A 72,089-nucleotide genomic window follows, 5' to 3' on the forward strand; every position below is an offset into this window, starting at 1 on the left:
ATTTAACTTGTCACCCTTTTTGTAGATGGGACACACGATACCTTTCATCCGGCAATCCTTCTTCCTTCCCCCAAATCTTGGTAATGACCCAGTCTTCTCTACAGTATTTTAGAGAATCGATTAGTAGTTAATCTGCTTTGTTGTTTTTCAACCGGTCAATCTCCTCCTGGGAGCTGGAAATATTTATTACTGCGATACCTGACTTTGGTATCCTGCAATTATGTGGCAGTTACTGGTTCCTGCTCGGGAAGGCTGCCGATTCCCTCTGGTAAAATCGCGAAAAACAGGAAGGTAAAAAAATGCCAACAGGCAATTACATTTTGCAATGAAGCCAAGATCACACTTGCACCCAAACGCCCACCCCTTGCAACACTTGGGCACTTGAGTCTCTGAATGTGTGTGGACAAAGCAACATGGCAGCAATATCGACGGTCAATAAAACATTTCATTTTATACCCCGCCGCCGTCGGGTGACCCAGGTTTCAGTGGCCAACAGCACCAATATCGGTTCCGTCTACGAAATTGTAGCTTTTTCAATACACACATGTGTGTAGCAGCATCGTGGACAAGAGGCCAGACGGTTAGAGCGGCGACAACTGTCGACAATACCAATTGCTTGATACGGAACGGTACCTACCTAGTGGGAAGAAAAAAGTTCGTACTCTGTTGGGGGTCAACCGTACATACGGAGCAGTGATAACCAAACAACGAGTGTCTGTATCTACCGGATTCCAGATTTGGATGCGATATGGAAAATCGGTGGATTGAACTGACCTACGCGAGAGGTTTCCAACGAATGTGCCGTTATTGTAAATCGGAATCTCTCAAAAATATTCCAGCCAGGGCTGTTATTGGTCGTGATCGTCACATGAAGTGGAGAAGATTAGTCCTTTCACAGTCACAAGACGAAATAAACATTCAAGAACTTTATGTACTACGGGACAATCGGGTACCAGTGACTCGATTCTCTACAGCGTCCATCAAAAAGTCATTTTTGGAGTGAACATATAAACTTTCCAGTACACTTAGTGTACGAGAAAGACAAGAAGATAGAAAGATAAAAAGTGCGAGGAAAGAAACGAACCTGGGAATGAACCCAGGCCATTATGCATATACCTTCGAAACAGAAGCAGAAACCAGAAAAACCAATTGAGAACCCCGGACCAGAGTTAGCTGCATATAGCATTGTGCGTTCATGTCAAACGTTCACCTTGGGCACGTCGAAGCCGGGAAACAATCAAGTACCTACTAGCGTGGGACACAAAATGACATTTTACTCCTGTACACTTTTGGAGTTCCATTTTGGCCCCATATCAACTGTGCAAAATTTCAGCTCGATCGGAGAAACTATATTTTAGCGCCAGCCGTTTTAAGTTTTCATACGATTTACTATGGGGAAAATCACTTTTTCAAAAAAAAATCGCCACAGGTTGCCCCTTAACGCCTAAAAATATATCGATGAATGATTTCTGTTGAAAATTTTACGAGAAACAAACCCTCTGAAGACAGCAAAGCGATCTAAGGCATGTGGAAAAAAATATTGACTGAAATCCGAATGGCATGCCAAAGCTGTTTAACATGTAAGGAATAACAATAAATAATAAAATCTCGTAATTTTATCGATCGGGAAAGGCTTAATAACTTTTTCCACGAATGTCGCATGGCTTTGCGGTCTTCGGAGGTCTGATTCCTCGTGAAGTTATCTACAGTAATCATTCAACGACTTATTTTTAGGGATCAATGGATGACCTAAAGCGATTTTTCTTTGAAGAAGTAAATTTCCCCCATAGTAAATCGTATGAAAAACTAAGAATGGCGGGCGCTAAAATATAGTTTCTTCGGTCGATCTGAAATTTTGCACAGTTGATATGGGACCAAAATGGCACTCAAAAAGTATACAGGAGTTGGAGTTTTTCCATTTTTTATATTTTACCATATAAACCGTGTACCAGACTAGTACCTACACGGCACAATGGTCGGAAAAAGATAAAGTTCGGCCAAAACTCTTTTTATGTATTTAATAGAAGTTATAGGTTGTCTAGATATGTTATATAGTATTTTTAATGTTTAAAAAGGGGTATTCAAAAATTACGTAACTTCAATAATTTAAAAAACGGCAAAAATAAGTAAACCTCACATTTTTTGCGTTTTTTGTTAGAAAATCAATTTGAATTAAATTAAATGATTATCTTTCGATCAAATCCAATCAAGTTTGTTCAAAACGTGTGAAAAATGTGGGAAGATAAATTTTATTTTAGTCAAAAATGGAAAAATAACGTAAAATATATGAAAAAACATGACTTTTTTAAATAGCCCTAATTTGAAAAACTGCAAATTTCTGCAAAATATTTAAACGTTTTTATGCAGCCCTAAGCATGATGTTTAAGATGTACTATTCGAAATTGCGGCGACACGTGACGACACGAACCGTTTTTTAACTTAAAAATTACCAAAATTCCTAAGGTACAATATATGAAAATTTGAAAAGTTTTGTGACATATTAATTTTGCACCATTCATGCATTCAAACAGTCCAATAACAAGCTTTCATATGCTGGATAACATAAAACATATATTCCATTCTCATAATATTATTATTTCACTTTTTTCGAAAAAATCATTTTTCAATTTTATGACTTAGGCCACTTTGGCAGTGAAAATGTCATTGAAATACAAAAGCTGGTATACTTTCAATTAAGAATCATAAAACTACAATACATTATCTTTGTTATAAGGTGAAATAAAGTTTAAAAATATCAATTTCGTTTTTTGAGAGTTTTGGCCGCCCCTTTGTATGGAGTCCGACCAATGTGCACGGTCAGCATGACGACGATGGCCAACACTTTCGTTTATTTGGCAAAATTTTTGAATGGGAAACCTTTTTCGAAGCCTCTCGTGTTGACCGTTGAAGTGAAAAACATGGTTTTCCGAGCGGGCAATCTGTTGGTACGTACACGACACGTCCTGGCTGTGTTACGGGGTAGTATCCATTGCACCACCGCACTGATAAGTAACAGTGAATTTTATCACTTTCACTGCGTGCCAAAAGAGGACGTGGAAGGAGATGCCTTTTATTTCTGCTTAGCTGTAATTCTCTCTTCACTTGCAATTTAAAATTCGTTTTTAAAAATGCCATTTTCTGCTGCTTTTGTAAAATTACAACAACGTGATACCTCAGTAGCTTAAAAGCATGGGAAAAGACACCCTCGACTCTAAAATTTCAAGTGTAAGACTTATAGATATTCTCTTCACTCATCGAACAAAATTCTCGGTTATTAGTTTTGTAATTAGAAACAGATTCCACAGAATCTCAATTTTCTCCGTTCTCCGTAAATAGATAAATTGATCAGATTCCTACCGCATCCAATGAGAAGTTTGTTTCAATGTCTAACCAAAAACAGTTTGTTCAAATGTATTCCCATAATGTGTTCGATGTGAATCCAATCAACACGTAGGTACCTATCTGCATGATGCACATTAGACCTGTTCACTTTGAAACTTTTTTTCTCCGATTCTCCGTGACACATCAAATTATCAATCCACATGCAAAAACAAGTATTCAGTCCAAAATTGAGCCAAATTGATAAAGATTTAGAGGTGTATCAAATCGATTTTGTGTTTTTTAACCGTTTTCACAGAAATTTACTCAGAAATTCTCAAAATTGCTCCGAAAAGGTGCCGGAGATACCGTTAGGATATAGTTAGAACAATACTCAACAACTTTGCCGAAGTCACTACGGTGTTTAAATTGCATATTTCGAAGTTATACAACAATTTTAGTTAAAAAATCACGAAAAAACACCATATTTTTACGATTTTACATATAAAAGTCATGTAATTTTACATTATATTACGTGACTAACTTAATTTGCTATTACTCCTTTGTGTAACGAACATTTCGTCCATACATCGTTTTTGTGTAGGAATTCGTTTTCATTGACTAATTATCAAAAATATGTCACGTTGATACTAAAAATCACACAGAGTTACCAGCACCAGAGTTTCCCATTGCTCAAGTGTACATAAATCGGCGTAACATTTCAAAAGGGCGTAACTGCATTTACAACCAATGCCTTCTCACAAAGCTGTGGAGCGTATCCCATCCCTCTCGAGCAATCCACTAGCACAAATAGAAAGATAAAATCCTCCTCTTTCGATTAATGGATGTGAATTGCGTGAGATGAATGAAATACGACCCACAGCTCTGTGAGAAGGCATTGGTTGCAAAAGCAGTTACGCCCTTTTGAAATGTTGGTGCCGAAATGTGACAGCGAGCCTCCCATAAAATTGTCTCCCAGCTCTTCAAAATCGCAGTGTGCTGCGCTGCTAGGAGGCTCACGAAAATCTGGTAGGCACATGGTCCACTGCACGAATTTATTCTGGCCTGCTTACTCTCACGCGAAATTTGACGTTTGAGCGGTGTCGGCACCGCTCAAACGTCAAATTTCGCGTGAGAGTAAGCAGGCCAGCATAAATTCGTGCAGTGGACCATAGGGCACTACACTGTTTTGATTTTGTATGGGATTTTGACGTTTCTTGGCCTTGTTGTTTACAAAGTTTCTGTAAGAGTGAAAGGGAAGGAGAGAATTTCATGCAGTGCCCTATTGCTCCCGGGGAGCTCGTCTCATGCGCTGCGGGAGCTGTTGGTATCTAAGGCAAAAAACAACTTCTTGGTAACGAAGAACCTCTACATTTTTTTTCCGTACACAACACAAGTGTCTGGTTGGTCTATATGATACGACTAGGGACTCTCAATGCAAAGGTAAAGGTTTCAATTCTCGTTCGTTTAGGAAATTTTTGTCGTGAAATTTTCTAATATAATCAGCGCATGAGACGCAGCTCATGAGACACATCTTGAGAAAAATGAGGCGCACAACTTTCAGTCTCAAAATGTACCGTCGTGCGGGGCTTCTTTATACACTTTTTCATGGTTTTTAAACTTTATAACATTATTACTCCCAGAGTAGTGAATGGATTTCCACAATTTTTACACACAATCATTGTGAGTATGTATGTAGGATGTATGCAAAATTTGAACTAAATCCATCAATAAACAAAAAAGTTGTTCATACATCAATCGGACTTATCTCATATAGAACTGGATGGGGGCTACTTTGGACATTGTTATTTGTAACAAATCTGCATTTCAAATTCCAGGGTTATTTAGAAAACAACTTTGTACCATTACTGTAGTATACTATATCAGACATTATTTCAATAAAAATATGCGTTTTAAGATGGTTCTGTGCTACCTTTGGTATTATGAGCAGCGTGATTTTGCTATATAGATAACCTGAAAAAAGGGACCATCCATCCTTAATTTAGGTGAAACGGTCATTTAAAATGTATAACGATACAAATATTCGATTGTATATGCTACGTTGATACATTTTGAATGAATTGATCAACCCTTTGAAATTTATGAACTGTAGAAACAATGCTTACAGACCAAATGTTCTGATACGTTATGTTTATTTTATTGGTTTATTCGATGTTTTTTCGTGTCCTGACAAGCAATAAACGGTCTGTTTGAAAAATAATTTCAATCAAATGAAGGAGAAACTATTGTTTCATAATAGTCCCAAAGACATCAAACAGATTTGAACCATATTTTGAATTAAAAAAATTCATATTCAAAAGTGTCCAAAGTAGCCCCGCACTTCAAAAGTAGCCCCGCACGACGGTACTGTGCTCCTGGGAGCTTGCCTGCAATGTGGCTCCCGTACATGGGACTACAGCACGTGTACATCAACTCTGACCAGCACGAATTAAAACAAAGTTACCCATGGTTAAGACGTCATGTCATCGTATTCTAATGTCTTTCGATTTAAGTATCAGAAATGGTGCAGATGATAAGGCTCGAGCTCGAGCCTGCAGATCAGAAGGTCCCAGGTTCGAGCTCAAATACATGATAAACTTTTTTTTTTCTTTCGTTGTGGCAGTTAGGATGATGAATATGTAATGACTTACAAGCAATCTCCCAAATAATAATGATCGGGATCTGCCAAATAAGCCCATTCCAGGACTAGCTAGATGTTTTGTTTACCTGTTGACAATAAATCGTGTCGACGAGATCAGCTGGGCGAAATATTGAGCATCTGTTTGATAACGATCAATTTAGTTAAAACAATTCAATATGATGATAGAACTGCTTCTGGATGCAACATTTTCAGACAACTGTGGGTGGAGCTTACTTGTAATCTATCTACCCACAAATTAACACAACTACACGATGAAGGGAAACTTCATTCTTATTATGCACTCTACGGTTTCGAAACAAGGTTATGATGCCAAATTGCAAAGAGATGCAGTGCGTAGTTTTATTAACTCTCGAGCAGTCGCGTCTTTGACTACCTGCAGCTACGCCGCGTGCATTTTTCATGGTGCGTGTACTCAGTACACGACGCGACCGCTCCCGGTTTAACTTATAGCTGGATCGAGACGCAAAAAAATCCTATTCCAGGTCTTGAACCTTGAATCTTCGAATCGACAATCTCATGCTCAACCATCTGCACCAATTTGAAACTGATGCAGATGGGACAAAGAAGTGTAATGACGTTTTAATCATGAGTAACTTTGTTTTATTTTGTGCTGGAAACTCTGTACAATTTTCAGTATCAACGTGGCAAAACTTTGATAATTAGTCAATGAAAACGAATTCCTACACTAAAAGGAAATGTTCGTAACACAGGAGCAACAGCTCATTCAATTAGTCACGTAAAACAATGTAAAATTACATGACTTTTACATGAAAAATCGTAAAATTATTGTATTTTTTCGTGATTTTTTAACGAAAATTGTTAAATAACTTTGAAATACGCAGTTTAAACACCGTAGTGTCTTCGGCAAAGTTGTAGAGTATTGTTCTAACTATATTTTAACGCTATTTTCGGTACCTTTTTGGTGCAATTTTCTGGAGTACATTTTCGTGAAAATGCTCGAAAAAACACAAAATTGATTTGATACACCTCTACACCTTTATCAATTTGGCTCATTTTTGGACTGAAGACTTGTTTTTGCATGTGGATTGATAATTTGATGTGACACGGGTAGGTAAAAAAGTGAACAGGTCTAAATGCACATACATCCCATATGAGCTAACGAGAAAAACAGGCACACGCTCACCGCAGAACTTCTCTCTAGCAACAACGAGATGATGCTCCACCACCAACTACGACCGTATACGCAGTTGCGAAAATAATCCTAATTAATTTTAATTAGCATCAGATGAGACAAAACATGGCTCTACAATTTCCGCCATCATCGGGATTCGACCTTCGACGCCATACCGACGGATGTGTGTTATCATCGTAAATATTGTGGTAATCTACGATGGCTAACCGTTCGTTTCGATGTGTTCAGTCGAGCAGAGTAAGAGTCTAATTTCTCTGACTGGCTCGGTGGCTGCTCTAAGTGAATGCTATGTGCCAAGTCATTAAATGGACGAAAAATGACAGACCGTCAGCGAAAACTTAAATAAAATTCTGAACATATTTTTAACCTCCTTTGCAAAAATAGTTATTTATGTAACGAGTTGCAAAAAGTTGATTTTTTCAGCACGAGTCGTACATTTATCCAACGAGGCTAGCCGAGTTGGATAAATACGAAGAGTGCTGAAGAAATCGAGTTTTGCAACGAGTTCCATTCAAAATTTTATGCAATGATTTTTTCATTATACAACTCATTTGAGTTGCATAATGTTCATAATGCAACTCAAATGAGTTGCATAATGTACATTATGCAACTTTTTTTCATTATGCAACTCATTTTAGTTGCATAATGAACCGGTACGGGAAAGTAAGTTACTATGATACTGAAATGAGTAGTATAAAATAGAAATTATAATACTGAATTGCATAAAAGTACTTTGGAATCGGTTTACCGATTTTTCGGCACCCTATTCCGGGGCCATAGAAGTTCTAACTGTGTACCTCCAGGAATTCTACTTAGGATTTCTCTAGCGATTTCTTATCCAGGGGTTGTTCCAAAAATTCCTCAAAGAAGGTATCGCCCCCTTGGAGCTTGAGAAAAACTTTTTCGCCCCCCTAAATGAGATTTATTTTTTCAATGAAAAAAGGCTGAAACCTTGTTTAGCTGAAGCCTTCATAAACCCACTATTTGACACTACTGTGGCTAAACTGATATTTAATGTATCTAAATTAGTATCTCTCTTATTAAAAAAACCGCATTATTGCATTATAACAATACATTTTGAAATCATGTTTGTGCTATACATATTCATGAACAAAAACGAGCAAGCAGAACGGACTGTAAACATTTACGAAAACTCGTTATCTTACACCAGATATTTTACTAGTGTTTTTGAAAAAGGTTCTCCTACTGGTGGGATATTGAAATACAATTTCAAAAATATTTTTCATACAGAAAGAACAAATTAGGAATATATCTGTGTATTTTCAAATGTAGTCAGCTTTTCAAAGTAAATGCAAATAATGAAAAGCCAGTACAAATTGGACAAACTTCTATTGTCAAATAAGTAAATATGCAACAGAAATCAACGTAGTACTAGTACTAGTAGTAAGTTTGAAACAATGTGTGATAGCTCCCATCCAAAACGTGTTCTGATATTCGTCTGAAACATCATGATTTTAATTGAAAATTCCATGAAACAAAACTCCATCATCAAGTAAAAAACGGTTCCTCTCATAATCTTTTATAAAAGTTTCTTCATAGTTTCTTAATATGTATAATATTAGATCTCCACAATTCCTAGGAATTATTTAGGAAATTCATATAGCAGTCTTATTTGTGTTTTTTTTCTTGGAATTTTGATGAAAAGTCCTCATAAACATAAAAAAAATCTGTAAAATTTAGTCGATCTCAAAACAGACATTTTTCAATAATCTTTGAAACAACAAAATTTGAAATGTTAGGGATTTTTAATGATTCAGTTGACATTCTAGACTAGTATTTCAATACTTTTGATTTTTTTAATTATTTAAAAAATCGCCCCCTTTTATAGTATTTTCGCCCCCCCCCCCAATTTTGGGCGGCGATTTCGCCCACTTTGGGAATCACCGGTCTAGAGGAACTCGTTTTGGACAACCTCCAGAAATTCCAGCTGGAATTCCTGAAGCAATATCTGCAGCGGTTCTTCCAGCCATTTCTTCTAGGACTCCTCCAGCAATTCTCCAACCTCCATGAAATCTTCTAGGGATTCCTTTTTGGATTCCTCCTGACATTATTTGGACAATCTTTCTGAAATTCCTCCAAAAATTTCACCTGCCATTCCTTCAGGAATTCCTTCATGGATTTCTCCAGAATACCTCTACCGATTCGTCCAGGGTTTTCTCTAGGTATTCCTCCAGGTATATACCCAAGGAACTTATCTCAGGATTCCTCCAGGCATTCCTGATAGGATTTCACTCGAGATTAGCTATTATCTAAAATACTTCAAGGGATTTCCTCTAGTGGGATTGCTACAGCTGGAATCCCTGGCCAAGAGGAGTTCCAGGAGGAATTCCATGAGAAATTTCTAGAGCAATCCATAGGCAAAGTCTCTGGAGGAACTCCTGAGTGAGTCGTTAAAAAAAATCCCTTATAGAATCACCAAAGGCATTTCTGGATGTATCCTAGGAAAACCACCCGGAAGAATCGCAGCAAGAATGCCAGTAGAAACCCCTAGAGAGATTCCTGCAAGTATCACAGTAAGAATTTCTGGAGGTATCCTAGGAGATATTGCTGGAAAAATCACAGCAGTGCTTGAGGAATCCAGCTGGAATTCCCGGAAAAAGGCCAAAGGAGTTTCTGGAGGAATCTCATGAGAAATATATAGGGGAATCTTTGGATAAAATCTCGTCGATGACAATTCCTGGATGAATCACCGGAGGAACGTCTGGAAGAATCCCAGGTAAAATTTCTGGAGGATCTCTTAGAAGGATTCTGGGATGAATCATTGTAGAAACATCAGCAGAAATCCTATGAGGAATTGCTGGAGGAAGCTCTACAGAAATTTCTAGGGAAACCCCACCAGGAATGCCTGGAGAAATCCAAAGAAAAAATACTGAAGAAATACCTGGAGGAATACCTAGAGAAGTCTCATGAAGATTTTGGTAAAATTCTAGAGTAATCCATAAAGAAGGTCCTGAAGGAATCGCTGAGGGAATTTCTGAAAGAAACTCCTCTGGAAGATTTTCAGCAAGAATGACAGGATAAATTCCTTGAGGAATGTCTGGAGGTACCATAGTTAGAATTTCTTGATCGGGAAAACCTGGGAGAACCACAGGAGAAGTTGATTAAGGAATGCTTAGAAGAAGGGCAAGAGGAGGATCTCCATGAGGGATTTCTAGTGGAAGCTTTGGATAAAATCTCTGAAGGAATTCCTGGATGAGTCCTTGCAGAAATCCCTCAACGAACAACCGAAGGAATTCTAGAAAGAATTCCCGCAAGGATTCCGGGAAGATTGCCTGGAAGGAACCCAGCAAAAAAGACAGGAGAAAGCTCTAGAAGAATCCCCAGAAGTTTTGAAATATTACAGTTTGAATTTTTGGAGAAGTCCTAGCAAAAATAGTTGGCAGAAACGCAGAAAGATTTGCTTGAGGAATTTAAGCTAGCATTTCTGGAGGTAGCTCACGCGAAGCACCTGGAGCAATCTCAAGAGAAATTAGTGGAGAAAGCACTGGATGAAAAGTCCATGGCAGATTGCCTTGGGTGATCTCACCCAGAACTCTCGAAGAAATTTCTTGAGGAATCCTTTTAGGAATCGCAGAAAGAAACTATACAGGAATTATTAGAGAAACCCCATCGAGCATGCCGGGGGAATCCTAAGAGAAGCTCCATGAATAAATACCTGAAGGAATATGTTATAGAGATATAACTCTTTGGTACCAGAACGTTTTGCCTCTGCTGATGCTTGGTTTCATCGCCGGAATCATATTGACCCCTCCGGCACACGAAGTTACCTATCTACAAAACGCTGTTGAGACCTGTAGTTCTCTATAAACACGAAACATGGACTCTGCGTGCTGAGGACCACCGCGCCCTTGGAGTTTTCGAACGGAAGGTGATGCAAACCATCTACGGCGGAGTGCAGATGCAAGACGGGACTTGGAGAAGGCAAATGAACCAAGAGCTGCATCAGCTGATGAGAGAATCAATCATCGTTCACACCACGAAAATCGGGAGACTACGGTGGGCGGGTCACGTCATCAGGATGTTAGATCGCAACCCGATTAAAATGGTTCTCGAGAGGAATTCAACCGGTACAAGAAGACGTGGTGCGTAGCAATCTCGGTGGGTCCATCAAGTTGAGGTAGATCTACGGACCCTTTTCAGAGTGCGGAACTGGTGACACACAGCCTTGGGCCGAGTAGAATGGAGACGACTCCTACGTACAGCAGAGGACACTCAGGCCTTAGTCTGACTGGTAAGGCAAGTAGGACTTAGAAAAGCATTTTTATGTAATAAGATAGTGAATATCCTTTTTCGATCCATTCTAACCCCCAACGATGGTATCAAGAAGGTGGACCTATGGAAATAGTTTTAGACCCCGAAATCAGTCGAATCATCCGTTTAAGGGGCGTTTCAGAGGCTCTTAGGGGGCTCCAGGGGGTGGGGTATGTGGTTTGGTTACAGCGGCTTACAAGGGATTTCATCGGGTCTCAGGGGGTCCAAGAAGGCCTAAGGGGCGTTTCAGTGGATCTCAGGAGGCCTCAAAGAGTCTCAGGAGCTTTCACGTAGGCTCAGGGGGTTACATGGGGGCTCAAGAGGCTCTTAAGGGGTCTTAGAAGTATTTCAGAGGATCTCAAGCAGTTTCTGGGTGGTTCTAGGAGTTCACTGGGGGTTTCAGGGTATCTCGAAGGGTCCCAAGGGGGTTCCAAGAGGCCTCAGACAAGTTTTACTAATGGAATGTAAAACTTATAAGGAAATTTCATTCGCAAGTTAGTAGACAGCAAAGTTACATATTAGGGGCTGTCTGTCCATAATTCACGTGGTCATTGAGGGAGGGGATTAAGAACAAAGGCCATGGTTCATAGATTTTTTTCTGTATGAAAGACCACGCAGGGGGGAGAGTTGGAATATCTACAAAAATTCACCACATGGTTTATGGATAGCCCTTTAGTAGTTATAATGCTTTGAGGCTTATGGGCATTCAATTTTACCGAAGAAGCATGAAATTAACCAAACTGTTATGATCATAACCACTTAAGTGTCTGTAGTCCCTAAACCATAAACCATCAACCATTTGTTAGATCTTCTTGAAACGCCCCTGAAGCCTCCTGCGACTTCCCTTAGTGCCCTAAGATCTTATGATACGCCAGTGTCTTAGAACCCCCTTGATACTCTTTGAGATACCCTGAAATCCCCAGTGAATTCCTAGAACCACTCTGAAACCACCTGAGATCTCATGAAATACTAAGACCCCTACGACCCCTTGGGATTCACCGGAGCCCTCTGAGACTTCGTATAATTCTCTAGAGACTCCTTAAAGCCCCCTAGGATTGCAAATTACAGCTTACAGTGTAAAATTAGCTCCAGAAAAACGGAAAAAGTTAACTACTGGTTTGAAATAAAGTATTCTTTCTTTTTCTTCTTCTTCTTCTTTCTTCCTTCTTCCTTCTTCTTTCTCATCTTCTTGGAGTTGCGTCCCCACTGAGACAAAGCCTACACAGATAAAAACAATGATATTTACACGTCATGTAAACTTCATTTTAGTCATGTAAACTTATTGTTATGATGGTTTACATGATATATCATGTAAATTTGTGTTATATGTCATGCAAACTCTCAGAGTCATGCTGAATTACATGACATATAATGGAAGTTTACATGATATTTCATGACTTTCACATGATATGTCATGTAAACTTCTGTGATATCCCACGCTCCAATTATGTGCATCATATGTCACAGAATTTTACACTCTTTTTTCGATCTGTGTACTTCTCAGCTGATTGTGTATGTATGTATGTATGTAGGTAGCCACCATCCTAGCTTGAGTCTTGCTCTGCATGCAGTTCCACTTAACAGTGAAGAATAAATTTCATTACCGCTCTGAATTCAACATACCGCTGTATGAAGGGCCAAAAGGGGGTGAGGCGGACCCGTAAGTAGAGACACTTACGCGAAATCCGCGGGTTTATAAGAATCTCCTTCAAACAGTATGATCCAACAGGGTGAATAATGAGATTCACATCACTTGTCAAGCTTTCTACGGGATGGTTTGTTACAAGAAGGGCGCGTCAAATCCATTGCAACTGTTGGGATAGAAGAACCCATCTACAAGGATGTTATAGTATCTTCTCACCTCACTTCGGCTGGCAATCCACTCCGTCGTACAGTTACAACTTCAATGATGCCCTGATGCTCCCTCCCGACCCCATATAGTCATATAGTTGCATAGTTATATAGTTATACAGTTATAAAATCATATAGTTATATAGTTATATAGTTATACAGTCATATAGTTATATATTTTTATAGTAGTATAATTAGGTATGTAGTATAATTCAATATGATGAAATATAATGATGCAATGTTAAGCAAACAATAAATAATAATGAAATATAATGTATATAATGTATCATATGTATATGTATATAATGTATATAATGATGCACCCTCCCAACCCCATATAGTTATATATTCCATGTTTCAGTTCATTATAATTATGTATAAAATTCTGATAAGATATGATCAATCAACTAAAATAAATGAAATAAAATGTAATGATGTAAAATGTAGCAAAATGAGATATGGTATCAATTTGTGGATAAATTGAATGAATATTATTCGCTGTCGAGTCCTTTCGTGATCTGGATGATAGGATGGAACATAATTATACAGTAATAATCGGTTAACGCGATAACTTATATATTATTATGATCAACCCTAGTGATCGGTTGTATTTTGTACATCACCATGTGAACAAATCTCGCCTTTTGTTTTCAGCATTAGCGCGGTGCTGGCGGTGTTGACCAACCACTCGAATTACGGACGATAAATAATGTACTATAATGTATCGACGAACAATATGAGGCAGTAAAAGATAATTGTTTGAAAATAATGAATTTAGTTTTCTGGATTCCGCATACCACTGGATGAAGATCTAAAAGTGTGGCGGGCTTGTTAGTGATGCGCAACCTGCGAAATGAAGTGAATCTTACATAATGTGGTTCAACACGTCTGATATTAAAATCTGAAGCACTCGTTAAGCTTCTGCTGGATATTTTTTAGAATTAGTAGCTCGTCCAATCCTTTACCACTGTTGGAGTTGAAAAATCCATCTACAAGGATGTTCTACAGTCTTCTCTGTTTACTCTGGCTGGAAACCTCGCTACCGTCCGGCTGTAACTTCACCTGATGCTCCATTCCAACCCCATATAGACATAATTATATAAATTATCATGATGAAATAAGTTTTATATAAGTATAGAATATAATAACGATTTAAAATGTAATGACCTTTTTTATAGCGATAATAATTAAGGCATGAATTTGTAGATATTTGAGTATATTTTGTTGAAGTGTTTTTTATGACCTAGATTATGCGAAGAACGTCATTATAGTGTCAATGTGAATTTATCCTACTACTGAATGGAGGCCCAAAAGGGGATGTGGTGGAATCGTAAACACACACTTACGTTAAATAAGGAAACTCCGTTCAACATGATCGAACAATATGAATAATATAATTCACATCCCTTATAAAGCTTGCTACAGGATGATTTGTCTCGATGAGGGCGCAACCATTCCATTGCAACTGTTGGGATAGAAGGATCCGTCTACAATGATGTTATAGTATCTTTTCACCTCACTCCGGCACCCTCCCAATTCCATATGTTATATACAACCAATAGTAAAGTGCGTTGTAATGAAATATCATATTTAAATATGGTCTAATCAATGTAGGAAATAAATGAATAATTAATTATAATGTAGTGTAATTTGGTGTAGTGATACAGGAAAATTTCCCATTTGAATATACAGGTATTCTTCGATATAACGTACCCTCGATATAGCGTACCCTCGATATAGCGAATTCGATATAACGTACATTTTGCTTCGATATAACGTACAACATTGAAAATTTCAATTTTTCCCAGGAATAACCCTCAGAAAAGCTACGAAACCACTCAAATCAATGTTTTCTTACAGTATTAACCTTGTTACCTAGAATTAGCGCAAATTGGGGAAAAATTTAGTGTACGTTATATCGAAGCAAAATGTACGTTATATCGAAGCACAAAAAACAAAATTATTTTTTCGTGAAAATTCTTGTTTTTCGTTATTGGTTTTGTGAATTGCACCGAAATCATTATCTGGGGTTAATTTGTGTACTTCTCAGCTGATTGTGATCTAAATAATCGCGTTGCCCGTGACAGCCTGATTACTTCTTCTTTTTCCTCTGCCAATGACCATTCCTCATGAGTGTATCGTGTGCCTCTATGTCCAAGGAAATCAAGGAAATTTCCTTCACGAAAAGTTCCTCTGAACCAACCAGGAATCGAACCCGTCATCCTCAGCATGGTCATGCTAAATACCCACGCCATTACAGCTGTGGCTATATTAAGTCCTGCAAGACGTAAAATTATATTTTTGACCTACAAAGTTACATCTTCCAAAGTAAGAAGTAAGTAAGTAAGTAAGTAAGAAGACGGTCGGCTACAGTAATGTTTTGTCATTTCGAAAGATTTCATCACAAAATTCCTAACTACAGAGCAATTTAAAGCTGCAATTTTGCGCTAAATGGCCACACATGCCACATAGCATTTACAACAATCATCATTACAGCGAGCGGAAAAGAGAGAGAAAAACAACACATTAAACCCATTCCGACAGGCCATCAAACGCTAAATGCTTCGTCATAATAAGTGCCGACAATGCGCTCATATGCGAGTACCGAGCCAAACAGCAGCACAATGACCGGGAACACTACTATCAGGGACAAACGGATGTGTCCTTCTGGTTAGCCTCCACAATCACCGTTTTAACAGTGAAATCAAAACAGTCGCTTCTACTTCATTTTGAAGTTTGAACTCTACTACCACTTGGAAAAAGCATTGTCTTCACCATAGTTTTAGTCGTAAATTTGGTAAAAGTATTACGTCTGTTTGTCGGTTTTACCATTCTCTTACTACTCACCAGCATACGGACGTACAAATGTACCGCCTTTTCCAGAGTCATCAATATACCAGAGTGTGACAAAATGTGACATTCCTTTTATAGATCTAGCTAGCAGCAAGCCACAATTCCACAAATACATATACACACACATACATACATATATGCCGGGCACTAGGGCAGTAACAGTTGTTGATTGCACAAAGCTAACCGCATTTCAACATTTCCAACATTCACTTTCATTCTCCTCTACAGTTCCTCTTGAAGTGCTGTAAAACGGTCCTACTGATTCCACCATGCATGCGATTTCACAAGGAGGAAATAGGGTAAAACTTCAAATTTTAGAGCAAATTTGCAAAACAGGTTTACGATTACGGATGTTCGATACGTGAAAATGCATATTTTTCAACTTCATCAGGAGCACATGCACCTCGTAAATCTGGATGGCCTGTAGCAGATGAATGGCGCATACTACAGGTGAAACCCGCCGTCATCAAAATTGTACAGTACCGACGGCTGCCATGACATTTTCCCACATAAGACGCTGAGTCCCTCTGTCCCCCACGGTGTACTGCATTCTGGTCATGAACGTGCGTCCTGCAACAACCTCCACCGGAAAAGTGCTCACTTATTTTAACCACAATCCCTGCTCTCGAATCCGACAGTCCGCACCTTCCTCCACTGCCGCTGCAAAGAACCATAATCGTAAACATTCTTATCAAAAATGACACTTTCTCTACGGAATGCGGCGGCGGCGTCCCGTAGGTTGTCTCGTGTTGAAACGCCACAAGAGCTGATGTGTCGCCCGAGCCGGGGCCCGAGTCCGAATCGGCCGGCATGCAGCAGAAATAAATAACTGTGAGTGAATTCTTCCGTCCACAGGACGACCATCGCCGTCGGTCGGTGCCCTGGCACGGATTCCTGCACGTTTTTGGCACCCTCTTGCCTTGGGAAACCGTCCGTCGTGACTCGTGACTGACTGCTGCTGGCTGACTAGGTTGTTGATGCTCGGTGCTTTGGGCAGGCAGACATTTCAGAGCCAGATTTGTTTACGTACCGCTTTTGTGACGAGTTTATACCGAGTCATTGGGGGGAACGATCACCAGAAATAGGGACATTTTTGCGATATTAAATTGCTGGAGATGAATCTTCAGTTTTTGAATGGAAGTATAGATAATTTTACATTGTTTGCTGGCTATCAGGGCAACAAGAGAAGTTTTGCCAATCGAAGTGGATAAAATGTACAGTTGGGATTCGTTATACACGGTGATACGCACATTATGCCCACCGAAATTTCTCTGTTGGCTTTCAACCAATTCAGTTCATTTTACGATATGCCGCAACTACACACAATGAGCTCAATCGAATGTAAGGCAGCCAAAAAATCGCGGTGAACGTAAAGTACCACAAACGGTGTATTTTTTTCCTTCTAAATCATAGGGGGAAAATCTGCTCAACAGACACCCGAACAGGAAGATCCAGGTAGTGTGGGGTTAAGGCCGTCTTCTATAACAAAAGTAAAAGCCAAAACTACTCTCTCCTCGACCCACTAAACACATTCCCATGGTCGCCAAACCCTTCGTCTCTCCGGAACCACGAAAAAGGCATTGCTCCCTCGCACCCTCAAGGTTAGCTGCGCAGCCAGCAGCAACGAACATCGCTTTGGAGAGTTTATCACGGTAGCATGCAGGCGCTTTGCCAGTTTCCCAAGTAGTCCTCACCACTCCCTTTGTCCTCGGAAGGCGGGCAGGGTCAACCACACGCCCGCGCCCAACCGTTTTGCAGGCATCATGAACTGATGCTTACGTGCAACCAGATCTAACCTGCTAAAGGGTGTCACTACCCTTTCTACCAGATCTGACCTGCTGAAGGCAAGGGTGTCACTATTCTTCAGGCTCTTTCAACTGCATCACAAGGATCTCACCCTGTCCCTGCCCTTACCGGGGACTCCTTTTCTACCGTGGGATCGACGCCACGACAGCAACGCTACCCGGACTTCCTCTCCGCGGTTACTTAATCGTTGTAAGGGTCGATTTCAACCGCAGGGCACCGGCATGACCTACGAAGCCGACTCCGAACCCCTGAACCACCTCTTGTACCGCATCAGAACTAGTTATTCTCCGAGTCCACACGCCACCTTCGAGAGAACCCGCATGTCTATGTCCTCCCCGATAAGTATGCCGAAAGGCACCATACCAGTGATAACGCAGAGCGCATCGTGTGACACGGTACGGTACGCGCTCGCAACCCTCAGGCACATCAGCTTGTAGGTACTTTTCAGCTTATTACGGTAGCTCTCGGAACTTAGCACCGTGTCCCACAGTGAACCGCCATACCTAAGTATGGACGTAGCGACACATGCTTTAAGCTTGCGCTTACTGGCATACACCGCAGAGCTATTGAACATCATCCGGGACAGTGCCATAAAAGCTGTGGAGACTCTTTTACAGGCGTAATAAACGTGTCTACCGAAGGTGAGCTTATCGTCGATCATCACGCCCAAGTGCAATCACCGCTTCCTGCTCCAACTTTCGGTTGTTCTCAACCATCACCTCAGTTTTGTGATGAGTCAACTCCAGTTTCCTGGACCTAATCCATCGCTCCACAACTTTGATCGAGTAGTCAACTCCACTTTTTCGATCGACTCACCGTAGACTTCGAGCGTAATGTCATCCGCAAAGCCGACAATCTCCACTACCACCGGGAACTCTAACCTCAACACCTCGTCGTACATGTTATTCCATAACGCCGGACCCTAGGACCAGGATTGCACCTTGCGGCACTCTTGAGGTTATGTGAAAGCACTTCTGACCCACCTCTGTGTCGTAAACTAGTACTCGATTCTGGAAGTTACTTCCGAGGATCTTGTACAGGTACCCGGGTATCCCCAGACGCAGCAACGCATCGGCAATAGCCGCCCAACTGACACTATTGAACGCGTTCCTTACATCCAGATTCACTACTGCACAGTAGCGAATCCTCTTCTTCTTGTGCTGGAGCGCTATCTCGGCGGCTTTTGTAACCGACAGGATAGCGTCTATGGTCGACCTCCCAATCGAGGCTAATCGAGAGATCATTTACACCCTCGGTGTGCCTCAACATTCTATTAAGGATGATCTTTTCGAGCACCTTCCCCGCCGTGTTGATCAAGCATATTGGTCTATATGCCGACGGGTTTCCAGGTGGATTCTCCGCCTTTGGTAATAGAATCAGGCTCTGCCTCTTCCATACTTCAGAGAAAAATCCTTCGTCCAGGCATTTCTGCATAGCTGACCTGAACATTTCGGGAGCCTCTGAAATAGCTACTTTTAAGGCCAGGTTTGGAACTCCGTCCGGAGTTCCTTCCTACGCTAAGGGACTTTGCTATCCCTGCAAGTTCCACATCGATGACCCTCTCCTCATCATCAGCCCCAATCTCCGGCTGTCCTACGAAAAGAAGTTAAGGCTTGGGTCATGACGCTGAAAAAGCGCCTCGATGATCCCCTCCAACATCTCTGAAGATTTCTCTGTAGGAGCCATTACACCTCTTGTCTTGGCCATAACGATCCTGTAGGTGTCACCCCACGGGTTCGCATTGGCACTCTGACAGAGACCCTCAAAGTAGGCATTTTTGCTTGCTCTTATCTCGGTCTTCAGCTCGGCTTTTGCTCTTCCTCTGATCGTGCTCGCTGCATCCGCCGCACACAGGCGTAAATGGGCCAAATTCTTGGCCATAAGTCGAAAATTTTTTTTCAGGGTTTTCCAGAGTCTAATATTTTTTAATGATAAATGAAGTAATGCTTCATCATGTGGCAATCAATAAAATACTTTGGGATGCATATTTTTTTAAGAATAAATGCCAAAATTTGACGATTTTCTCTACTGTTTTTTTCTTTTGCATCATAACTCATCGGAAGATATTCAATTATCGAAATATTGACAATTTGAAAAAATAACTGAGTATGTAACACAGTTCTCCTGATAAGGGTGTATCATTTAAACAAAAAACTTCACATGGTTTCATTTATTTTGCTCTCTTACAGAAGAGTTTTCAAAATCATGTTTTTTGTCAATTTTGAACCATTTTCAGCATTCAAAAAGTTTCCAGATTCTGCAGCATTCCGCGATCTGGATAAAATAACAATACAATATGAGGCATATCCTTTGTGAATCGCAAGAGAACGGGTACCAGAAAGTACCTGACGAAAAAATAAATCATTTTGAAATTTACACCTTTTTGACTAGTTTTTAGTTACAAATTAGGTTTAATTTCGAAAAAGCAACTTCGTTTCGACTACTTTTTCAATGAACGGCCACTTATTCTCGGTAGATAGATCATAGCAGAATACAAATGTGGTCTTCTATCTTTTAACAAAATGTGTCAAATGGAATTAATTTAGTAAATTTGGGCAGAAATCTCCATGCACCGATAAACGCCTAAATGTATGCAATGCAGTGTAATCTAATGTAGCTAGAACTGTTGTGTTCAAAATTTGTTATAAAAAAACAAAAACAACTGAAATAAAAAGCTCACTATTTGTAGCATGTAATCATATGTTGATGCACCTTTAAGAAAATATTTTCAGATAAATATTGCTTTTTATAGCTAAACTCTTTGTGTTTTTCACTCAGTACTCCACGAACTTACTTTTATGTATAAAGTTGTGTTGAAATGCCATGTTTGAATAGAAAAATTCAAACTGATATATTCCACACGGCTTCTATCATCATGTTCAAACTCCTAAAATTTCAATCCATGATTATTTTTGAATTTTGATGTGTTTTCCAGGGCACTATAAAAGTTACCCCAAAATGAAAATGTGATTCCCAAAATGTCTAGAAAAAGGTACAACATTTAAACTGAGTTTAAGGGGCCGTTCAAAAATAACGTCCCATATTCCCAAAAACTGTGAAGATAGAACAATTGTTCAACAAGTTTCCCAATTATGACACTCCTTATAACTTTGCTGAAGACATAAACACGTTATCTACACTTATAAAAGAATTGAATTTGTCTCACACTTCTAGGAAAATTTCTATGAAACGAGGTGGTCCTTGTTTCCAAACAATATTTTTCATGGAAATATAATTATTTTTCAGTTCTCTGTTGTCAAATAAAAATGTTCGACGCTTCAAGCGATTTTTGGGAGTGAAAATAAACGTTGTCCTTGGAGAGGTCATAAGAAATCATTTCTAGCCTCTAAGTGGATTAATATGGCTATTTATAATCCAAAATGCTTCTTCAATATCTAATTTCACAATTTTATCGCTAGTACATACATAATACACCATAAAAACGTGTTAAAACTTTTTGGCCATGAATTGGACCCTGTTACTCCAGTGTGCGCCGCCTAACCCGTAGGCAGGCGCGGTGCAGGTACGCAATCGCGTCGGTCCACCAGTAAGTGGCTGTCCATAAACCACGTGGTCATTTTTGGGAGATTCTAAACGATCCCCCCCCCCCCCGCGTGGTCTTTCGTTCATATATTTTGTTTTAATTTGTATGCACCGTGGTCTTTGGCCAACAACACAACCCCCCCCCCTCCCCAACACGATCACGTGGTTTATGGATGGCCCTAAGCCGGTGGCCGCCCATTTCTAGGATGCCCTCGCCTACGCATGGTCGCATCACACACACACACGTGAGAGCACCGCTACCAGCTCGTCGCCGTCTAAACCAAATAAGTTTCACTCACTGTGGAGCGCCTCCCTAAATACTGCTTCGTCGAAGTATGATGTCTTCCACCTGCGAGGGCTTGGCCTTGGCCTAGCCGCCTCTTCTTCTACCCGCTGCCTGCTGTTGTTGTAGTCGATATTGTAGCGAACCGCCAGGTGGTCGCTGTGATTGTAGCTATCATCTACTCTCCAGTTCGAACTATTTGTTAGGCCAGGACTACAAAAGGTCACGTCAATAATTAACTCCGCTCCGTTTCGACTATAGGTACTCTTGGTACCGACATTAGCCAAGTCGACATCTAAGATGGCCAGTGTCTTTAGCAGGATCTGACCCCGCTGGTTCGTGAAACGGCTTCCCCACTCCACTGCCCAGGCATTAAAGTCACCCGCAATTACCACCGGCCTTCGCCCTGTTGGCACGGTCGCCCTCGCCATGCGGTACAGCATCTGCGTGAACCCACCGCGGAGGCGCATAACAGCTACAGAAGAAGACCCTGTTTACTTTGGCGACCACGAAACCCTTATAGGTAGTAAACACGAACCCGGTCCTGGGCGGAGTATTTACCCGTCGTCCATTCGCCGCCATTTTTCTGGACCCATCCGTTGCCGGCGGGTACTTGGTATGGGTCCGCTATGATGGCGATATCCGTCATCCACTCGTCAACCGCCTGACAAAGCAATTGCTGAGCCGCGTCACAGCGGTTCAGGTTGAGCTGCGTTACCTGCACTGTGATTTGTTCACTGCGGCTTTCTTGAAGGTGGGGCACCTTGGATCACCCGTTGGATGCCTGTTGTTCACGGATTTCCCCGTAAAGATCTGACAAATGGTTGGACTCGTGCAGCCTTGTGCCTTATGGTCTTTGGCACCGCTTCTCCTGCACAGTTTGCTCCTGTCAGAGACTTTGCAGTTCCATGACTTGTGTCCCCAACCAACAATCACTCATTTTACAAGCACCTTTCCGACGAATGGATTCAGCATGATGCTGAATAACATTTGGATAATTTTCAGGCACAACCTTTGTTCGGGTTTTGTTCACACAAATTTGGAGAAACTATAAAGCATAGTGTTGTGAACCAACTGAACTGTTTGTTGTTAAATCGTTTTACAACCATATCGTAAAGCTGTTATTCAGCTTTGGCAAAAATGATTAAAAATTAAGAAAAAGCAAAAATTTTTAATTTTCACGACAATTTTTGATTGGAACTTAATGCTGTGAACAAATATTGTAAAATAATAACTACACATAAATTTACCTAAATCCAGATTCGAACTCGAGACCCGTCGAGCCGCATGCCTTCTCATCTGCGCCATCCTAGAGATGATGAATTGCAGCGCTCAAATCAAAACATAAGCTTCCCGTGGCTTAATAATGATCAGACTTCGACTCCTATTCAGCAGTGGTGAATTAACACAACATTATGGTTAATGGCTGAACAATAGATTAATTCAACTGTTGTTCAGTAAAATACACGTGTTTTTCATCATATACTCTGAGTCGAAGTATGATAAAATGAAAGCGCTTATTTGATTTGTGAAAAACACATTATACAGATACATGTACTAATTTTTATATGAACCTAACAAGAAGCAGAAAAAAGTCTTGTTAAACTATGTTGTAAAGCAATTACTGCGAGTCGAATAAAAATCTTATTAAACGCTTGAAAAGTGTTTAAAATTATCATTGTTAATACCAATACGAAAAGTTGAACATTGGCTACTTTTTCAATTTAAATAGCATTTGTACAGTAATGTGTACAGCATAATTTCAGTTCAGCTATAATTACTATTAAAAAGCAACAATTCAGCATGCATGCTTGTTTGCGGCTGGCGATTGTTAGTTGGGTCCTAGTTCCAGACACCGAAAGCAAACCTCCTGTGGCTCGTGAAACGTCAGATGACATACGCACCAGCCTACCTTTATCCTCCCTACTTTAAGTGTTCCCGTTTTTATTTGTGGTTAGGAAATTGTGAACACCTGTTCGATTTTGTTTAACAAATTACAACGCACGTATAGGTTTTGTTGCAATGTAGCTTTAGCTGTAATTTTTTTTGCTATGTTTTGGGATTGTAGGGTCGATTCCGGAACGAAAAGAAGGAAACCCAATCGGACGATTTGCAGCATGAACAAACAATTCTTTGAAGCTGACTTGCGCTTCCAAACTGGTGACCTTCTTGCACAACGTCTCTCGAAATTCTACCTTTCCAGAGGGTTCTCAACTACTATGATCATTTGTATCGGTGTCCCGATACATGTGCTGGTTGTTGGGGACAACGTGAAGTGTCCCCAACAACCAGCACATGTATCGGGACACCGAAATAAATCATCCACTCTTTATTTTATGACCACATTATCAAATTCCTACAGGGATAATTTCATGTTAGTTTGTATTTACAAAAAAAAAAAAACGTTTGCATGGGTAATTAATCGCACAATTTAACCGCCGTCAGTGAAGAGAATTGTCAGACAAAAGAAACATGAAACAAGCAACAAAGAAGGCTCGCGCCCTTATCCCTACTGGTAACAGATAATGACATGATATCGAAAACTTTTGTTGCAGACAAAACGGAAGCTGAATTTGTTGCGTACTTTTCAACTCGTGAAACAAACAAACCCAAAGTCGAAACTGTTTGATGGTAGATCTTCAGCAGAGTTGCAGTGTTTACCGACTCGAAGTTACCGTTCGAAAATCGCAGTGCAAGGCTGAAAAATCTCTAAACTCGTAGTGAACGATGTTTATCCTATTATTTTCAAGTTGGGACAAACTTATGTCGCATTGGGTGGATTGTCGCACCAAATACAGGTTGCGACATTGTCATTATTGTTGCGCGATGGTTGAACTTTGATTCACTGACCGCCGTACTAACTTTAACACACGTAATCTGCATGTATTATTGGGCTCCACCCCATTACCCCGAACGCCATTACCCCGAATGCCATTACCCCGAATAGGCCACTACCCCGAAAGCCACTTTCCCGAATGGGTCATTACCCCGAAAGCCATTACCCCGAAAGTCGTTTCCCCGAAAGCCGTTTCCCCGAAAGCCACTACCCCGAATGGGACATTACCCCGAAACATCCAGGAAATCACCCAAAAAGTGTTAACCGTGGAAAAGTTAGGGTAAAAGCACTAGACTTCGCCACTGCTCTAGTCTTCGCCCCCTCCATACAAATTCCATTTTTTATGTATGAAGTGGCGAAGATTAGTGCAGAATTTCAGGGGGTTCTAGTGTTTTTACCCTATTAGTAATTGATGAAGATAAATATACAGGGGATAGACAAAATGATCGGGACAGGCAAAATTTTCACTTTCCAAAAAATGTTCAATTAGCTGTAACTATATTCTCAAAATTTTACTGTAAGCTCTTCAACTAGTTGTGTATCATTGAACAAAATTTGGAAAAGATCGGACAATTCTTCACGAAGTTATGAAGATTTTTGAAAAAGATAAAATTATCCGATAGCCAAATTTGAGCTGTTATATCTCCGGATTCAATGAACCGATTGCATTAGAATTTTGACCATTCATGACTTATATAATGAACTCTAGAAAACATTTGACTTAACTTGATATTTTTGACAGGCAAGAAAGTTATAGCGATTTTATTTTTTTCGCGGTTTTTTAGTAAATTGATCTATTTTTATTATGCATCCCATTACTTTTTCAATTTATTGGCGGCTATGTTGTTACTTTCCTTCAAAACGCATTTATATATAAGTCAATTAGAGGGAAACTAAATGAACTATAATTTGCATCTTTAATTTTGAAACGATGTTGATGTTTTGGATAATTTGGTGTTTTATGAGAAAAATAATCTATTCGTTATAATTTTCTTCCGTGTTAAGAATATTAAGTTAAGTCAATGGTTTTCCATAGCTCATTATATAAGTCATAAATGGTCAAAATTTCATTGCATTCGGTTCATTGAATCTGGAGATATAACAGCTCAAAGTTGGCTATCGGATAATTTTAACTTTTTCAAAAATCTTTATAACTTTGTGAAGAATTGTCCGATCTTTTCCAATTTTTTTCCACTGATACACAACTAGTTGAGGAACTTACAGAAAAAAATTAAGAATATTTGATGCACTTTTCGAAAAGTTACAGCTAATTGAACATTTTTTGAAAAGTGAAAATTTTGCCTGTCCCGATCATTTTGTCTGTCCCCTGTAAGTTCATTCTATTCTAAAACAGACATTAAACTGATTCTTCTCGTTCTTTTTTTATCGTGCATGCTGTGGAGCTTAGAATTATTGTGGACAAGCGGGTGCCCCCAGGAAGTAACTTCTGTTTACACTTTGACGTTCGCGAAGTAGTGACGCGACTCCAGTTTGCGCGCCTACTAGATTGCTTGATGTGCATTTTGCAGACCATGTGCTACTAGCGTACATTGGAAGTCTAGTCGAATAACAATGTAGATTCAGTACCACACACATGCTTACTCGAGAAAACGATAAAATCAAATACAACGAAATTATTAAAACACATTCTTTCAATTTGTGTGATACTCTGTCTGTATGGCCGATGGCTGACGACGACGTACTTGTCTATTCAATTATTGATCCTAAAATCGGTAAGCTTATCTATTCGATCTTAATTTAAGGTGTTTTTTATTCAAAATTTGCCTGAATTGCTGTTGGCGTTGTCCCCAGTAATATTTTATACATACATTCTTTCTTCTTTTTACCAATGACTGTTCGTTAAATCTGGCGCTGTAAAATGTTGTAGAAATTTTGCAGTTGAAGTTTTTATTCAAAAATGTCCGACTGACTGTTCTTTGAAGTTATAGTTATTTACAAGTATTTCAATCTCAAATTTTAATTTTTAAAAAGTTTACTGTCCATTTAAGTAAACAAGCTAATAACCGTACCCCCACATTATTCGTTTTAAGCATACATCATTTAGTACCGAATACTTGCTCTAGATCTACTAGACCATGCCTACTGGCTGGCTTTTTGGTGATGAAAATGATCGAATGTCCAACCATTCGACCAGAAAATGATTTAGGACGAAAGTCATGAGGATAAATTCTAAATTGCCACCAAGAATTTTGGGATAGATTAGCTGTACTTAGCACAAATTACCTTGACATTCGAATGTAGTGGCTTTTTCCATAGGCTGCTTTGAGCTTCTCACACATGGTTGTAAACTGGTGGCCAAACTGCACTTCTTCAAAAATTTGCCTTCTTTTAAAAATAGGCTGTTCTTTCGAGTTTGCACTGTTCAACCGTGTACTGTTATGTGTAGAGTTATTTGGCGGCCAAACTGTTAATTTTTTTTTAGACATTATTTCCTTCTTTTATATCAGAGGCTGTTCTTTCGAGTTGGAGTGTTGCATGGTTTATTTGAAGACCAACTACTAACTCCATAGGGGATCTGTTTTTCTTGGAATAAAAGGCTGTTCTTTCAAGTTAAGTTTTTCACAATTCTCTGGTGGCCAAACTGGAAACTGTATTTTTCTTTTTGAGAATATACTGTTCTTACTTTAACTGTATATGAGATTTGCCGTTCTTAAATGTATAGACTGTTCTTTCTAGTTACATCGTTACCGAATTGATTCGCGATCAATCTATTAATTCCAGCTGGTGTAAAAATGGGCTGTCCTTTCGCTGTCCTTTCGGTTGTTCCTTTACATTGTAACATAGTTGTTTAGTAGCCATGTGGTTTATTGCACTTGCACATTTCTGTGAACTACGTAGAGTTTTATGCGGAAGGGAGGCCTACCCAAAGTCTACAGACTATTCAAATTCTCAAATTATTTTATGAACAAGAGTCTACGAGCGGGAAAGGGAGAGGTCTGAGGTGACCAACATTTGGTCAACGTGGTGCATGAATGGTCCCATAGGAAATTTGCCCTTCTTTAATTTATAGGCTGTTCTTTCTAGTTCTATCCTTGTCAACCTTATTCGCATCCAAAGCATTAATTACATTTTTCCTATCTTTATGAATGTGTTGTTTTTCTAAGTTATACTGCTGTTTATAGAGTTGTTTAATTACCAAACTGTCTATTCTACCTTAAGGGACTCTACCTACATCAAGCAGTTTTTCCGAGGCCCACTTTTGGATCGGTCTGATTTTGATTTAGCCGAATGATCATTTGGCTTAGTGATACTTTGACTAATTGTCTTTACGGTTTAATGAGCCAGTATCGACAGCCAGTATTTAAAGGGCCCTTGCGTACAGCTATATCGCATACAAGATCAGATCACATACGTATTATTTATTTATTTTGTTTAAAAGCTACTCTTTTAACTGGTTTCTTCTGGTATTACAGCTGTCAGTGTTTTTATTGTATTATCCCTTCTTCTAACAATATCTGCTCTTTCTAGTAGTAGTGATAATACTGTCGGCATCGCTATTTATGCTTTTTGTTTTTTTTTTAAATTTTTATTTCAGATTTTTTCGGGTGTCAGCGTAACTTATTTCTCAAATGAAGACCAGTCTGAACCAAAATGTATCAATCAGTATGGATCGACTTGAAAATGTTGAGATTTATTGAGTCTTGCAATAACAGTTTTCCGGAAAATGTAGCATTCCAGCAAATGGATTTCCGGAAAATAATTTTCTGGAAATGGGTCATTCTGCATAATGTTCTCATTATGTCATTGAATTTGAAAAAAAATGTATATTTTATCGCCATCCTTTGGGATAGTCGCGCTCTGTACTACTTTTTGATAATGTTTATTTTATTTCATATATTTATTGAAACCCATTTTTACCTATATCCTTTTGAAAAACATATGTAAATCATCATCAGAATAACCTATCCAAACATATGCTTTCGGGGTAGTGGCCTTTTCGGGGTAGTGGCGTTCGGGGTAATGACCCATTCGGGGAAATGGCTTTCGGGGTAATGGCCTATTCGGGGTAATGGCTTTCGGGGTAGTGGCGTTCGGGGTAATGAGGTAGAATCAATTTCGGGTTCTACCCCATTACCCCGAATGCCACTACCCCGAACGCCACTACCCCGAAAGCCATTACCCCGAATAGGCCATTACCCCGAAAGCCGTTACCCCGAATGGGCCATTACCCCGAACGCCATTACCCCGAAAGCACTAATAAGTCTAATGATCGTTAGGCAAGATCAAATAATACCAATTGCAAAATAGGCCCGGAAAGAACATAGTTAGCCTATAGTTAGAAGAAGAAAAAATCTTTTAAGGAGGAATAAACAATTTGGTAATAAAACTCTATAACAGTGAACCTTAAAAAAAAAACAAAACATTCCTAAAAAGTGAAAAATGTGATTGATAGGTTGGCGGCCTATATGGTCTGCAAGGATATAACTAGAAAGAACGCATATAAATTAAAGAAGGGCAAATCTCCTATGGGACCATTCATAAACTACGTAGACCGATTTTCGGTCACCTCGATCCTCTCTTCTCCCCATCGTAGAATTTTAATAGACAATTACATACACCGCCTTCGGTCGGAGGCCGCACAGACTGTACATTAGGCCGTCCCTTATTTTGCAAAATTTGGAAATGTTATAAGTCCGTTAGTGAAAAATGATCGTTTTAGCTAAGAAATGATCGTGTCAAAATTCAAAGTATATATCTCAAGGGACCACTTACCCTCAAGGGGCCTAAAGTTGTCAAACATGGTAAGAGACCAAAAAACATGATTTTTTCTTCGACGAAAAAATACACTATTCTACTAAAATACTAACCGCTCGGCCACGAAGTTCACGATTTGTCCATACCAAAATTTGTAAATTTGTATAGAACATAGAATTTGGATAGACCCTCTCCTACCAAAACGTTACGTAGTTTATGCACGGCCCCTATACATAAATCCGCATGGGCCAACATGGCTACCAAACAACTCTGTATCAATATAAGTCGAAAGAAGAGCACAACTTTAAAAGAAGGAAAAACACCAGATGGAATTAATAGAGATATGTATGTCGCAAATCAACCTGGTAACGACGTAACTAGGAAGACCAGCCTATAAATTGAAGAAGGGCAAATCTCATATACAGTTAGCAGCTTTCATTCCCAGTAAACTATATAAGTGCAGCTAGAAGAACAACCTTTCATGAAAAGAAAAGCTACAGTTTAAGCGCCAGAAAAAAAATAGTTAATTTGGTCCAAAGATGCTGGATCTACTTTACTAAGTGAACTGAATATCTGAAATCCAGTCAATTTTAGGGCTTGATGTTCTGGAAACTGATCATCAAAATCAAAAGAAAATATGAAATCTAGTTGCCAGTTTGGCCGCAAGTCAATTCTGAAAAATTTTACTTGAAAGAACAGCCTATTATTCAAAGAAGAACAAATCCGCTATGGAGTTGGTTATTCGTCTGCAAATAAACTACGTAACACTCAAACTCGAAAGAACAGCTGCTAATGAAAAGAAGGAAACATTTCTATAAAGAGATTCACAGTATGGCTACCAAACAACTCTGCAATAGTACACGGTTGGAAACTGCAAACTCAAAAGAACAGCCTATTTCTAAAAGAAGGCAAATATTTGAAGAAGTTTGATTACCAGCACAATCGTTTGCCACCAGTTTACAACCGTGCTTGAGGGCAACCAACTTTTAAAAGAAGGGGTCAGATTGAAATATTTGTAGTCGAAAGCCATAGCCATAGTCATAGCCATAACTATAAGTTCAAAAGAGCAGCCAGTTTTAAATTGGGAAAATTTGTCTTTAACTGTCTTCTTAATTTCCATTTGCGTTTGCTTCTTTCGTTTTCACGAACCTTACTTTTGCATGAAGCATAACATACGGAAACCTAAGAGGAACGGAACCTATCTTAAACAAAGTGCTCACATTGTCATGCTATAAATATAAATAAGAGCTTTTTGATTTGTGTTTTATTTTTATATTTTTTGTTACTCGTTTCAAAAAAACGGAAAAAACGGTACCTAAATCGTCTGTTCTAGAATAGAATTAACATAGGGGCATTGAATGGAGAAGATTATTCATACCTACACTAGTTACTGATTACCCTTTTCTAACTTATAACCACCTTCATCAACTTCTAATCGGCCACCACTTTTTTGATAATCTCCTGAAAGATTCGGGGTAATGGCCCTTTCGGGGTAGTGGCTTTCGGGGTAATGGCTTTCGGGGCAATGGCTTTCGGGGTAATAACCCATTCGGGGTAATGACTTTCGGGGTTGTGGCCTATTCGGGGTAATGGCATTCGGGGTAGTGGCGTTCGGGGTAATGGCGTTCGGGGTAATGGGGTGGAGCCATTCTTCTACTGTCACAGTCTCCCTGACGGATGTTTGACGGTTCGCTCCGGCCGTTATCGGAGCGTGACCAGAAGTGTTGCCATAGTAGCAACAAACGGACTTTTTGACGTCCGACACAGGTAGCTGAACCACAGCTATCTGTGTACCTGCCGGCCCCTTCCGTAGCATAACGACTGCTGCACCTCGAACTGTTTTCGCAGTGTCGTAACGAGCTCTTCCACTTCGGTGACCTCGTCTAGGTCTTTGACCTTCAATGTCGCTTTTTGTCTGAGAGCCCTCACCTCTACTCCTTCGCCAAGGAGCTCTTCCGCCAAACTCTTGTAGGCGGCGCCTTTGCGCTCCTTGTTGCGCTTCAGCTCCAGGATCAACTCACCCGTACGAGTACGTCTGATACTGCGCACGTCGGCTCCCAGACCCTCGAGCTTGGCGTCGTTTCGCATCGCCTTCAAGACGTCCGAGTACTTGGGCTGTTCCGTCTTGATGACGCACGCGTCGCCTTTCTCGCACTTGGCACTTCCCCTCCTGCGTCTTGGCTTGGCGTCCTGCACTCCTACCGGTGGTTTCGTCTTCCTCTTCTTCCGCTCTACCTTAGTATACGGAGGGTCCTCCCCTCGGTTCGCCCTACTCTGCGGCTGCTGGGGTCCACCAACGGTCAGCCTTTTCAGGCCAACCGTTCCCAGCTTTCCGGGAACCCTGGCTAAGGTCCGACTTTCCAGCATTGTTGCCGACCTTCGGGGTAATTATACGCCTGGCTTTGCGTATACGCTTGTCACGAACATTCGCATCCGCCACTTTTCTCGGACTACCTGCGAAAGCGAAAGCCTCCGTTTGGGTAAACCTTGGCACTTTCGCTGCTACAGCAGTCAGCATCGCGAGTACCGCGTGGTTCTGCTTAGCTTAATCAATCGACACCCGAAATCGATACAAGGCCGTTTTCAGGTCCTTGTTTATATTCGACTTGGTGGACGCAAAGTCGATGATTTTGCGAAACTGCTGCTCAGCCACCTCTATTGCGGTTCGTCCTTTGTTCTCTTGGCTGACTGCCCTCAGCAGCCACGCTCCGTCTATTATCTCCACCGGCTGGCTTGCCGGGGAGTGAACTGGAGCTCCCACGCTTGAGCTGCGTACGCAGCTACCCACGCCTATCTCCTCGCTTCTCCCTGTCGGAGACCTCATCAACCCGCTCCTTGCGAAGGGGTTGATCGCACCACTACTACTAACACCTTGATTTTGATATTTATTTTTAGAGTTCATGATTTCATCCCACGAGTAGCACGGGGAGAAGATCCACCAGAGCCCTGCATTAACGCGGTAAGGGACAGCTTATTGTTTGGCGGTGCCCAGGTACCCCACATGCCCCGTTAAAAATCGAGCATCTTTTTCACCTCCTCGATCCCTCATTCCTCGGCACGGGTCGCGTGACACCTTGAATTGGGGTTGGTAGTCCTATTCTTAGCTGGCGACTACGCGGTTGACTCGCAAGCGGGGGCGGGGGGTCATCAGGTCCCAGGAGTAAAGTCCTTGCTGCTCCAATGAAGTAGTGTATATCTTAGTTCTTGTGTAGTGCTTATTGAACTCCTGATTAGCCTATCAAAAGAAGGTCTCAGGCCGACGTTGGTTGGAACTCGGGTGTAAGCCAGGGGTCCATCTCACCGAGATATTACAGGCTGTAGTAGAAGAATCTGCCCCTCATCCTCAGCACACAGATTCGGTCGCTTATCGGCTTCAACCGAATAACTCGCTTAATCTGCTTACCGATCACTATGAAACCAACTCGAAGTTCTGCATTATCACTGCCGCTGTAGTACATGTGGTACTTGACTGGAGTGATGGCGAGGGGGTCCATCGCTCAGAATTCCCGTTCTTCTGTGTTGGGTCAACGTACATGTCTCCTGGATAGCTGCCACGTTAACGGCGACATTCTGCAGTTCACGAAAACTTGTGAGGTCCAGAGCTACGTATATTGGACGCTCTTTTTCTAGGCTTCCATTTTTCAGTCCATGGAGACTAGCTACGCAAGTATTAATTGAATTAATTCAACACTTAAACAAGCAGACATTGACCCAATTGGGTCATTACGCCAAGAAAAACAAAATGTGGTTTCCTTTATTAATGTTTATATTCCGGAAGCGGTACGCTGCATAAACAAACAGTTTCGGTGTTATCCACATCCGGGCACGAACAAAGATTACTTCAATAAATGCATTCATCACGCTTGATTTCGCTTGATCCTTGTTTGTTCATTCTCTTTAATTCTCCAATAATAGCTTACCATCCCGCACACGAATCAACCTTCCAAACTGGCCACGCATTTCCGTTTTCCATCAAGCAAAAAAAAAAAACGAAAACGTAGTCATATTTACTCGTGAAATAAAATCCACAAAAATAATTCGACCCCCAATGAGCACGCATTGATACATTCCGATCGAACGTTGCGTTGGTTGATTTTTGCAAATCGTTTCCATTTATGCTCCGTTTGACCTGTTGAGCTGTGATGCGGACTGGAACATTTACTGTATGTATTTTGCTGGGAATATATTTTTTTATGAAAACCAACCAACAACCTGCTTTAGAATGCAGTTTTATTGATTGCATGCCATTGATAAGTGGTACTCGGATAACCCCATTCATCTGGTTCGTTTATTGAACCGCCAATCTAAATAAAACAAAATAGAACTTCAATATTAGAATAAAAAAATCTCATTTCAAATTTTATATGAATATTCAAATTGTTTTCCACAGCAAAGCACCCAAAGGAAAAAAAAAAACACGGCGCAGTGCAAAATATTTGCACTCCGCTTTGTTTACGGTGTCGTTGTTGATTAGCTGATTTTAAATTGACGAGCAACCAACAACGTAATGGATGCCCCGCACCCGGAGGCTGGCATGACGACGTAACAACAGGAAAATAAAGCAGAAATTGTGTTCAGTCTAGAGTTCGGGAAAAAAAATAGTACATCATAGGTAGGCAAAATGGAAAAAAGCATGTAACTGTTGGGGATGGAAACGTACGAAACAATTACAATTAACGGTGGTGGTGGAAAAAAAAGTTCAAATGGTTGTCTAGAACTGAGAGGCTGGTAGGTTTGTACGCACAAAAAATATCAACATGGTGTATTTTCTGAGAATAGGTAAAATAGGTTTACAAAGTTAAGCAATCCGGTAATGGCTATGTGTCACATGAGCAGGTATAATGAAAACAGACTCTTGACAGGGCACGGGGACTAAAACAATGGAAACTATCCCGATCAGAAAGGCATAACAAAAACATAACATAATTATATCAACGGTTGATATCTATATCAAGGTTTGTCATATTTAGATATATTTGTTGGAATCGGTACGAAAACTAATTTGTATTATTTTAAGGTTCTAACAAAGTCAGATACAATAAATGAATATGTGATTTGATCATCATTACTAACATCAACATTATAACAAACTCAGTAATAATTTTTAAAATGCATTGTGTAACTAATCAATATTTTTTTTTGGTAGGGTATCGCGCCACTTGGGCGGTGGCTTCTATATTCGTCTGTTTTCCACTATAACTCAGTCAATTTTGAACCAATTGACTTGAAATGTTGTACACGGGTAGATACTATACCTATCTCACCACATTCCAAAAGTTGTGTCAATTGGTTCAAAGTTGACTGAGTTATAGTGGAAAACAGACGAATATAGAAGCCACCGCCCAAGTGGCGCGATTCCCTAGTGTTTAGTGCGTAAATTAACCGCTGTATGCACACTAACTTATCTTTACCGAACTCAGTAATATTTTTGACGAAATTAGAACAGCTGAACGTTCGGCGATCGTTTCGGTAATTGAAACAAATGCTGAACACTCGGTAGTTAAGAAAGGTTTTCGAACTGTCAAAAAGTACCGAATAGTTTGTAAACTTGTGACGACCATTCAGTACTTTTTTTGCGGTTCATTCAACATCAATATGAAAGTGACGTAGCTCGATATTCAAGTAATTTTTATCAAAATTTCTCAATAAAAACATGTTTCAAACACTTTTGTTCCATTATTTTCTTTATTTTTCTACCTTCGAAACAAAATTTTGAAACGTTACTGGTTGTTTTCCTGCCTATCAAGAACATTAAGTTCGCTGCTGATTCATCCTGCCTGGCATCCTGCTGATGTCGACGCTACGTTTATCGTTGAAAAATCTGTAGAAAAGTAGTTGAACTATATGTAATTTCCAGCTAATTATTAGAAAACTATGACAACAAAGCGGACTCACCTTTTAACTTCCCTTTTTGATAGTCAAAAACACGGTGTGTTGAAACAGGATTATTATCGCACTTTCATGAACCTAAAATATTTTTTCGTTATAAGTTAGCCTTAGCTGTATATATTAAGATTCTGGAGGTTAAAAAATCTTTCATCGGGGAAAATTAAAATAAATTCGATTTTAGTAGTTTACCACTTTTCCCATATGATGTGGTATTACGCAAATCTGATGAACCTAAACTCCGCTAGAAAAAGTCCCCCTTCTAATAATACATTTGAAACCATTTAGTGAGAAACGAATGTAAAAGTCTTTACAACGAGTTTAAATTTGTTTGGCATTCGTTTCATGTGCCCAGCCCACTACAGTCTGCCGAAAGTCATAAATCATAGAAGTCTACATTTCTACCATTTGTCCGACACATAGATATTTGCAATGGAGGTAAACAAATACTTCCCATTTGTGCGACTCATACATTTGAGCAAGCGCCATCCACCTGTGACTCGTAGCATTTGCAGCACATATCATTCATGTGCTAATTTGCCTGAAATGGTGGGTATTGGTTGCACATACGTTGCATGCCAAACCATGTAACGAAACACCTAAACGACGATCACACGGCCACGAAAGATGCTTCGATTGGAAAATCATTAAACAAATATGGTGACTTAATTACGCGTATTTTTTAACATTCATGTTAACAGTACATTTACTTGTTTTGAGCTAGTTTAGCAGAAATACTGATAGCTCTTCGAATATAATAAGAACTTTCATGTTTATTGTGCTCTGATTTTGCTGGGCTCGATGTTTTACTAACAAGTGAAAATTCATCCTATAAATACTTTTGTTTGCATGTAGGACACATAGGGCCGATTTCTTCACCCTGACTTAAGCGTTAAACCAGGTTTAACTATATGGGTAAACCTGGTTTACCGGTTAATCCGAGGTGAAGAAATCAGCTCTTAGAGAATAGCTTTTGATTACTCTTTCGGCACACGCCCTTGATACACGTGCTTTAAGGTAAGCATATGTAATCACTTTTTTATATTGTGAATTCAATCAATGTTTGATTGAAACAGTTTTAGTTTTCATGATGATGAAGAACCTGGGCATGTTAGCGGAATACATGTACGTAAACAGAATATCGGATTAAGTACGAGACACTGAAGATGACCTAACAGTTGAGGTCGAAATACGTATCTATCAAATTATGCAAAATCGTAGTGCAATTAAAAGGAAGAGTCCTTAGTTCTATTTTCTTTTTTACTTAATTTTAGATATGTTCATTCTTGTTTATGCTGACAACAAATTTAACTAAATCTACAGATAAAATGAAAATTGAAAATGTAGAACAATATTAAGAAGACATGAATGTTCTGGGAATGTCATAAAATATATTTAATGAAAAAACAACAACAGTGATGTGTAAAATGAGGCAAGAGTGACGCAATTTGAGGTTTCAATACAACTTTCGAAGAACGTTTATTAGTTATTTTATGCTTCATTTAGGAATCATTGGATAGATTTTGATTCCTAAATAGTTATAACACATAGAATATGGTTGGAAGGTATCGAGTGTACGGGTGACTTTTTAATTCGTTTTTATCACATTTCTCCCCATACAAATCTGTTGTCAAACTCACTTTGCAAAAATGAAGGGATTTTACTTTGGAAAAAGAAATTTTATTTTATGCAGTCATAACATTAAAACCATTAAACTGCATGAAGTTTTTATCAAGACCAAAGTGTCTTATAAAATAAAACTACAGATAACCCAGACGAAGATAGAAAAAAAACACTGCACGAGACTACCATTATAGAAATTCATCAGATTACTTGCAAATTGATATGTTTCCAATATATTCTAGGCTTAAACTATAAGATGTCATTGACATTGACATATATTAGGCATGCGTTGCATTCGGTAAATTCTTAATAAAAACATGTGATGTTTTGCAAAAGATTTCAATACAATTTCTATAATTATTCTTGTCCAAATGATTGTTTGATTAAAAAAAATGTTATGACATTCAAATTGCGTATCATGACTAGATAATATCACGTTAACCCGTTGTTTCTTCTTACCCCACCCGTTTCAACTTGGCCCGGTGAGCCTTATTTTAAACCAAATGTTGAATAATCATTTTTGAATTCAATCACATAATATAACAACGCCAATCTTATGTATTTTGCGTCAACTTTTTGTTGTTTGAGACTCAACAGCCCACTGAACCCTAAGGTATCATAATTTTAATATTTTGTATGGACAAAAGTCCTCAACAGATCCGAGGCAGAACTTTTACAAATGAGTCATGCGCGCTCAGTATAGTCGACTCATACTTTTTGGCAAATATCCATGTGGATGTGGTTTGACATGCAAAGTATGTGCAACAAACCGCCATTTCAGGCAAATTAGCACATGAATGATATGTGCTGCAAATGGTATGAGTGACAGGCTTCCTCAAATGTATGAGTCGCACAAATGGGAAGTATTTGTTTACCTCCATCCATTGCAAATATCTATGTGCCGGACAAATGGCAGAAATGTAGACTTCTATGATTTATGACTTTCGGCAGACTGTAGTGGGCTGGGCACATGAAACGAATGCCAAACAAATTGAAACTCGTTGTAAAGACTCTTACATTCGTTTCTCACTAAATGGTTTCAAATTTATTAATAGAAGGGGGACTTTTTCTAGCGGAGTTTAGGTTCATCAGATTTGCGTAATACCATATCATATGGGAAAAGTGGTAAACTACTAAAATCGAATTTATTTTAATTTTCCCCGATGAAAGATTTTTTAACCTCCAGAATCTTAATATATACAGCTAAGGCTAACTTATAACGAAAAAATATTTTAGGTTCATGAAAGTGCGATAATAATCCTGTTTCAACACACCGTGAAAAATGCAGAGAATCCTAATCGGCAGTTTTGTCGACGTTGCTGCGCACAAAAACACTCTATGATAACAAATGGCGGAATCATTGTTAGTCATTCAACTAGCGACAGATGATTTACAATCTGTTCAGTAAAACCTAACGGAACGTACGGCAGAAAATTGATGGACGTTCAGCACGAGAAAGTATGTATGCCGACTGTTCAGCAATATGTCACCAAAATTTTTGACAATTCGTCTTTACCGAACACTTCGGTACGAAAAATATCTGAATACAGTAAATTATTTTGAAAAATACAAAAGTTCAGCAAACAATCTTGCTGTTGTCGTCAAAAGCAAAGTTTTATAACCGAGGACACAGCAATTTAATATCATTGACGAAGTTATCCGCAATAAAAAGTACCGAACATCGAGCATGGGATTAAGTGTGTGGCGCCATTGTGTTTAGAAAATACACAATTGTTGATATCCTTTATTATATGAACTATACCGGTGATTCCCAAAGTGGGCGAAATCGCCCCCCAGGGGGCGAAAATCAGACCGAAGGGGGCGAAAAAGTGAAAAACCAAAATTGGGGGGGCGAAAATACTATAAAAGGGGGCGATTTTTTAAATAATTAAAAAAATCAAAAGTATTGAAATACTAGTCTAGAATGTCAACTGAATCATTAAAAATCCCTAACATTTCAAATTTTGTTGTTTCAAAGATTATTGAAAAATGTCTGTTTTGAGATCGACTAAATTTTACAGATTTTTTTATGTTTATGAGGACTTTTCATCAAAATTCCAAGAAAAAAAAAACACAAATAAGACTGCTATATGAATTTCCTAAATAATTCCTAGGAATTATGGAGATCTAATATTATACATATTAAGAAACTATGAAGAAACTTTTATAAAAGATTATGAGAGGAACCGTTTTTTACTTGATGATGGAGTTTTGTTTCATGGAATTTTTAATTAAAACCATGATGTTTCAGACGAATATCAGAACACGTTTTGGATGGGAGCTATCACACATTGTTTCAAACTTACTACTAGTACTAGTACTACTTAGCTATTTTGAATTCAACGTTGATTTCTGTTGCATATTTACTTATTTGACAATAGAAGTTTGTCCAATTTATACTGGCTTTTCATTATTTGCATTTACTTTGAAAAGCTGACTACATTTGAAAATACACAGATATATTCCTAATTTGTTCTTTCTGTATGAAAAATATTTTTGAAATTGTATTTCAATATCCCACCAGTAGGAGAACCTTTTTCAAAAACACTAGTAAAATATCTGGTGTAAGATAACGAGTTTTCGTAAATGTTTACAGTCCGTTCTGCTTGCTCGTTTTTGTTCATGAATATGTATAGAACAAACATGATTTCAAAATGTATTGTTATAATGCAATAATGCGGTTTTTTTTTAATAAGAGAGATACTAATTTAGATACATTAAATATCAGTTTAGCCACAGTAGTGTCAAATAGTGGGTTTATGAAGGCTTCAGCTAAACAAGGTTTCAGCCTTTTTTCATTGAAAAAATAAATCTCATTTAGGGGGGCGAAAAAGTTTTTCTCAAGCTCCAAGGGGGCGATACCTCCTAAAAGTTTGGGAAACACTGAACTATACCAACAAAACTCATGTCTTCATCAAATTTGTACAGAAAGCTTATGACTTTGGAAGGTGGGAACTGAGGTGAGCAACTCCAGCATTACGTGATGATATTGGGTAATTTTAAATGTTTTTTTATCATGATCCAGATCACTGGCACAGTTCGTATGTTCAGCAAAGTTGTTCATGATTCTTGAAATTCTCAAATGGTGTAAAACTTTATGCACAACTTCACTACTACGAGCTATGGGATATGTTAAATCTCATTATTCTGCTGTCCTAGGAAGTTCGGATCAACACTCATCAGCGAAGTTGTCAAAAAGTCCTTGGCTCTCAAGTGGAAAATGATATATGTAATTGAACCGCGGCGTTTACATTTGTTTACAGGATTTTATACATTTCTTACAGGTTGTCTGTTTATTATGGATGGCCACGGATTACTTTCAGGGAATATTTCTAGAGATATTAAAAGTATTTCTCTTGTAGGTCTTCTAGGGTGCTCACTAGAAGTTCTTCCAGAGATCTCTCCGAGAGTTTTCTCAACGATTCCTACGTGAATTCTTACTGACGATCCTCCAATCGAATATTCAAATATTTCTTCAAAAGTTCTAGAGTTCCTCTAGAAATTGTGGTTGGAAAATTCTTCAGCAACTTCTCCAAGGATTTTCTTAGAAAAGCTTCCGATGATTCCTACAAAAAAAAAATACTCTAAAGATTCCTACGGTAATTCCTTCAAAGAATCCCTTTAGAGCTTTTTCCAATAATTTTTAAAGGACTCCTTCAGGAATTTCTGCAAAAAATCCATAAGAAATTCCTTCACGTATTCTTCCGGGTAATCCTCTAAGGAATTCTTCAACAATTCCTCCATGATTTTTTCCATGATCTTCTATTTGAATTCTTCAAAGAACTTTGCCCCAAGGATTTGTTGAAAGATTATTTCATATACATGGTGGGATCCCAAGTAAACCACTCCAATGAACCATCATCTCTGATTATACAACACGAGAACACATTCGAATTCACCAATTATATTGCACCGACCAGATCACGCCGCCTTTGATCTGTCGAAGCTATCAACTTAAACTACTAATATGAATTCAATTATACAGTATGCAGATCATTCATGATAGGGATTTCCCGCAAGGTTTAACTTTAGTTTAAAATCCAACATACATTTCCTCCCTTGAGAATTTCTTAAGAGAATCCGAAAGGGAGATTTTTAAGACATTCTCTGTAGATTTCAAGGTAGATTACTTCACCCAAGTAACACAACTTGTTACAATAGTGTATATAATACATGCTTCAAACAAATGTCCATGTTTTGTTCCGTATTTGGAAAACGTATTTTCGTACGCTTATATCACCGAAAAAGCGCAAAAAAATGGCGGCTTATAAAACATCACTGATGTTACTAAAGATGTTTTTCAATACATACTTATAACATAACATTAAGTATTGAGTATGTTCTCTGCAAACATCGTAAATACTTACTTGTTCCTGCCAGGAGAATCATAATTTATCAAACGCACACTGTGCAAATAAATCTGACACCTATCATGTGCCAGCAAGTAATGGCTCCAAAAATGTTCATGCCTTACATTTCATTGGTAATTTATCACCTCGATGTTTGGTCACTATGCCTTAATTTCATGTGCCATTTAAAATTTATGGTAAAATGAACACATTTACTCCTCTTGAATTCATTCGCCATCCATCGGATTGGAGACAAGAAGGAAGGTTTTCATTATGTTTGTGCTTTGTGTGAGATTTTCGAACAAATTTACAGACGTGCAACATGGTGGCTTCTTGCCACAGTACCGTCTGTAAGTTTTGGAATGCTATTTTCAATAATGTTACATATATTAAGGTGTTCTTTAAGATAATAGAATTTGTGTTCGTTATCTGTATGCAAATTATATTATTTGATTAAATGTTTCATCTGTTTCAGATGTATAATTATTGGTGAATACATCCGTAGATGAACAACATTTATACTGCAACAGGCTGTATATAAAAGTGGTATTGTGAAACTTTTTAGCAGGCACTGTAATTTGTCTGACCTGATAGTGAAGAACTCAAACTATTAAAAATACGTTTAAATTACAACTGGTGTACATCTCAATAACCTTTTTGTCGAATGCCACTTGAGTTGATTAAAATACATTGAAAAAACATCAGAGTAACGTATTTTCAACATTAATTTCCAAATAGCACACAACGATGTGAAGTTTAGTTCTGGATAACTTGTTTTGATAATAGATACAACAATAATAAAGTTGGGGTGTATTTCCATAGTTTAATATGAATAAATTGTTTTAGAATGTTTCGCGGCATCAAAAATAGTGTTAAAATTGTGCTTGTAAGCGAGATTTAGCCATCACGTAAGTACCCACAATGTTTATAAGGTGACGAGAGACATTTGAAGTTGAATGGTGTCTTCCCTCTTTCGAACCATGGCAACTGTGGCCTGCATCAAGTTTTCTATAGAGAATATAAATATACCTGTTTACCCGTTTAGCATCCTCGTAGCAGGATCAACAAGTGCAAAGCTAAACATAAAAGTGTTGGATGCTATTGTAGTTAAATTACCTTATATTTTCAAATGCAAGCAAGTTTCATAAATAATGGTCAAGTGCTTGAGAAGAGATAGTGAACTAATGAACTTGTAAATCCACGTATTTATAACGTAAAAATAACGTCTTCGCAACATGTTCGAGTCCAAAGGTTATAACTATGTGTTGCTGATGTTTCACATATCTTATCCAATTGAAGGAAGATGATGGTTCAAAAATCTTGTGTGATCAACGTTAAATTTACGTTTTTCTAGCTGGATGTGAGGATGAATAGTTTTTTCAGTAGCTTGTTTTTGCCAAACATAGTTGAAACATGATTTCAACACAAGATGTGTACAGATACAGATATAGTGCTGTATTACAACATCTTTTTCAAATTCCATTTTCAAAGATGTTTTCTGTGTTACTTGGGTAGCCTATGCATCACAAATTGCTTAAAGGATTCTTCATCAGGGAAAATCCATCAGAAATTCTGAAGGATCTCAGTAATTAATTAAGCTCTAGTTTTAAAGTTAAACTTTTCAATTCAATTCCAATTGCTTCGAAATTTCTTAGTATGTGTTCACTCAGTCTCTGTTGTAAATATCACTATATTTAACTATAGCTTTTTGCCTTTCTCGTACACCAAGTGTACTGGAAAGGCTATATGTTCACTCCAAACATGACTTTTTGATAGAAGGCTTGGAGGGTCAAGTCACATATACCAATCAACTCAGCTCGACGAATCGAGGTGATGTCTGTGTGTGTGTATGTGTGTGTGTATGTGTGTATGTGTACAAAAAAACTCACTTCACTTTTTGGCAGTAAACCTCAACCGATTTTAATGACCGACGGTTCATTCGACGCGGAACCATCTACGTATTTCTTCAGAGAATCATAAGTTCAGAATTTTTCAAGAAATTGCTCCAATGATTTCTTTAAAGAATAATCAACAGTCTTCTTAAGAAACTCAGTTTCCTAGCGTGGGTCATGGTAGTCATTTGTTCAGATCTATATTTTTGGTCTCGTTTCAGGTCCTGAATGACTGTGCAAAAGTTTAATGGAATTCGTTATGCTCATATTTTGCAATGGAAGTTTGTATGGCATTTTATATGGGAAAACTTTTTGCATTTTCCTTATAAGGGATTAAAACTATTCTGAAATTATCTGAAACTCTTCGGAAATTTCGCAAATAGAGAGACAATTATTTCGAATGATGAAACCATTACGTTTTTCAATGACATATGACAGTACAGGAAAACATTTTTCCACAACAGCTAATAGGTATTCTAGCACCCTGAACTGTTTGATCCGGTTTAAAACTTTCCCAAAAAAAAACGCGCGATAATGGCAAAGTTTCGCTGAGCCAGTGCTGCACACCCGTCCGTCATTCGATAAAGCTGCTTATGTGAAGGCTGCCACACAGGTCTTCCGGACGTCCGGCAGCTTCAACTTCTTCATCAGCCAGCCATCGGCCCTAATCGCTTCTCTGATCTGGAACTTCCCAAGCGCAAACTATATAACTCCCGGACGGAACCGGAAGCAACACATCTCGGGATGGCACACTCGAGTTGGTACACAGTCCAGTCTGCCGCCTGCTACGGTAGGTGGACAAACGACACCGGAGAAACTTTATTTGCCGCCCGCTGTTGACGTGTGTAAACTAAATCAGTTCCGAGAGTGACAAACCAAGTCGGGCAAAAGCTCAAAGCCGGGCCAAAAGTTTTATCTCTTCCGTTTCGCCATCGATGGCCGTCGTTTCGTCCGCCTCCATTCGACGTGTTTCCGGGCGCTGGCTGGCGCTGCGCTGGCTAGCTGGTGGCGGTTGTCCAAAGTTTCGAAATTAAATTGCTCAAAATAGTGTTAAATAAGCAAAGCGACCGGCTTGGCTTGGGTTGCTGTCCGAACTCCGGACGATAGTTGTCATCGCCGGCGCTGGGTCGGGGAGGAAAGCACTATATTGCAAGATAGGGATATGCAACGAAGCAGCTCTATGGAAGTTGTTTATTTTTTCTCGACTCGACGTTGTTTGGAATCGATTCCCCTTCGATTATGGTCATTCGGAGAAAAAGTTTAAGGAAGAGTTGCAATTTTATATCAATTCTCATTGTGGAACAAATTACTTTCGGAACTCAATTTGTCAACGTGTTAAATGGTTGATCTGCTCCGGGAAGTCTCGATTGGCGTGTGAGGAGCTGGGGTTGGTTTGAATTCTGTTGGGGATGAGGGAAACATATTTAGAAGTTAGGGATTTCAGTTTTGGGAGGAATAATTTAATATAACTTATAACAATATAACCGTTTAAGTGCAGAAGTGCCATGTATCGGAGGATTCTAAGGATTAGTCCAGGTATTCATCCTGGGATTCTTTTAGAAGTTCCGAGAATTATTTTTTAGTGTTTTCTAAAGGATTTTTTCACGAGATTCTTCCAGGGATTCCATCTGGGATTTCTCTCGGGACTCCTTCATTCAGGAATTCTTTCATGGATTCTACCCAAGATTCCTTGATTGATTTCTCATTCGGTTCTCTCCAAAAATTCTTGCTGAAAAAACTTAAGGGGTTTCACCCAGAATCCCTTCAGAGATTCCTCCCAGAAACTCTTTATTGATTTCTCTCGGTATTCTCTCTGGGATTTCTTCTCATATTTTCTCACGATTCCTTCAACGAGTTTCCCCGAGATTCATTTCGGGATTCTAATCGGGATAGTTCCTTTGGTCCTTCTCATCATTCCTTTAGGGATTTCTCCCGGGTTTCAATCAGGGATGTTTTCCAACATTCCATGATTGATTACTCCTAGAATTACTGAAAGGTTTTCTCCCGGGATTCTTTCAGGGTTCTACCATGGATTATTTCCGAGAATCTATCACGGTTTCCGCCAGGATACTTGCTGGGGTTTCTCTGGGAAGTTTTTCCAGAATTCCTTCATTGATTTTAGGGATCGTAACAAGATTCAATCAGGTATTCTTTCAAGTATCCTTTCCGCCATTCTTTCAGGTATTCCTTTCGAAATTCTGATGGGGATTTCTTCAGAAATGCCCCCTTCGTCCTGGGATGCTTTCATTGATTGCTTCTGGGGCTCCTTTAGGGATTCTTACTGGGGCTCGAGCAGTGATATATTCTGGATTTTTATTATTGATTCCACCAGGAATTTTCCCCAACATTTCTTCTGGATTACTTTCACGGAATATTTCCGAGACTGTATCAGGGATTCCTTAAAAATTATTTCCAGGGTTTCTCCCAGGACTCCCAAAGGAATTACTTATGGGATTTTTTCAAGGATTTCTTACGGGATCCTCTTAGAAATTCATTATAAGACTCCTTTATTAATTTCTTCCAAAGTTTTTCCATTCCCGGTTTTTTCCGGCTTTTTTGAAGTAATCCTCCAAGATTCATTCACAGATTCCTTTTGGGATTTCTGCAGGATTACTTCAGGGACCTTTTCACAGATTTCCCCAGTACTGTCATGGTTAAATCACAGATCAAGGTTTAAAAAATTCAGCGCCCCAATGCTGGCACACTCCCATTGAAATTACTTCAATATTGCGTCCTATTCAGAATTAATTCTTGGGAAACCCCCCCAAGAATATCATGAATTGTATTTCTCTAAGCTGTTTAATTGAGTGTGCGGTAGTTCGGCAGCAGCAAAGTTTCGCGCGCTCGCTTTACTAGATTTTTGCGATTTTTTTTTTCCTCTTCCCTCTGCGGGGCTCCGACGACGGGACGCCAAGCAGTCAGTAGTGTGCGGTAGTTCGGCAGCAGCAAAGTTTCGCGCGCTCGCTTTGCTAGATTTTTGCGATTTTCTTTCCCCTTCTCTCTGCGGGGCTCCGACGACGGGACGCCAAGCAGTCAGTAGTGTGCGGTAGTTCGGCAGCAACAAAGTTTCGCGCGCTCGCTTTACTAGATTTTTGCGATTTTTTTTTCCCTCTTCCCTCTGCGGGGCTCCGACGACGGGACGCCAAGCAGTCAGTAGTGTGCGGTAGTTCGGCAGCAGCAAAGTTTCGCGCGCTCGCTTTACTAGATTTTTGCGATTTTTTTTTTCCTCTTCCCTCTGCGGGGCTCCGACGACGGGACGCCAAGCAGTCAGTAGTGTGCGGTAGTTCGGCAGCAGCAAAGTTTCGCGCGCTCGCTTTGCTAGATTTTTGCGATTTTCTTTCCCCTTCTCTCTGCGGGGCTCCGACGACGGGACGCCAAGCAGTCAGTAGTGTGCGGTAGTTCGGCAGCAGCAAAGTTTCGCGCGCTCGCTTTACTAGATTTTTGCGATTTTTTTTTTCCTCTTCCCTCTGCGGGGCTCCGACGACGGGACGCCAAGCAGTCAGTAGTGTGCGGTAGTTCGGCAGCAGCAAAGTTTCGCGCGCTCGCTTTACTAGATTTTTGCGATTTTTTTTTCCTCTTCCCTCTGCGGGGCTCCGACGACGGGACGCCAAGCAGTCAGTAGTGTGCGGTAGTTCGGCAGCAGCAAAGTTTCGCACGCTCGCTTTACTAGATTTTTGCGATTTTTTTTTTTTTCCTCTTCCCTCTGCGGGGCTCCGACGACGGGACGCCAAGCAGTCAGTAGTGTGCGGTAGTTCGGCAGCAGCAAAGTTTCGCGCGCTCGCTTTACTAGATTTTTGCGATTTTTTTTTTCCTCTTCCCTCTGCGGGGCTCCGACGACGGGACGCCAAGCAGTCAGTAGTGTGCGGTAGTTCGGCAGCAACAAAGTTTCGCGCGCTCGCTTTACTAGATATTTGCGATTTTTTTTCCTCTTCCCTCTGCGGGGCTCCGACGACGGGACGCCAAGCAGTCAGTAGTGTGCGGTAGTTCGGCAGCAGCAAAGTTTCGCGCGCTCGCTTTGCTAGATTTTTGCGATTTTCTTTCCCCTTCTCTCTGCGGGGCTCCGACGACGGGACGCCAAGCAGTCAGTAGTGTGCGGTAGTTCGGCAGCAACAAAGTTTCGCGCGCTCGCTTTACTAGATTTTTGCGATTTTTTTTTCCCTCTTCCCTCTGCGGGGCTCCGACGACGGGACGCCAAGCAGTCAGTAGTGTGCGGTAGTTCGGCAGCAGCAAAGTTTCGCGCGCTCGCTTTGCTAGATTTTTGCGATTTTCTTTCCCCTTCTCTCTGCGGGGCTCCGACGACGGGACGCCAAGCAGTCAGTAGTGTGCGGTAGTTCGGCAGCAACAAAGTTTCGCGCGCTCGCTTTACTAGATTTTTGCGAGAGTGAGTTTTTGGAGGCAAAGTGTACAGGCCGCGTTTTCATTCGGTCGTCGTCGTCGTCTATTTGACTGCTCATCTTCGTACGGGGCGATTTATGATACGATAAATGCAACAAACAACATTTTTTGCGATTTTAGTCAACAGACATTGAAATGTTCGTCACGTCAAGTGTCGGCCCAAGTTCCAAAGCCACGTTGGTTCAAATCACTTTATTTTCTCTTTCGCACTTCGAAAACTATCTGAATGGTTCGTCATCTTCGATGTCGGCATGTGTTTTGTTTTAGTCCAAATGAAAATAAGTGGTTTGATATTAATAGGGTTGCATGAATCACTCCACCTACCAAAGTGAACTCATATCATGCGCCCTTTCCCCTCCCCACTAACAAAAAGTCCTTCCCATGACAGACGTGGAGACGCAGAGGTGATCTCGGTCTTTAGTAAGCAACGCACGTCATAATAACATTCCTTTCCTTCCTCGATGACCGTAAGGACGTGGCCGGCGCCGTTATTGACCTAATAAAGTTTGGAATTCTCGAAGATGCACATTGAGGACGGTAAGCTACTCCCAAGCTCCGTCTGTTGGTTCCTTGTGCAACTTCGATTGTTCTGGTCAATCACGGAGTAGCAACTACGAATAGTACGGTCATCTATGCTCATGCTCAATTGTATTTCTCTAAGCTGTTTAATTATCGTGAAAGAATTTGTGCTCGGATGCCTTCTATGAGCTCAGTAAGATTTTCTTCGAGATCTATTTTGGAATGTGTTCCTTCCTATGTGCTTCTTTTAATTTTTCTCCAAGAATACCTACAGGGACACCGCCAGCGATTGCTTTAAAAATCCTTTATTTTATTTTTTTTTCCGGACTTTCTTTTTTTGTAAAAATATCATTTTTGGAGGTTTTTTCTAGAAATATTTCAGCGAGAGTTGTTGCAGAAATTCCTCTGGGTATAGCTTTAGAATGTATTCTCATTCATGTATTTATTTGAAAATTTCTTCAGGAGCTCCCCAGAAATTCTTTTAAAAACCCCCAAGAAATATTCTGTGAATCTTCTTCAATAGGTTTTATATAAATTTCTCAAAAGATTCATTTTATTTAATCCTCCTTGTGTCCTTCAGCGATTCTTCAGGAAATTTCACCATGTATTTTATCAAACATTTCTGAGGGTATTCCTTCAAAAATACTATATAAGTTTGTTTCACGATTTTTTTTTACTCCACTCGGGATTCTTCTTGGAATTTCTAGAGCAATTCGCCTAGAAACTTCCCCAAAGATTTCTTCAAATCATGCAATTACAGAAGATTTTTTTTATAGATTTAGAAATTGCTTTAAAAGTTCCTTTAGGATTTTCTATTAGAAATTCAGGAATTTTTCAAGGAACTATTTAAGAAATTGATGTTGGAGTTTCTTCAGAGGTTCAGGTAGTTATTTCGCAATTCTCTAGGAAAATTCTCAATAGTATCTTCTAGAAGTCCACCAAGGGTTTCTTCAGAAGTTTCTCTGGGTATTCCTCCAGCAGAGATTGCATAAGATTTATTCAGACCTTTCTTCAGGGATTTTTTCAAAAAAAAATATCCGGTGAAACTTAAAGAATTTCTCTAAAGTTTGACTCAGCAATTCTTGTAAAAACTATTACAGAATCTATTTCTTGGCATTTTTCAAGAAATTCTCTTTAAATACTAGCAGAGGATTTCCAGTTCTTTCAGGTATTTTTTCATAGATTCCTTCAAAAGTTCATGTTTTTAGAAATTTTTACACTCGTTCTCTGAAGAATTCCTCCGAGATTTATATTTGTTTTGTTTCTGGTGAATTGTCTACAAAATTTTCTCCAAGTACTTTGAAGATTTCTGAGTACTAACGCTTTCCAAAATGGTATAAGAAATTCAAATAAAAAATAACTTCACGTGATTAAAAATCCTCAAAAATGTATTGAGGAATTTCTTTGAGAATTCCGGTACCAGTACATTTGTCTGCAATTTCTGTAAACATGTTTTAAATGATATCTCTTAAAATTCTTCCACGGATTTCTTCAGGAATCCCTTAAGTAATTTCACAAACAATTTTTCATAGGAATTTCTTCCACAGTTTCACCACAAGTTTCCAATGATTTTTTTTCTAGGGATTATGGAGGTAACAAGTTTCTGCAGGTACTCTCGCAGGCATTCATCCTGAAATTTCTTTAAAGATTACTTCAAAAATTGTTTCAGAAATCTCTCCAGAAAATTTTCAGGGAATCTCCAAATATGTCATCAAGGATTTTTTAAATGTATTCTACAGGGATTATTCCAAGCATTGTTCCAGAAACTTATGTGCAACTTTTGGAAGAATTTCGATAAAATTACTGGAGGAATGTCAATTTCTTGATTTTGCTTTGGCTAACAAAGCCACGTGGGAAATAACACCGTTGAAAATGCTTTGACATCCATGTGCACAACAGAACATGTGCTCGATGAACAAATTGAGAATTGAAATTATGAAAAGAAATCCACGTCTCACCGGAGTACGTGGATTTCTTTTCATAATTTCAAATCTCAATTTGTTCATCGAGCACATGTTCTGTTGTGCACATGGATGTCAAAGCATTTTCAACAGTGTACTGGAGGAATATCTGAAACAATTTTTGCAAGTATCCTTTTTTTAATTGTATTTTATTTGTGAATTTTAACTTGGGATAACTCTTCACATATTGCAGGTATCTCTGAAAGACATCCTTGTGGAAGTTCTGAATGAATCTCTAAAAGAATTTTACAAGAAATTCTTGGAGGAACCCTTGGAATCGGCGATGAAATCTCTGCATAATTTAAAATAAGCTTCGATATGTTTCTAAAAAATAAACTCCATGAAAAAACTTTTTAAAAAGTCTGAAGAAATTCCTAAAACTCTGAAAAAGTCTTTGGAGTTGTTTCGCCAGTACAAGCCCTTTTGTTATTTCAGGAAGATTATTTTTTTTATCAACGTGTATTTTAACATAAGTTAATTCTACACTTTTTTCAAGAAGTACTCTTGAATGAATCTCTTGAAAATTTATTAAGATATTCCGGGGAAGTAAATCAAGGAATCCCAGGAGAACTTTATGTTGAACTTCCTCATGAAACTTCAAGAGAAACCGCTGGTTAAAGCTCTAGAAAAAATCGTTAAGCAATCCTTTAATAAAATGCATGATAGTATTCTTGGAGCAATCTGTATATTTTTTTTTGTCTGTATTAACGAGATTTTTAACCCTAGGCTAGTTCATCTCGGGACCCACGCTTTACTTCCCTTCCGAAGGAAGAACCCACATTTTGTGAGTATGTCGGGAGTGGGATTCCATCCCAAGTCCTCGGCGTGATAGTCTTGTGTTCTAACCATCACACCAGGTCCGCTCCACAATCTGTATAAGTATTTCTTTAGAAATATTGGAGAAATTTCTGGAGAAATGTGTCGAGAAATATCTGGAGGAAATCCTGAAGGAATTTCTGCCTGTATCGCTGAAAGTAGTAATTTAAGAATCTCTCGAGGAATTCCTGCAATAACTTTTGGATGATTCCCTGAAGAAATTTCTGGACGCATTTCAAGCAATTTCTGAACTAATCACAGGTGGACTTCTCAAAGTACGAATTTCCGAAGGAATCTCCCAATTTTTTTAAGAATTTATTAAGGCATCACTGGAGAAATTTCCAAAGATATTTCTAAGCCCAAGGAAAACTTCCCAAAAACATTTTAAAATGAAATTATTTTTGGAAGATTTAAAATAAGCGCCTAAGAAATTTCAGAAAAAAAAACTTGGGTGTATTTCTAAAGAGCCATTGAAGAGGTTTCTGTAAAAAACTTTGGTGGATTTCAAGACCAAATAACTGGAGTGATTTCTGAAGCATTTCATGGAAAAATTTTGGACGAAACCCATTGAAAAAATCCTAATGCATCTCCAACTGAAAATGTCAATGGTTGCTCCTCTGAACTGGTTTGAATTGCACTGAGATGAGATCCAACTGAATAAGAGGCTGGGACACTCTACTTATTCTCAAAATGCAATTTAAGCAGCTCATAACGACGGGCTTGGGATTTTCAAACTGACTCGTCACTGCTCGCTTCCCTCGGGAAGCAAACAATCCACAAACCACGTCTATGTTGTAGAATCTAGAACCTCAATGGTCGCTTAATGGTAACCCTTAGAACCTCTTTTACTGTACATAAAACTTGATAAGGAGTAATTGCCGTTACTAGCAGTAACGGGCCAATCAAAGTGTGCTTCAAATACAAAAATTAGACAAAACAGAAAAATAAATATAAATAACAAAAAAGTCTACGGTATTTGCACAAATACTATCTCAATTTGTTACAGTAAACAATAGTATGAAACGAGTTCACCCATTCATGTGCCTCGATCTATCTCTCTATCGCTGGTTGTCCTGGTCTCTCGTTCTCGATCGAGGCACAAAACCAAAACTCAAAAGAACCACTAGGGTAATTATTCCCTTCGTTGTGGTAGTACCTAATGTTGCGGTAGTGGCGTTTGAGCACTTTTTCGACTGAAATGTTATCAAAAGGCATTTTTAATAGATGTATTATGCTTAAATTATGAGATTTCACTTTTTGTGTACTTAATATTTGCCCAAAAATCTATTTAAAAAAATATTTTCCTTAATATTTCTGCTGCTGTGTTCCTATTGTTGCGGTAGTGTTCCTAATGTTGCGGTATCCCATATGATTTCAATGGGATACCGCAACATTAGGAACCGAAATTAAATTTTACCTCCATAATAGGAACAGTGTGCCTATTGTTGTGGTATGCGATTTTTGATCGAAAACAGAAAGAAACGATAGTTTTCATATTTTTCCGGGCAAATTTGGATAGAAAACTACCTACTAACGTTTTGAAACCCTTCATTAGATAAAAAGATCATATTTTTTTAAATTAATTTACCTTATTACCACAACGATCGGCACACTTACCCTAAATGCATCCGCGGTGACGCGTCGAGTTCGGGGCCGAAAGATTTTGTTTCCCCCTGAGACGTATGCGGCTGGAACTGAACAAGAAACACTCACGCCGATCGAACGATTTTTCGGTACTGAATGGAGCTCGGGCCCGAAAGACTTTGCGTCCACCGGAAAAGCATGCGGCTTGAACTGTTGTGCCCGCTTGCTTCCAAATACCTAATTTTAAGGTTTTTTTTTCTCACACATCCGAAGTTTCAACTAGGTTGAATTCACTCAAATTTGAGTACTGTGCAAGGAACTCAGTGTTGGCTTGACGCACATGAACTGCAAATATTAGGCTGTTTCTCTCTTCACTTTCTGATAACAATAGAAAGAGCGCATAAAAAGGGAGCGTATGAAAAAGAACTCAAGATTTAGTTAAAAAGTACCTAATTTTAAGTTTTTCAGTTTCTCCGTGTGTCCTATTCGTTTCTTCATCGTGGTCGTGGTTAGTCTAACGTAGCTTGCATCACAATCTCCGCAGGGTATTTTGTAGATAACGTTGGTTATTTGGTATTGGATCTTTGGTCTGGGTAAACAAACTCTTGATGGTGTGTTCGTTTCTCATCGCCGTCATGATATGAGGGAAGTCAGTTTTGAATGGTTTTGTCAGTCTATTTGTTAGGTTTGGAACGAAGCGACTGCGACAGCAGGAATATTACACCTTTAGTGTGTGTACAAGAACCAAAACATACTACGTAGATCGGCAAATAACTGACAGAACAAACAAAAATGACAATGACACCCAATAGGAAACTAAAACCCACAGAACTTGTATGCAACATTCATACAAATTTCTGACCGGAATCAAATTGACGATTTTGAATTAGAATAATATTGTGTCGAGCAGAGTAGTGACCCGCCTAACACAAATAGTTAGCAATGTCCTGAATGTTACTTATAGTATTTATTACATAGTTCTGTATAATATCCATTTAAACTGTTACATTTCTTACACTTTCAGTGTCGTCCTTTATATACCATTTCGAAAAAATAACACTTTTTATCAGAAGCTACGACATTACGACAGTAATGCGTACAGGGCGAACACGGTAAAAAGGCCACACAGAAAATATTGTAAACTTTTGATTGCGTTCGTCAAAATAGCTATTTTTTACCATGAATAGTATATTATGTGTAGCTAATACCATAAAATTTTCATAAAAATCGGTTGAGTATTGGCGGAGATATCGTTGAAACAAGGAAATTGCCACTTGAGAATCTTGTACAAACAAACATTTTGGAAAATATCACTTTTTTGCCGTTTCAACGCTGGCGCCAAAAATACTGAACCGATTTCAATGAAAACTTTTATGTACGTAAAGTATGTATGTAGAAGTAGTTTGTCAAAATTTCATTCAATTTGATCATACCGTTGAAAAGTTATAGCCATATATGTCGCACTATGTCACAATAAGCAAATGTGGTTTTTGGTATAGTGAAATCCAAACTGCTCTTACTTTGAAAGTACTCAACAAAAATGGCTTTCCACTGTAAATAGTTTAACAGAACAATTTTACACTGTCAAAGTTTTATAAAAATCGGGACAGTGTTACCAGTTCTACAGTCAAAATAGTGCACGCGGAACTAAAAATTGTAAAAAAGTACCAAAAATTTACCTTGAAGCGATTTGAGCTTTGGTTATTTACTAAATAAGGAACTGAACCGATTTCGATCAAATTTTTACCGCTTAATTGATACTATGTTAAGAATATCGAGTGAAATTTTCAAACGTTTTAATGAGGTAACAAAAAAGTTATAGCCTAAGTAATTTTTTTAAATGGGTGCACAAATTTTCTAAAATCTCATTTTATGATATCGACAATATATGCGCCAATACTCAACCGATTTTAATGAAAATTTTATGGTATCAGCTACACATAATATACTATTCATGGTAAAAAAAATTAGCTATTTTGACGAACGCAATCAAAAGTTATACAATATTTTCTGTGTGGCAATTTCATCGTGTTCGCCCTTTATGTACAATACCAGCACTTCAACTTCGCGCCATATGAAATCGATTTCCGTAGCTGTCACAAAAGTTTCCATCACATCTGATTTTGACGGTTTTGACGCATATCAATCACTAGCAATGAATCATTTACAGTATCTAGCACCACTTGCTGCACCATGAAAAACCAATCTAACATCCATGTAGGATTTATTCGTTTGGGTGGGTCAAAACAATAGTTTTCGGTACATACACCATATTCCTAAAAGATTGTTGAACAAATACGGCATTATATTTATGCGTCAGCTTTATTCATGTTAGTCGAAGGAAACATTGCCGAAATCTCATGAATTGTCATTCGATAGAATGCTGAAAATTTTCAAAAGTAAGTTGTAGATAAATTTATTTGATCAACCCTAACGTATGCACTTGACTGTGTGTGCACACATCTCTGCATGAAGAATGAAATCAGTTGTAAGCCTGTTTGTCACTCAACTGCACTCATCCACAATGGAATTATTTTCAAGTGATAATTGCATTACGCAATCCTTTTGCTCTCCATTCCAAGCTCGTCTCTATATCTGTCAGCCGTGCGGCTATCACTTCCGACCGCCATTATTAAATAATGAATCCTGAACGCAGGCTCAATGAAATTCAACCCAAAAAAAAAGAGAATCCGATTCACGAGACCTGTCAACAAATTGATTTCAACGAGAGCAAATTGTATCAATATTTGATTCAATCATAAAATCGCGTAAATGCAATTAAACTTGCATGGCCACCCAACAACACACGCTCGCTGAATTGCGACAATTCACATTCAGGTCTGCTGCTGGGCGTCAAAACCGGAAGCAATAGATTGCCCGCCGGCTGGCCTCGACGGAACAGCTGGCCAGCACTGCACGCACCGTGTTTCGTTGGTCAAGTCCAGCCCTTCGCCGACAGGGCGGCGCGGCATATGTTCGCTCAAATTTATTAATATATCCTCGGGATGATCCTGTCGTCGCACAGTGGAGCACCTAGTACATCAAAACTGATCAAAATTATTTTGACGCATTTTCACAACCCAAATGCAACCTAAATTAGTAATGAAACGTATTTCATAGTTTTCGTATTTTTTTATTTCGTCATTAGGGTGACCAATTTTATGATTGTAAAAGTCAAGATTTTTCGAAACTAATTTTTTTCAAAAAATCACAACTTTTGAACCAGTTGACCGATTTTTAACTCTTTTTTTTTGCTTGAAAGCTGTTGAGTTCTAGTTTTCAGCAAAAATACGTTCAGAGGGCCAAATAGTGTTTTAAGGCAAATAATATCATATAATAATATAATTATCACGATTTTTTCAAAGTGTTGCAACTTTTGAAATCGGAAACATTCGGAAGGTTTTCTTTCTGCATTTGAAAGAGGAACAATAGTTTTATCATACACTAAACGCAGATTTTCCGGAAACAGCCGGAAAATCAAGTTATTTCATTTTTAATGTACGGTAAAGGATTCCATCAAATATTTTTTTCAATATTTTCATATATTGTATGTAAATTCAACGTCAATTTGTTTGGGTTTCAAATTAACAGAATAACAACATTAACCTTATTTAACAAACTGCATTGTTGAATTGATTGACTATCAATTTCATTCACTTGGTACGGTCAAAACTAGCACGTGCTGTGAGTTATATCAAAGAAAACGGCTAAACTTCAGCTTCACTTAACCTCTTCTGATAAGCGTAAACAAAACATTTGTACACTGCTTAGCTGTAAAACGATTACACGATAACTACACTTGGCAAAAACACAACGGAAAACCCAATTACTTCATTTTGAGTTTTTCCACTTATGATCAGGTTTTGATGTGATTTACTCCAATGTGCGTCGTCCGGACTGTGTGTGGCGAGGAAGTGGTGTCGGCGATGCATCTGGGTTCAAATGACTGCTGCTGCACGCTACCTACCTACCTACCTACATCCGGACCCATGCCATCAAACAACGATACTGCTGCTCGCTGTGTACGGATTCAATCGGGTTTTGTGAGCAAAAAATGCATATACACCACCTATCATCTATCGGAGCGATTAAGCAAATATCCGTTGGTTTTGCTGGTGATGAAAAAATGGTAATCGTGGCTTTGCAGTGATGCCGGATTTTTATCCCGTCATTGGATTGATTCTTTTTTTATTTGATATCCTTTGTAAATCGATATGAATTAGAAATTTCTTCGTATCGGAATGTTAAAATATGTGTTCATGATGTCATATACCCTATAGAACTTTTTTTTATGCACATGGCTGGGGGTGCATAAATGAAAAATGTACATAAATTAATAAAGGCATAAAATGAGGGAAATTTGTGCATAAATTATGTTTGGGCTTTAATGAGGGAATCTTGCTCCTGAGCACTTGAGGTGGGGCAGAGGGGGTTTCCAGAAAATGGGGTTCCAGGGGGTTGCCTTTAAAGGGCGTTACAAGGCATTTCAGGGTTATTCTAGAAAGTTTCAGGTGATTTCTGGAAAATTTTAAGAGCGTTCCTAGAGGTTTTAGGGGCGTTTGATAGCATTTCAGGTGCGTTTCAAAGGGTTTCTGGAGCTTATTAAAATGGTCCCAAGGGGTTTCAAATTGATTATGATGATTTCAATGGCGTAAAAATGGGATTACGTAGGTTTCAGTGGCGTTTCGAGGTATTTAAGGTCAGGGTCATGCCTGGGGGTTTCAAGAACAATCTAAAATCAAAGGGCGTATAGTCCTGAAACCCACATAAACCCCATGTAACGCACCTGAGACACTCCAACAAGCCAGCTGTCATTGGGTTTCTCAATAGTCAATACATATGGCGAATTGTGCAATCTGACATATTGAATTACCTTATCTTGGTCAAGCCTATGTGCCGCACGCATATGACATCCCTATTCCCATCCAATAGGATTGTTTGCAGCCAACATCAATTGGGTTCCCCCGTTGACAATGCATTTGGGTTCCCTAAACATTGGTACAAGCTGCGGAAAACGAAAACGTGACGTCATCGCACCCTGGTGATTTGCCGAAGGGCTTCATTCAAAGAAACGAAATCTGCTTTCGCAAAATCCTACAACCTGTCATCCTCCTTATCGATGAACTGCATTAGTGCGGGGCAACCTAAAGAAATTAGATGTGACGGGTGCAGTGCTGTCGTGTGGCAGTATAGTTGTCCCATGTTAATAGGGATTCCCATAGAACATCGGACAACTATGCTGCACACGGTAGATGGATGAAAAAATAGAAAACTCAATATCGTAGCAAAAAAATCAGCAAAAAGATCCCAAACACCCAGAGTGAAGGCGTTAAAAGTCCATCTCGTTCAACTAAACCTTTAAAACGTAATTTTTTACATTATTCTATATTCTAGCATATCGATTTCCCTATGTGACGTCACTTTCTACATCGAGTTCTTCGAGCTCATTGGGTTTAGAAAAAAAAAAAACAGTTTAGATCTGACCTGGTATCCTTTTTGGCGTAGAGAACCGGAAGCAGCAACCGGGGTGGTGTAGCACGTTGATGCTGAGCAGCATGAAGCGGTGGTGAGAACGTTGCAGATGGCGTTGTGATCGCGAACGCCGCGGCCAATAACGATGATAGCGTGGCGGCAAAGCTGGCAGATGGTGGTGGATCTCGATCTGCAGTCGGGCATCGATCAGCGGGCACCATACATCCGACTGAACGAGCGTGGCACGTGTCCTCACGTACGGGCGACGATTTCTAGACGGCCGTCGCCGTATCTGTGCCGCGATGGCAAAAGCAGTGTGAACCCCTGGTTGACGATGCGGGCAGTCACAACTGGCGAGTGGAGCTGTGGAACACGTGGCGCTGGCAGGTATGCAACCTGCACGACGAAACGAGCTGCGGAATGCTGTGGGATAACTCCGTTTCCTATGTTGACCACCAGAGGCGTGGTAGTCGCTTATGATTCGGGCGCGCGCTATGCTCCCAAACGCTTCCACTCAAGATTTCCCAAGGTGGGTGAGGGGTGGCTTACCGGGCGGAAAAGCGAATAGGGTAGTCCCGCTGAATCGTCTAGTCGGATTTCACACCGGATCCGAAGAACTTTCCGGCCCCAGACGTGCACCCACGTTGAACGGTGGGATGTTCTACCGGAAACTACGGTTGTAGCGCACGCGTCCTTCCTTTCAAGGACTGCTAATCTCCGTTTCGAGTATTTGGGCCAAATAAGCAGGTTTTAGCCAGCACGTCCTAGCTTTCTAAGACAGCTAATAACCCGTCCTACTATTAAGCCTTAACTTCACTTTTCAATTGTTCTTAGTTGTCCAACTCACTGACTATCTGTCTCACTATACAACTTAGTAGCACTTGGTGTAGCTTCGATTTAAGAAGACCTAGTATCACGATGTGAACTTGTCCACGATCTCCACTCGATTCAATACTGAAAACCCATGCCTATAATGTTCTGCCTTCAAACAGTGTCCTTGAACACCGGACGCTATTGAAATTCCCATCTTTTCATACAAAATCTACCTAAAGTTGAGGCTGTCTCAGTCGATCATATATGTGGGTTGGGCTTATTGAAATTTATTTTCTAGTCCGTTTTCCACTGGTTTGTTTTTGAGTTCCAGCCTATCTTTTTTAAATATTTTTAGTGATCTGTTTTTTTTTTTTTTTTTACTTAATCATTTATTTGAGGCTCATGCGCCAACAGGCATAACGGAGCCGAATTCATTTTTTTTTATAATTTTATGTTTTTGACTTATAAACTATGTTAGTTTTGGGGAACCGTAAAACTCGCGGTTTGGTCGAGGTTAGGGGTAACAATAATATATGAGGAAAGGATAGGGTGATGAGGGCGTTTCGTTGACACATGACAGCATGATGTGGCTTATTGCTGCTGGTCAAACGTAGAGTGGACAAACAACCTGTAACGATACAAACAGACGATTTTCGAAGGGACACGAGGTGGACAAGTGGAGCAACAAGACTGGGTATATCAAACAAAGTCACGAGGTGGACAAGTGGAACAACAAGACGGGGATATCAAACGAAGACTTCGGCTTGTTTCAAGAAGTCGTATACAAGCTTCATGTACACAAGATCAAGTTTGCCCAACACATCTCTAATGTCTTCCTTTTCTGGTTTCCCTCGGGCCCTGAGGGATGCACATAGATCGGATCTGGCAATACCGTATTCGGGACATTCCCACACAACATGGTTGATGTCTTGATAGCCTGCACCACAGTTACAACGATTGCTATCTGTGAGCCCTATTCGATAGAAATGCGAGCCCAGAGAGTAGTGGTTGGACATAAGTCGACACATTATCTTGATAAAATCTCGACCCATGTCCAACCCCTTGAACCACGCCGTCTTCGATACCTGTGGGAGAATTGAATGTAACCACCTGCCCAATTCTCCTGCATCCCATTTTTGTTGCCAACTGACCAAGGCATGCTGACGAGCAATCGAAAAAAATTCATTGAAGGCGATATGACGGTCATAAATATCGCCTTCCATAGCGCCCACCTTGGCGAGCGAATCCGCTTTCTCATTGCCCGGGATCGAGCAATGTGAAGGGACCCAAACCAAGGTGATGTTATATGCTTGATACGATAAAGCACTCAGAATTGATCGAATTTCGCTCAGGAAATACGGGGAGTGCTTCACCGGCCTCATTGAGCGAATAGCCTCAATTGAGCTGAGACTATCCGTAAAAATGAAATATTGATCAGAGGGAAGTGAGGCAATTCGCTCTAATGCGTAGTGTATAGCCGCCAATTCTGCGACATATACTGAGCAAGGACTTTGAAGTTTATGGGCGGCGCTATGAAGCTCATTAAATACACCAAATCCAGTGGAATCATTTGTTTTTGACCCGTCAGTGAAAAACCTTCTGTCGCTACTGACTTGACCAAACTTGCTTGCAAAAATTTTTGGAATGTGCTCCGATCGGAGCGGATCTGGAATTCCACGGATTTCTTGCAACATGGACAGATCAAAAACTATAGTGGAATTGGAGAAGTCTTGGAAGCAATCACGGTTGAGAACATTCGAAGAAGGGTTAACCTCCAGTGTCATGTACGAGTAGTACACTGTCATAAACTTTGTTTGATGAATTCGTTCGATCAGCTTTTCAAAATTTTCAATTACCAATGGATTTTGCACCTCACAGCGGATGAGGAACCTTAACGACAATTCCACGAAACGATCTGATAAAGGGAGTACTGCTGCTAGTACCTCCAAACTCATTGTGTGCGTCGAGTTCATGCAGCCTAACGCGATCCGAAGACAACGATACTGGATACGCTCTAGCTTCAGGATGTGTGTTTTCGCGGCGGACTGAAAGCAAAAGCTACCGTATTCAAGAACCGACAGTATCGTTGTACGATAAAGCTTTATCAGATCTTCCGGGTGGGCTCCCCACCATGTTCCGGTGAGTGTACGCATGAAGTTGATTCGTTGTTGGCACTTCTGATACAGATAATTAATGTGCTTTCCCCAGGTGCCTTTAGAGTCGAACCAGACCCCCAGATACATATGTGAAAAACCTTGAGTGAGTTCCCTACCCAAAAATTGAAGCTCTAGCTCTGCTGGGTCACGCTTCCTAGAAAAGACAACTAACTCAGTTTTCTCCGGAGAGAATTCGATACCCAGCTTTACAGCCCAAGCAGACAAATTGTCTAAGGTATCTTGCAGTGGTCCTTGCAGATCTTCCGCCTCTGGTCCGGTGATAGAAACCACGGCGTCGTCCGCAAGCTGTCGTAGCGAGCAATTTTCCACGAGACATTCGTCGATGTCTCTAACGTAAAAGTTGTAAAGAAGGGGGCTTAAGCATGAGCCCTGGGGGAGACCCATGTAACTGATTCGTGAAGTTGCCGAGGTTCCATGAGAGAAAAACATGTGCTTCTCAGACAACAAGTTGTACAAATAGTTGTTTAAAATCGGAGAAAGCCCACACTCGTGGAGTTTGTCTGAAAGGACATCAACGCAAACTGCATCAAAAGCCCCCTTAATATCCAAAAATACTGATCCCATTTGCTCTTTTTGAGCGTAGGCCAGTTGAATTTCTGTAGAAAGCAGCGCCAGACAATCGCTCGTTCCCTTGCCTCTGCGGAAACCGAATTGAGTATCTGACAGAAGGCCGTTCGATTCAACCCATGTGTCGAGCCGATGGAGAATCATCTTCTCTAGAAGCTTCCGTAAGCACGACAACATCGCAATAGGGCGGTACGAGTTGTGATCCGACGCGGGCTTCCCGGGTTTTTGAATGGCAATAACCCTCACTCGTCTCCAGTCATCCGGAACAATGTTGCTCTCCAAGAATAGATTGAACAAATTCAACAAGCGCCTCTTCGCGACGTCTGGGAGGCTTTTGAGCAAGTTGAACTTTATTCTATCCATTCCTGGGGCAGAGTTGTTACATGATAGAAGCGCGAGTGAGAATTCTAGCATCGAAAAGGGTGAATCCATCGCATTCCTTTCGGGTGGATTACAACGAATATTCGCTTGTACTTGTACCGAATCCGGACAGACTTTCTTTGCGAAATCGAAAATCCATCGAGGCGAGCTTTCTCGATCCTCATTTACCGATACAGCGTTGCGCATTCTCCTTCCCACCGTCCAGAGAGTCCGCATTGACGTCTCCCGCGATAAACCGTTGACGAAGTTCCTCCAATAACCACGTTTCTTCGCTTTCACGAGGCTCGTGAATTTGTTGTGAAGAGAGGAATACCGCTCGTAGTTCTCCCGTGTACCACGCTTCCGGTAGATCTTAAACGCGGCGGATCTTTCGCGATAGGCTCCGGTACATTCTTCATCCCACCACAGTGTGGGGGGTCTTCGCCGTATCGAAGTTCCCGGAACCGGCCTACGCTGCGCTTGAAGAGCACTTTCGACGATTAACGCGGACAAGAATTGGTATTCTTCATGCGGTGGAAGAACGTCAACCGACTGCTCGCCCTCTGAGACCAATTCAGCATATTTACCCCAGTCGATATGCTTCGTGAGGTCATACGCGACGTCGATCTGGCGAGCCTGACACGAATCATTGGTAACTGAAATTTTGATTGGCAGATGATCACTACCATGGGGATCCTGAATTACATTCCACGTGCAATCCAATGATAGTGAATTCGAACATATTGAGAGGTCTAACATGCTTGGAGGATCTGGAGGTTTAATGCGCGTTGCTTCCCCGGAGTTCAAAATTGTCATATTGAAATAGTCGCAGAGGTCATATATCAGGGTTGCGCGATTGTCGTCCTTTGGAGACCCCCAGGCTGTTCCGTGTGCATTAAAATCTCCTAGAATCAACCAAGGCGCAGGCATAGCACAGCATATTTCCGCAAGATCTCTTCGAGATACTCTAGCACTGGGCGGTATGTAAACACTGGCTATACTGAAACTTTTACCTTGTATAGTAACATGACATGCAACTATTTCAGTGTCGTTCAACGGAGGGAAATCAATTCTATAAAAGGAATGGAGCTTTTTGATCCCCAAGATCACCCCTCCATATCCATCCCCTCGATCACAACGAATAATATTAAAATCGTGGAAAGATACATCTTTATCGGAAGTTAGCCATGTTTCACTAAGAGCAAATATGTCACAGCATGTGTTGTGGACTAAAAATTTGAACGCATCCATATTTCTAATTAAGCTTCTACAATTCCACTGTAGGACTTCAATCATATCTCCGACCTCATTGGTCAAATTAGCCATCGAAAGATATGAGAGATTCAAGAATCGGCCATTTTGAAGTCAGTTGCTTCAGAAGAGGTCTCACAAAAGGAAGTGCCATGATTATCAAACTTCTTATAGCGGGAGAGACATTAAACGTTTCGAAGATGATATCCACTATCCCAGAAAGAGTCAATTTTCCGGAAGGGTCGACTGGGTTCTGTCGACGTTCCTGTTGACTAGTTTGTTGGTTTTCTGGGCGAAAAATTGGGGCAACTGGGGTTTTAGATGCACCCGGAAGTGACGGAAAGTCTCCAGACGAAAATTTAAAACCTGGAGGTGATACCTTTTTTGTACTTCCGCTACTTCTTGATTTTGCCAGAGGGATTCGCTGAGTAGGTTGAGTAACAGGGGCGTTTTGAGAAACTTGCTGTTGCATGTGCCGTTTTGCAACAGCTCGCTTCCTTTTCGTTCCTGTCTCAATTATATTGTACTCCTCGCCTCCCTCAAAGTCAGAGCCTTGATCATCTGTCGGCAGGGATGCGAAGATATTGTTGCTAGTAATAGGGTGGTCTGATGAGACAGCAACCGGGGCGATCTTTTTCAGCATTTCGGCATAAGATCGCCTCGATCGCTGTTTAAGTGAGTTTATATCGCGTTTCTCCCGCTCCAAGTACTTCGGGCATGCACTGAGCTCGTGGGGCGGAGATTCGCCACAAGTGGCACATTTTGGCTCCGTATTGCAGGAGCCCTCCGCATGTTGTTCACCGCACATACTGCAACGTGGTTTGTTGCTACAGTAAAGTGCGGTGTGGCCCAACTGCTGGCATTTTGCACAGTGCATTACCTTCGGTTCATAGAGGCGAACAGGTAATCGAAGAAGCCCAACCACGAGAACGCCCGGAAGAGCGGAGCCGGAAAAGGTCACCCGGAAAGAGTTGGACGATTGTTTTGAGCCGTCTGGTTGTGCCTTGTTCATTTGAACGGCATCAAGTACTGGAACCAGTGGGACGGCACGATTTTTAAACCCACCAGCTCCAGACATGATTGCAGCACAGGTTAAATCATTGTCGGTGACCACTCCGTAGCACTCTATCTCGCGGCTAGGTAGATATGTTTTATATTCCCGCGAAAAGAGTTCAGAGTTAGCAATCTTGTTCGCTTGTTCGCGGTCACTTACTGTGACACGCAGCTTGTCGCGGCTGGGTGAGTCTATCTCCAGAACCCCACGAAACGATTTTTCCAGATCTTTTGCGATTTGTAATTTGTTCAGTTTTTTTCCGTTCGGTTTGGGCCGAAAGAAAACCAGAAAGGGACCCTTAGATCCGGGTGGGTAAACTTTCGGGCGGGGGCTCTCCGGGTTAGAAGAAGATCCAGGGATAGATGAAAATACAGGGGGTTGAGAAGAAAAGCCAGGCAGACAAAGATTTGTAGCCAAGGGAGTTTTTACCATGGGCTGGGACCGCGTTACATTCACAAAGGAACTAATTGGTACGATTCCGGAAGAAACAGCGCAACGGAGTACCTCAGGAACCACTGGAGCATTTTCATTATCGCCAGTCTCCATAATCTCAGAGTTCTGAATTTGCACTATTGAATCAGTGGACAGACCAAAGGCTACCTCATCATCGGATGAAATTACGAGATCCGGCGAGCCCCCACCGGTGTCATTCGTTTCCATGCAGGGTTATTTTGCTCTAAAGCGGCGAAACAAGTAATAAACGCAACTAAACCGAATATGGGCCAGTAAAAGAAACTATTGACAAGGAGGAAATTGACCGACCCAGAATGTTTGAATAACCAAAGTAATATCTACAAATAAAATAAAGCGGAATAAAAAAAAAATAAAAATAAAAATGGTAGAAAAGGATAGCAACTAAAAAAAAAACAAATCGAATAACTTACACCTACTTAAATTCTAAGGAAATATATAAAAAAAGAAAAAAAAAGAAAAAAATATAGAGGTAGAAGAGGATAGCAACAAAAAAAAATAGGGGAGTAATAATTCGAAGACGTGGCGCTACCTAAATGCAATTATTAACACCAAAATTCAACCAAAATTCAATGCAGCGAACAAATAAAATAGCGAAAAATAAGGATGGCAACTAAGAAACCAAAATAAGCACCTTTTCGAAGATGTCGTCCTACTTAAATGCAAGTAGTAGTAGTACAACGTCGAGAAAAACAACCAAATCAAAATGTGAAAAAATCCACCAAAAAAAGATATTTGACCCACTGTGGGAAGAATGCGGCAGGGCAGAAAAAAAAAATCAAACCAAATAGTTACCCACTACAGAAGACAATGCGACAACCTTCCAACCGTGGTTTATTGCTTCGGCGTATCCAATGTGATGTCCGGGTGTATGAATAGGCACTCGCAGAAACACACAATAGCGATGTGCGCCGGCCGTCCGTAGGTAGATGGTGCTTTGCTGTCTTTTCTGCTGGGATGATTTCTCCGTCTCGGTGCAGGCGCACCTACGTGCTGGTAAACTGTTGCGTTTTTGATGCGAGGGTTTGATTGCAACAGTAATTATGTTGACCGTAGCATAGTCTGGTTATAGTTTTACTACAACCAGCTACTCCCTCCACGGCGATCGATTGTATAACTTTCGCGACCGGTGGGATTAATTTCGATATAAAAAAAACTCAACAGAATGTTGAGAAAAAAACTCCACTGGGAATAGAAAGCGCGAGTGAAAACACGTCCGACTTTGACGAGCGATCGGTGAGAGATGATTAGTGATCTGTTGTGCACATGATGAGGTGGACGACTGTTTGAGCCCTATTGACCCGCCCAAACGAGTGTCTCAAGCCGGGCCTCCATAAAAAAGCAACTGCAGTCTCTCCAAAGGAGAGTGGCGCTAAAACTGCAGCTGTTACGTGCAAAAAGCTTTCGTTACAAAGGTGCCATTAGACTGTTTGTGATTTTGACAAATATTTGCCATTGAAGCCCGACATTCATCCAAGGTTGCTATGATTCACGTTGTGTTGGTCATTTGTTGGGCTTGTTTGGCCAAATATTTGTCTTTTCTAATGGGACCTTAACATGATAAACGGTTAGCCAGCAATTAATCACAGACTATTTGGGAGAACGGGTAGTGTTCCAGAACTGCTGGCGATCAACCCGCTGAAAGTGGTAAAATACAGAAAGGAATCAAACCAAAGTGGCGTTTTTGATAATCTGATGAACGGTCAACAAGAAAATAGTCTCAGGCCACATCTAGAACTAGTAATAGTATTTCGGAATCGATTGCTGGTGCTCCATCGCAAGTGATCAAATACAGGGGATGGCCAAAATGTTTGGGATAGGCAACCTTTTTTTTCTCTCACAAAAAAGTTCAACATACTATAACTTTTCATAGAGCGCATCAAAAAATCTCAAATTTTGGCTGTTTGTCAACCTACTATATGTGCATCATTGGTACAAATTTGGGCTCGATTGATTGATATTTCGCAAAGTTAGAACCGTTCGGGTAAAACACTATTTTTTGGACAACTCATTTTTGAGCTGTCATATCTCGGAAACCAGTGAACCGAATTGAATGAAATTTTAAACGTACACTAACAATATGTAAATGTTTCACAAACTATTAAAACATAGGTACTTTTTAAACTTTGGAAAAAGTTATCATGGATTGACACTTTTTGGAATTTTCTCGAAAAAATGTAATTTTTTTACGTCAATGTCAATAAATTTTCGTGTTGATATCCAAAGATTTTCCACTTCTGTTCTCAAATTATCTCTAATCAGATATATTAGAGCGTATTTAGTTTAAAGGAAGAACACATTTAATAATTTTTGTGTGGTATTGTAAATTTGACTTATTTTCCTCTATATGGGTAAAAAATTCAACCCGGTATAACTCAATTCGTCGTGAGAAAATATTACATTTTATAACGTCGTATTAAGTATCAATATATTGTTGATAAACGTTAAAAAATTCATTCAATTCGGTTCACTGGTTTCCGAGACATGACAGTTAAAAAAATAGTTGTCTGAAAAATAGTGATTTACCCGAACGGTTCTAACTTCGCGAAAAATTTATCAATCGAGCCCAAATTTGTACCAATGATGCACATATAATAGGTTGACAAACAGTCAAAATTTGAGATTGTTTGATGCACTCTATGAAAAGTTACAGCATGTTGAATTTTTTTGTGGAAGAAAAAAAGTTGCCTATCCCAAACATTTTGGCCATCCCCTGTAGAAGTGAGCCAAAATCATGCATGCGACGCATAAAATCGCGGCTTTTTTCAAAAAATTGCCGAACGGTTAGCAAGAAAATAACCTCAGATCACATTAATTTGCGACAAGAACATAGTCTCAGAGCAGACCATATTTGAGACAACCGGAATCGGTTCCAGGCGTCCCGCCGAAAGTGGTCCATCGTTAAATTGAACAAAACTCATGCAACAACACACAACAACTGCACAACAAATAGCGGAATTATAAAAGCGAATAAAATAAATGTCAAAGCGATAAAATAAATCGTGGCTTTTTGATAGCCTGTAAACGTTGGGTAAGATTATAAGTGAAGAAATGATTAGTCTTCGTATATGCAAGAGAACAAAATCGTGATCCAAGCGATCTTGTCAAATCACACCATTTCAGATTCCTGCGGTGTATAGTAGGATGAATCAACGTCCCAGACAACCAATTTGCACGTATAATGAAGTTTATGTTCATGTTATACGTACTTTTATGCGGTAAAGTTACATCGCATAAGATGCAGTAAAAGTGTGGATTATGTGTGGATAATGGAATATGCACCATCAATAAGTTTCTCAAATCGATGATGGCTTTGTTAAAATTGTTGTTTTTCTATATAAAGTGTCCTCAGGATTCAGGAATATTTAGGCTAACATCGACGGAAATTCGTTGAGAAAGGCACTATCACCACTAGGTGGATTAATCTGTTTTTTTTTTTTTTATTTGTCACTCACATTTCGTAAACAGCAATGACCAGTGTTGCAATTTTTCGACAGGCCATTATGATAGCGATATTTTGCTTTTTTCATTTTCTCCGTTTTGGTTTTCCTGTTATTGTTGTTTTCCGATCAGCAACACGGGAGCGAAATGAAATAGGTACTCACACTCGCACGCAGCGTACTGAAAGCGAGAGCTGACAGGGCTAAATTTCCATTCAATTTTCTGTAGTTGAGTGTTTTCACTCTGGGCACTCACTCTCACAAGCCACCGCTTGAGACGAATGGCCTTTCAGCATGAGTAGTGTGTGGATGATTGGGAATTGATCTTGTTGGGTCGCTCACGAATGGAGCTCTCGGACTCTGTCAGTTCTCACATCGAGGAACTGAAAACGACCGCCGCAGTCATTCATTTTCGGCTGAAAAACAGGCACTGAGACTGATATGTTGCAGGACTGGCAATGACCAATGAGGATGTATACATTCAATTTGAGTCGGAGTTTCAAAATAGTGACACAGCCAGAAATATCAATTATCAACACCTATGAACTCCCTCTCCCTTTCCCGTGACGCCACTGGTCACGACATTCGAAGTTTATTTTTGCTAATTTTCTAAGAAATGGTTGAACTATTACATAGTTGTGAATAAGTAACAAATACGTTTTACGGCCATTTTCTGAAAATCGAATATTTTCTCGTCAGCCCTAGGCGCTCAGTATTGAAAAAAAAATCAGTAGTAAGATGTCTGATGTGATTGAATATTTGTGGAAGTTTGGTGGAAGTGTTAATACTTATTGATGAATATTATTGCTCGCAGGGAATGGGAGAGCAACGAACCATTGATCAGAAGAACATATTTAATTATCCTATTAATACTTTACGTCAGGAACAGCTCGCTGACGTAGTGTGCAGTTTTTTGTTAAAAATGACCCTAATGCAAAATGAGGGTTAAGAGACTCCCAAACGTTTGTTATGCTACTAAACGTTCACTTGAAAGTGAACGCTTCTTTTTTTATATTCTGCGGATAAGCCATAAATATATACAAAGCGAGATGAAAACGTTGCAGACGTCATCGATTCGCCCACACCCCGTTTGATCACAACCCGGAATTTCGATATAATTGAGTTAAGCTGGCATCGCTAGCTACTTCCGGGTGGTGCAAAACCCAACAAAACACGCAAACGTGCACGCACAGCTGATCGGGCCCGGCTCACGTACCCGTACCGCAAAGGGCGGAAGTGGTCGAATCGTTCAAAAACGCATCATCGGCAGGCAGGCAAACACGTCAACAAAGCACATTGCCAAATATAAGCGGCCTTTTCGAGCACAGTTGAACTTATTCACGTGCTTACCGTCCGACAGCGACGGTTTTATGTATAGCACCGTACCTACCGTAGCGGTCCTGTGTAGATTTAAAGGTACCGAAGCTCTGTCGTGGGATTCCCAGTTCAAATAGAAGAAGTACTTCGTGCTCAGCGTATTAGACTGGTTCAAACAAGCAAATAACGTCCACTATTGCACCTGTCACCCTATGCCATGTCATATGCTCTTCTTCTGCTTCCTCTTATTCTACTTCTTGGCGTAACGCTCCCACTGGGACAAAATCTGCACTTCCACAATGAGAGCTTCGTCTGTCAATGAGCATTTTGCAGGCACGCAGATAATGTATGCCCAAAAAAGTCAAGTTTTTTTCTCATTATGTAAAGTTCCTGGGCCGACTGGGAATCGAATCCATCACCCTCAGCATGATCTTACTGGATATACACACCTTCACAGCGGTTCTTATACCATTCTAGTTTGTTAACTTCCAGTTAAGAAATTTCCCAAGCAGAACTTTAACCGAATCCATCCTCTCCGTCTAACTGGAGATGCCATGTATTTATAGCGAAAAAATATGGGTTTGGATCAGTCTACCACATACAACTAATACAAACATTCAGCATCGAACCGTCCATTCCATCCATTCAGCTACCGCCACTCTCCGCACACAGCGCAGTATTCGAACCGAGCAATATCCTCCGCGGCATGAATATTAAGTAGGTAGGGTATTTGTTCCCATCGTTGTGGTAGTACCTAATGTTGCGGTAATGGCTATTGAGTACGTTTTGGACTGACATTTTACCAAAAGGTATTTTTAATAGATGTATTGTGCCTAAATAATGAGATTGCACCATTTGTTTGCTTAAGATTTGCCCAAAAACCTATTAAAAAAAATATTGTCCTTAATATGTTTGCTGCTGTGTTCCTATTGTTGCGATAGTGTTCCTAATGTTGCGGTATCCCATATGATTTCAATGGGATACCGCAATAATAGGAACAAATACCGCAACATTAGGAACAAATACCGCAACATTAGGAACACAATGTTCTTTCCGATAAAAACGAATAAAATGCTCATAACAACCTCAAAGTGGCAATATTTCGTTATTTTCCCGTAGATAAAGGATAGATTTTATAATTTTCAATTCAATCCATGTAAAAAGTTTGCTCGGGACGATACAATTGTGGTTTAAACATGAACCCAGTGCTTAACTCCTCCATGATCGGATCAGTTACCCTAGGGTTCGAATGCTCGCGCGGTACTGCTGTTGTTGTTACCGGCGGCGTTAAAATTGAAGAGTTCCTCCGAGAATACCAGAGCCCAGGCTCGGATAAATACTGCTCGCTCGCGTGCGCACAGGTCGAATACTTCCTTGCCTTCCTTGCAGCCGGCAGCCTGGCCACATCCGAGCTCTCTGCGCTGCTGCGTCCCTCGGTCGGTATGTTTGCCGGCTAACTGGTTTGCATACGAATGCCGGTGCCGGCCGCCGCCCGTCTTTCCATCTCGCCCCCAGCGGCCGACCACCGGTAATTCGATTAAGGCGCGAAAAATTCGAGCACGTAGCGGTAGTAAAAGATTTGTCTGCTCCTCACACGACTGTTGGGAAGCAGTTGCTGGTTGCTGGGGTGGTACCTACTTGCTTGGTTGGATTTATTGACGCAGTTCGTGCTTCTCTGCAAGTGATGTTTCAAATGACTACATTAGACGCAGTTTGCAATCGCGGAGGGTTAGGAATGTTTGGAGGAGAAATTCTACAGGTGGCATAAGTTATGATGCAGGGTTATTAGATTAAAGTCTATAATTAGGGAAGACAAAGTAAATCGGGGCCGTTTGAATGAAACGGTGAGTAGGGATGGATTGAAATAGATCAAACAATTAATCAATTAATTAATTATTGAAATCTTAACCCCCAGATTTACTTAGACTGACTACACTTATCAAACCACTTTAGTCCAATATCCAGAACGAGACCTTCAGCACCTCCAAATGATTTTAAACAAATAATGTCGTCAACGAGAATTTTGCTATGTATGTTGGATGGACTTCTAATTCATCCCAAGGAAGGGCGGTCTGCGAAAAAGAGATGCCACAGAATTTTGTGTTAAACTCGAATTCATGTTAATTCCACTAAAACCTCTTTTTATGCATGTTATATTTATGCACTTTGAATTTATGTAATTTATTTATAATGTCCTGCAAAAAAAGCGAGAAAGCTACTTACTCAGACCCAATATTGATGTTGATGAACAGGTGATGCGTTACTTACCTTACCGATCAGGCTAAAGCCGGGGTAGCCGCATCCATTCCACTCGGTCCATGGATGTTTGTCTCCAGTTCCACTTGGTCGACCCACCTAGCTCGCTGCGCTCCACGTCTTCTTGTACCGGTCGGATGACTCTCGAGAACCATTTTAGTCGGGTTGCTATCCGACATCCTGATGACGTCACCCGCCCACCGTAGCCTCCCGATTTTCGCGGTATGGACGATGGTTGGTTCTCTCAGCAGCTGATGCAGCTCGTGGTTCATAAGCCTTCTCCAAGTCCCGTCTTCCGTCTGCACTCCACCGTAGATGGTACGCAACACCTTCCGTTCGAAAACTCCAAGGGCGCGTTGGTCCTCTGCACGTAGGGTCCATGTTTCGTGCCCATAGAGGACGACCGGTCTAATCAGCGTTTTGTAGTTGGATAACTTCGTGTTATGGCGAACTTTATTCGATCGTAGGGTTCTGCGGAGTTCAAAGTAAGCACGATTTCCTGCCACAATGCGCCTCTGAATTTCTCTGCTGGTGTCGTTGTCGGCGGTCACCAGTGAGCCCAAGAACACGAATTCATCACCGTAGATATAAAT

The sequence above is a fragment of the Aedes albopictus genome, chromosome 3 (assembly GCF_035046485.1).
Source record: "Aedes albopictus strain Foshan chromosome 3, AalbF5, whole genome shotgun sequence".
NCBI lineage: Eukaryota > Metazoa > Arthropoda > Insecta > Diptera > Culicidae > Aedes > Aedes albopictus.